Source organism: Anolis carolinensis, chromosome 3 (genome assembly GCF_035594765.1).
Source record: "Anolis carolinensis isolate JA03-04 chromosome 3, rAnoCar3.1.pri, whole genome shotgun sequence".
Taxonomy (NCBI): domain Eukaryota; kingdom Metazoa; phylum Chordata; class Lepidosauria; order Squamata; family Dactyloidae; genus Anolis; species Anolis carolinensis.
This window is the reverse complement of record NC_085843.1, coordinates 52055416-52127504: the sequence shown is the minus strand read 5'-3', so window position 1 is coordinate 52127504 and position 72089 is coordinate 52055416.

Below are 72089 nucleotides of genomic sequence, written 5' to 3'. Positions count from 1 at the left end.
ATTCCAAACATTAGGAAGGCTGCTGAGGCTTTGGGTGCACAAAAGCTATATATCCCAGCAATCAGTAGTTCTTACATTACAGCTGTAACAACCAGAGAGTGTGGCTTAAAGGCACAGTATACCACATCTCCCCTTCATACATAATAACTACACATCTGACAAGACAAAACAAAATACATTTTATAAAAGTGTTAAAAAAAATCATACATCAAAATTACAAAAGTCTCTCATTAAAACTTGGCAGCTTCATTACATCACTAGACAGGTAAGAAAATATGTCTTCTATGGGGCCAGAGGTCACTAGTACTTAGCCCACCGTTGAGGATGGTCTTCAGCACCATCCTTCTAAGGAGTGTACCTTACAGGTTCAAACACAGGCCTGCCATGCGATGTCACATACGTTGGCTTTCTATCTGCTATTACATGTGCGTCACTTTTGTTCACAAACATCCCTTTAGAACCATTATATGTTGTATTTCCTTGAATTGTAGTTTCAGGTGTTTGGTTCCGTTGTTTTAATTGACGCCTATTACGCCGATATACGCGACCGTCCTGATTCTTTATTAGATATGACCGAGGCTGTTTACATTTTTCTATCACAACGGCAGGAAGCCATCTTTCTTTGCAATTATTGGATTGCATCCATACCAAATCTCCCTCTCTTAGTGGTTTGAGGGGTCTTGCTGTTCGATCATAAAAATGTTTCTGTCTTTCCTGAGCTCTTTGTAGATCTTGACGCACGTTAATAGGAATCCTAGGACATAATAAGTCAGTTGTTATGGGAAGCATCGGACTCCAATGAGTAAGTTAAAAGTGGAGTTTCAAGAGCTATTGCCTTGTAGAAGGCAAGGTGTCGTTTTAGGGACATTGCTTTGTCACTGCCTGTTCTCTTTGGGTCTTGGCTGTACAGCTTCCTGATAATCCGGATTGAATCCTGCTTCGTTGTTCCTGGCTTCTGACTCCTGTTCAGCTCCTGACAACGACGTTTCCAGTTTGGCGTTTGCTTTGGCGTTCCTGCTCCGGCGTTTCCAGTTTGCCGTTTGCTTTGGCGTTCCTGCTCCGGCATTTCCAGTTTGGCGTTTGCTTTGGCATTCCTGCTCTGGCGTTTCCAGTTTGGCGTTTGCATTGGCTTTCCTGCTCTGGCGCTTCCAGTTTGGCGTTCGCTTCGGTGAGCCTGCTTCAGTGTTTCCAGCTTGGTGCTTGCCTCAGCGTCCCTGCTTTGGCACCCCTGCTTTGGCATTTCTACCTCGGCATTTCTGGCTACTGAACCCGGTCCGACTCCTGTCTACGTGTCAGGGTATTGTGAATTGTGTGAAATGTTGAAATCAATCTAGGCTGTTAGAAATGCCTTCTGTGCGAGTTTTCGGCAAGGCATTTCAGTAACTATGGAGTTAATAAGAACCTGCTTTGATTGATGTATCACAGGACCAATGGGGTCAAGTTTGTTTGACTGGGACTTCCTTCTTGGTCTGTGGAATGCAGGGGAGTGTCATCTGTTAGTTTTGTTTGTGTTCGGCTTGAGCATTTTCTGGAGATGGACTATGAATGCTATGCTCTGTAGCCGAGGATTTAGTGTGAATATTTGCAACTGTAAATAGTTATGTAAATAAAGTTAAACAACTGACTCTTCGCCTGCTGGAGTGTTTGTTGACCAGTGCTGATTCTCCGCATGGGAAGACAGCCTGGAAAAGGAGGTGAGACCGGGAAGATGATGTTTTGGAACCTACTCTGCATGGCAACCAGGGTCTCACCCCCAGCGTCATCACCACTGACACTACGTGTGTGCTTGCTCCTGGCTTGGCGTCTCTAGTTTCCTCCTTTGGTCTTTGAAACTCGGCCTGGCTTTCAACTACGCTTCTGTTTGCTGCCTTTTAGCTTCTCTTTAGCCCTTTGAGCCACAGCATTACATGGCGTCAGCTTTGGTGGTGTTTGTGATATGTTTGATGTGGATTAGCAAACCAGATAATCCGGATTATCCTTTTGTTCCTGCTTTTTGACTTCTTTTGAACTAAGACTTTTACCTTTTAAGAGATACACTGCAGTTAAGTGTCTTTCAGTTTAAAACATCATTAACAGAGAAAAACTGTGCCCAGCCAAGACCAACTAATAAAACAATATTTACAAAAACCTGGAAGATTTAATAACTATTTCTCTCTGGCCCATCAAGGATTAGCATCCCAAAGTCAAACCAGAAAACTGAAATTAAAATTAAAGTGATAAACATCCAAATTAAAATTAAAAGGTCACCCAATTCGACGAGGCCTGAATAGGACCCACCGCTGCAGTAGGCCTGCCAGGCAAACTCCCAGGCCGGCGAGGTGTAAGCGTAGCAAGGATAGGTGCAGCAAGACACAGCAAGGGGGCCTCCCAGCTGGCAAGGACCATTTGGAGGCCCTCGTGTACAGCAGGGCCTACCGAGACAGTCAAGCCAGCCTCCCAGTCTGGTGAGGCCTATTTAGAAATCTTCTACAAGCCAGGGTGATGGCGATGGAACGCTCCGATGCAGCAGCAGCCTGGCAAGTACACAACAGCCGCAGGAGTGCCCCAACGCTGCCAAAAGCACACCACTCCTCCGACACAGGCTCAGAAACTGCAAGAACACAACTCATCCTCAAAATGATGGTCCCAGCAAGGTATAGTGTGGAAGTGAATGTCCTTAGATTATTTGGCAGCTAGATAGAGTTAAAAGTTCTCAAATACTGGTCTTAAGATCTTAATAGTGAAAGGGCTTTCTTTCCCTCCTTCCAAGCTGGGCTTACACTCTGCTTTACTCTCACTCTCTCAGTGGTGTTAGGATTGGCCCTCCAGGCAATCTTCACCACCCTGGGTCCTAGTCCCATTTTTTTTTCTGATCCAGAGCGTGGCAGAAAGTTGTAAAAGGTTGTAATAAAGCTGGGAATTAGCAGCTTTTTCTGGTGACGACGCAGAGCCTGCAGCACACCGACCTACCTCGGCGCCTTCTTGAAACACCTTCAAAAAACGTTCAGGCACCTCTTAGTCCAGGTTGCTTTGTTATTATCCTTAAACTTTCAAAAAATAGATGTCACTATTTGGACAGTCAATAAACATTGTTCAATCATTGCACCAGGGGAGTAAGTTTGTTGTAGCTCAGCTTGTTGTTTAATCTCAGTAATTAGTGAGTTTGTTCCAGACATATCTCCCCTGCATGAATCCAAGGACACACCTTCACATTATACTGTCGAGTTATTACCAGAGTTCATGTTCTCTTTATCCAGGGATAAGAAGTTGTTGTCGGTAAATAATGCATTCAAATCTGGCATACTCACTGTTTCCCCAAGTAGCTCATCTAATTTGAGTTGTTTAAAAGGTTTGTGATGACTGGAAGTCTCTAGGCTTGTCCTTGTCCATTTCTTTTTGTTCTTTTTAATTTCCCATTTGCAGAGGGAAAATAAAATAGGCGGGATGTAATGAAATAAAATTAGGAGAACTTAAAAACATAAAAACAACAAAGATACTGGAGCTCAATTAAACACCTCTGACTACACCAGCACCATCTTGATGTATCACCACTTTTTCTGCTTGAGCCATCCACTCATAATATATAAAATTCAGAGTTTCCACTAGATTTTATTTTCCTGAGTAGCAGTATATTTTTGCTTTGTCAACCCTGGTTTGGTGTCCTCATGTTACCTCTAAGGTCAACTTGCATGTTGTATATAGGAGGTGCCTATTTACCATGTTACTGTGCTTGAACACTTTCGAGACATCACTATGCTACATGGAAAAACAAAGTAAATGATATACCAAACTGAGCTGCATTTGTAGTCTTATTCATGAAAATGTTTCATGTGGGTGGGGGGACAACACAATATGAATTACCCCAACATAACTTTAATGTGATCAGTGTTCATTTTCACTTTGATGGGTTTCTAATCTTTAGGGCTAAATTGCTAGCTTGCTACCTTTTCTAAAGTCAATTCAAATAACTGAAGTTTCATTCCCCTTTGTGCCAGAAATCCTAAATAATGTAGTGTAAGCAAATTATGTGGTGAAGCCGTAAGCATTTGTTTTTTCTAGGGATACTTTTAGCACAAAGTCCTATATATTTTGCTTTGTTTGCTGCTTCTGACTTCTTAAATTATTTCTCTCACTCCATCAAGTCTGAAAATATTCATTCTACAAAATCAGCAAGACATTAGAAGCCCTCTTGAACATTTCCTTCTAACTCACTTTTCTGAACATGCCACCTAGAGAAAATCCAAATTTAGATAGAAAAAAAGTCAAGCAGTGGGAGAATAAAACATTAGAGTAAGGGCAGGTGATATTTCAGACTGATTTAGTGCTAGTCATAAAAGTTGGCAAACTACCCCAAATCCTTCTCCCCACCACTTTTTATTTTCTCTTAATAATAATAATAATAATAATAATAATAATAATAATAATAATAACAACTTTATTTTTATACCCCGCCCCATCTCCCCAAAGGGACTCGGGGCGGCTTACATGGGGCCTTGCCCGATAAAACAATCAAATATTCTTATTGAAATTTTCTTGAATATCGGGTAGTGTTGTGACTCAGCTGGAACCTCAGAGTGACTCTGATGGGGATTATGGGATTCAGGTTCAAAATCAGGTTCAGAGTGTCCCTGTTGTAGAAGATGAGGAACAGAGAGTTTTCCCCACAGCAGGGAATGATGTTGATGATACTGAAAATAGCCAAGTGCAAATTGACTCAGAAAAGGAGGACAGTTCTCAGACTGATAGCAAGCAGGCTGACGCTAACGAGTATGCTGACCTTGATGAAACGGAATCTTTAGATTGAGCTGACCGTTTGGAATTCAGGGTTCGAAAGAGTGTGAGAATAGCAAACAAGAAGGAGGTCAGAGGCCAAAGAAATGCTTTCATGTTTTGCAAAGGGTATTAAAACAGTGTTTGGAGACAAACCTTTGTCAAAGCAATGTTTGTTCAACCAAGAAGCAAGCTCTTATTTTCCTGGATTATTTTACAGCCTTTGTGTGTTCATGTTCATGGGACTTTGTCATGCTCTAATGGGACTTTGTTTATTCCTTGTGATTTCTTGGATTATTCTCTAAGGCTTTGTTTTGTACGATCTTTTGGAACTTTACTTTTGTTTTTAAAGAACTATTTATCTTCTCTTTTCTAATAAACTACAAAAGACTTGAACCTGTGTGCAGCCTGGTGTATTTAGCAAGGTGAAGCTAACCTGAGGTGCGACAGGTAGATTACCATACATGTGAATGGCTTAGTGTGTATTCTAGGATAAACTGCCCTGTGTAGAAGAGCTTTAGGCCTCTGTTCCCTTTCAAAGTAAAATTGCCAATAAATCTTCAGGATTATTCCACCTAGATCAGGTCCATCTCTGAGGAGACCAGGTTCAGTTCAGACATTTCCCAAATCAGTCAGCACCTCCTATAATTGGTTCTAAATTTGGGGTTTACCTGCATCCAAAGTATACCCATAACAAAGTCAATAAATGGAGATGCTATAGAAATGAATTCTTAAATCAGGCTATTTCAAGACTAGGACCTTTCTTACTAGAATAATCCTGATCTTTGGTAAACCGATTCATATGAAATCTGGCACAGATTAATCTGGCCAGATTTTTTAAAACAGTGGTTCCCAACCTTGGTCCTCCAGGTGTTTTGAACTTCAGCTTCTACAATTCCTAACAGCTGGTGAGTTAGCTGGGATTTCTGGAAATTGAAGTCCAAAACACCTGGAGGACCAAAGGTTGGGAACCACTGTTCTAGACTAATCTGAAGACCAGAACATATTTCTCCTTTGAATTCATATTTCTCCAAATGTTACAATTTGATTTGCACTAAACTGCAGAAAACTTAGTTTCATGTACAAAATGACCAAGTGTGAATTTTGTACAGAATAAAACCCATATTGCAAATAGTCTTCAAAACCTGTGTGACTGGTAAAATGATTTCTTTGGGAAGAAAATTAGATGTATCTAAGCACTCTGGGTTCAACTCTTTGTAACAAATGAAATTTTTGAACTTTCTTCAAAAACAATCCACCCTTCACCATCTGGTTCAATATACATTCTTTTCAACAGGACCTTGGGTATCATTTTTACTAGGCTTGAGCGATCCATGAAAAAAATGTTTCTAAACTCGCTTCAAAAGTAGGGGGCGCTGGCGCTTCGTTTCTGAAACTACTTCCGAAATTAGGCCCAAAAAAGTTTCAAAACTTAAGAATATTCAATTTGTTAATGGCGTGCACGCAGGCGCAGTAGCCAAAAACAGCACCGGGGGGGGGGAGGCTTTATAGGACTCTCTCGCCCTCATTTTTTGAGCTATCTTCTTCAAACTTGGTACAGTGGTAGAACCCATTTAACACTGCTAGCTCATCCTTATCCTCTGGTTTTGGTGAATTTTCATATCTTTTATAATAAACCATTTTTTTTAATAATTGCAGAAATCTGCTCCTGGTTTGAAAGTCTTATTTCCTGTTTCATTGGGTTGTCTTTACTCTGAAAGTCATTGTTCTACTTCAGAAATTTTGTTTTTGTGGCTGAAACTTTGTTAAATTGGTGGACAGTGTCCCAGGAAACCATAATGTGCTCCATGTCCCTTGTGCAAAGATAAAGTTCAGGCAGTGTCATAAATTTTGCCATGTTTCTATGACAGAACCAATTAGGAAATGACATATATCACCCAGGAACAGAAATCATAGTACACCATCAAATCATTCCTGACAGATGGCCATCAGCCTCTGAATAAGGAAATCAGTTCCTGGTTTGAAAGTGCTATTTCATGTTTCATTAGCTTTTCTGGGGCTGAGAGTGTGTGACTTGCCCAAGTGGGTGGCTGAGTGGGGAATCAAGCCACAATAGGAGTCCAACACTCAAACCTCTTTCTCCCTCTCCCTCTCTCTCTCTAAACTTCTCATACCTTCCAAGAATTCACATACCGTATGAAAGTTTGGTCAAGATGGTCAGAGGAGGGCAACTAAAATGATCTAGGGTCTGGAGAACAAGCGCTATGAGGAGCGGCTTAAAGAACTGGACATGCAACAATCAAGATGAATATCTTACTGAAAATTCTCTATTTATTTCAAAAATTTTCTATAATCAGAACAGTAAAAGTATTTGAAGAATGGAATAGAGATCTCTCAAAATTTATTTGGAAAGGTAAAAAACCCAGAATCAAATATGTAACAATGACCGACAAAAAAGATCGGGGAGGCTTTGGCCTCCCAAATTTCAAATTATATTTTGAAGCCAGCGCAATGACATGGATAAAAGATTGGTGCAACTTAAACAGAGAAAATATTTTAAACTTAGAAAGTTTCGATTTGAGATGGGGGTGGCACGCGTACGTATGGTACGGCAAAAAACAAATAGAAAAAAACTTTGGCAATCACTTCATTCGATCATCGCTGATTAAAGTTTGGGAAAAATACAAAAAAATCATTTACGACAAAACCCCGTTATGGATTTCACCATTAGAAGAGAACAACAGGAAATTATTAGGCTGGTTGGAGTGGCCTACATATAAAGAAATTTTGGTTAAGAAAAATAGTGGATTCCAAATGAAAACTCAAGAGGAAATAAAAAGGAAGTTTAAAAATTTAACATGGCTACAATATGCCCAAATAAAGGAATTTTTTTTGATTGGTAATAAAATAGGCTTCAGTAGTATAGAAAATTTCTGGGATAAGATTCTTCAAAATGATAAAAAGGAGGTAACTCAAATCTATGACAGACTACTAGGTTGGTCAACTGCAACAGAAGAGGTTAAAAACTGTATGGTAAAGTGGGCAAAAAATATTGGCCGTTCAATAAATATGGATGAATGGAAATTAGATGAAGATGTTCCACAGGTGGTATATCACACCTAAAAAGCTGGGGGAAATGTATAAGGGAACTCAAAACACCTGTTGGAAATGTAAAAATCATATTGGATCGTATTGTCACGTATGGTGGACATGCCCCAAAACAAATAAATACTGGCAAATGATACATTTGGAAGCCAAAAAAATATTACAAAAGAGATTTCCTATGAAACCAGAATATTATCTATTGGGACTGACCTACCTAAGATCTGAATTTGTCCCCTTTCTATTTTATGTAAATATGGTTTGTACAATGTCTTGTTTGTGGAAATTTTTAATAAAAATTATCACACAAAAAAAAGAATTGGACATGTTTAGCCTGAAGAAGAGAAGGCTGAGAGGAGACATGATGTATAAATACGTGAGGGGTAGTCATAGGGAGGAGGGAAGGAACATGTTTTCTGCTGCCCTGGAGACTAGGATGCAATGGAAAAATAGCTTCAAACTACAGGAAAGCAGATTTCACCTGAACATTAGGAAGAAATTCCTCACTGTGAGAGCTGTTTGGCAGTGGAACTCTCTCCCCCGCAGTTGGAGGCTTTTAAGCAGAGGCTGGATGGCCATCTGTCAGGATGCTTTGAATGTGATTTCCTGCTTCTTGGCAGAATGGGGTTGGACTGGATGGCCCATGAGGTCTCTTCCAACTCTACTATTCAATGATTCTATGATTCTATGGGTGTGTTATACCCCAGCCAGCCATGGCTTCAGAGCCTGATCAGTAGCTGAACTCTGACTCAGATGAGGCTTATTATGACTTTTCACCCAGTTTGGAAAACCCTTTGCAGCTCCAGGTGCCTGGAGAAATCAGCCAGGAAGAGTAGTTAATTGGAAGGGAGTTTCCCTTGTCTGGGCCAGATGTTCCCAGTTTGCCTGAGAATGAGGATTTTAATCAGGGAGAATTTTTGAATTGTGAGAGGAGTGTTAAACAAAATCTTCATAGAAGTCAACGTCTGGCCTCCCGAGGGGATAATGGTTAGAGTTCCCATGGGAACTTTTTGGGAGTATTGCTCTCGCTACTTGCGATTCAGTTTAGGATCCTTAAAAGCTTTTTGCACTGTAGAGTCTTTGTGGTGTCAATGTTGCTTTATTGGAGTGAGGTAACTCCGTCTAGCTCCAGTTTCCAACCCAAGTTTTTCCAGTTCCAGTTCCAGTTGGACCGAGCTGTGCCGCAACTCTCGAGGAGACCTTGATTTTACTCCGGTTGTTATTTCCTTGTTCCTGTTTCGAGATTACCTCTGCTTTGACAACTTTGCTGCCTTGATCGCTATGGATTGAACTCTGTTTTCTGTCAGCCTTGTTTCCTTGTTGCCATTCATGGACTTTGATTGCTTGGGGGAGCTAACGAGTTCTCTTTGTGGATTATAATATTGGACCTTTCCTTTCACCCATCTGGGATCATATTTGACTTTTCAGAAAGAACTATTTCCTCCTCAAACTCTATAACTACTTTCTTCTGGATTTATATTCACTTTAATAAAGATATTATATGTTATATTGACTCCTGTCTGGTTTTCGAGTGCTCACGCTGCCTTGGGGTGTAACAGGGAGGGGAATGTTAAGAGGAGAGAGGGCCTGGGACATCTGGGAATTGTAGTTTTAAATCAGGCATAGTACTATTGGAGAAATGTCTGCTTCAGCCCAATGCTTTTATAAATGGTGAAAATTCAGAGGCTTCATTCTCCTGCTTTTTGAAAGCTATTGGGATGAAATTTTCCACAATCGAAGCAAAAATTAACCACTTCTTGCCTATCAAGTTTCATAATGTTTGACCCATCCACTGATTTTTGGGGAATTTTGAAACATCATTTTTTTAAAACGCTACCAGGACGATGGCCATGCCTCTCCCTCCCTCTTCCTTCCACTCTGATTGGCTTAGCGCAAGGTTTCTGGGAAATTGAGTTTTTTTTCCAGGCAATGGCTGCTTGCTTCATTTCCACTTAAATAAATGGTGAAAATTCAGAGGCTTCGTTCTCCTGCTTTTTGAAAGCTATTGGGATGAAATTTGCCACAATCGAAGCAAAAGTTAACCACTCTTTGCCTATCAAGTTTCATAATGTTTGACCCATCCACTAATTTTTGGGGAATTTTGAAACATTTTTTAAAAACTCTACCAGTATGATGGCCACGCCTCTCCCTCCCTCTTCCTTCTGCCCTGATTGGCTGAGAGGCATACCTCTGATTGGCCGAGAGGCATACCTCTGATCATCTCTCAGAGGGGCTACAGCTACATCCGAAGACATCAGAGTCAGATGAAAAAAAGGTGCTTTTTGATTCAAATTCATAATATTAGGAAGGCAGTGAGCAGATGTTTCAAAAATCCCTTCAAAAGTGCTTTTGAACCAAATTTGAAACGAATTTAATGGACTAACGAAAAATTTGCTCAACCCTAATTTCTACATAAGATGTAACATTTAATGGAAGATTGGTAAAATTATGAACTCAGAGAAATTTTCAATAAAGACATAGATGGACTGGATTCTGATTGTGAATGAATTCATTGTGTTGATTTGCATATTTGCCACTGACATATTGTGAATAATTTTAACAACCTATTTAATTAATGTAATAAAATATAATAATTCAATTAAATGTGATGGTTTCTTTAGTGGTCAGGAAAGTACCACTTGGATATAAGCAAAATATCACATATTTGTGGCTGGGAAAGGAGTTCAACCTTTATAAAGTAAATACTTTACTTCAAAATTTCCTATTGGATAAAGCTAATCTTGAACAAATAACCTCTTCAGATGTATTTTCACTGTCTTGTTTTCCTTTTTTTTTCTTACCATGCAATTAATTTTCACATGTGCTGGCTACCGCTCTCTAAACTAATTGCCCTTAATCCAACTTCTTCTACAGCTCCTAATAATAATTCAGAAAATCTGTATTCATTTATATGTGTTGAACATTATTTTATATTCAATTCAGCAAAGTGGGGTTTGCTTTGAAAACATTAAGCATAATTTGCTTCCATTTATTTCTTCATTTTTTAAAAGAACAACAACATTGTTTACTGCCAGGGAATCAATGGAGGAGATGTGTTTTTAATCTTTGGTGGCTTATTTTTTCTTCTAGGCATGAGACAATACAGATTTAGTAAACACATCCAACCATGTGGAATAAGAAAGATTTCACTCTTTTAGGTTCATTAGTTTCACAGTGTGAACTTTAATAAAAAATAAATTTGACTAGATTAGATACAATTACAGCAAGGGAAACATAATTTGTCTACACATGTATCTTTAAAAGAAATCTGTGGATTCTTGTACATTGTTTGTGTGGGACAGGGGGCAGAAATGTGTTGAGGAATCTAAATTAAACTCAGAGCTCAGGAGGCTTGTTTTGGCCTGTCCTTCTGGGGCCAGATACATTTCGTGCTTCTGAATCTTCACATTGATAAAGCACTATCGCTGCATCTGAGGAAATGTATTAAAATATGCAAATATTTCAAGCAAAAAACCTGCTCATTGAAATGTGATTTATCCAATGGAGAGGAATATGCACAGCTGAAAATATATGATAAAAATGCACACAACTAAAAAATAGATTAAAGAAAACACAGAGACCAGAACCAGGCATGGAGATGAAGATGGTAAAGAGAAAATGTTTGTTCGGTAGCACAGCCTACCTTTCTAACTGGCAGTTAGGGGGAGAAAGGCTCTTCCTCGTCGTCTGTAATTTGGACTACTTTTCTAGGGTTTTTTTTACTGAAAGACATACCTTGGATAACTATGTCTTTTCTGGCCAAATTTGGTGTGATTGGGTTCAGTGGTTTTGCTGTTTACTTCATAATAAAGTGCCACATTACATTTATATATATATAGATAAGTGCAAAGAAACCACCTTGGCAATAGTAAGAAGAAGAGGAGAGGAGAATCATGCCCACTGACATACCGAATACATACTGGCACAGGAAAGGACTCATTGCACTATAGTAGGTAGTGGAAATATAGCAGGATAGAAGCTATTGATGAGCTATACCCATGCTATAGAATCCATTTGAAGTTCGGTAAGGTACCAACACTCTTTGGCAAAGGCCTTGTAAAATGACTACTTCCATGATGACAAAGCATTGAGTTATGGCAGTTAGAGTAGTGTCAAAATGCATTAATTCCACAGAGTAGATACACTATGAGTCTTTTTCTTAGTTCGTTTTACTTCCTTAATCCAACTGGACTCATTATTTTTATTTTCTCTTGCTGTCACAGCCAATGCTGGCTTGGCCACCAGTGTGCACCATAAGCATATTTTCTTGAAAGTACTGAAAGTGATAGATTTATTAGGAATTACTGACTGGTACTAGGCATGTGACTTATGACCCCTTCACACAGGGCTAAATTTGGTGGCATGCACCAATTTAGCCTCAGTTACCCACCGAGCTGGCCAGATCCTATCAGAAAATGCTTACTTGGTTCAATGGGTGATGGAGGCAGAGCCAGCACATGCTTCCGCCACGGCGACATGGAAGGGCTCCTGTGTTGCTGTTAGATTCAAAGGGGGAAGCCGCACACTCCACATAGATGCATAGGTGATCTCAATGAGACTATAAATAGAAGCATTAATGAACCACTGCAAACTTGTCAAAGAGGGAAAATGACCCAAAAAAGGGGTGAATGAAGCAATCTCTTCTAAGTATCCTTAAGCATCAATGGGCTGATGCAGAGGACACATAATGAAAAGAATTACCTGCTCTATGCCCAAAGAATGATGGTGGCAATATGTTGTAGTTACTGTTGGCTTCTGGTCACCTTAATGGTGAGCCTACTGAGAAAAGCGGCTCTTAAGAAATAACAATATCCACTTAGCTCAGGATAGCAAATTCTTCTCTCGTGACCTTTGTTTCATCCAAATAATTTTATTTTAAACTTTGTTTACTGTCATATTGATCTCTCTCACTTCAAGCCCCTGAGCTGGAGTTGTTCTAGCACCAGCCATATGAGGTGTCTCCATATTCCATGCTCACTGAAGCTGGAAATGTTCTTCACTTATAGGGATGACAGAGGAAGACAACAATTCTAAACACATTTAGGAAGGAATAACATTATTGAATACTGTGTGCCCTATATGTCAATGGGATTGCACTATCAGTTTTCAGAAAGAAAGAAGGACACAATCCATTATTGTTCAAATTCTATTTAATATAGTTTCCATCTCTCTTTCATCATACCCTCCAACTTTCACAGATGAAAACTAGAACATGTATCGCTATGCAACATTAGAATGTGGTGCACAGGGCAACAATTATGAATGAGGAAGAATGCACAAGCTACAAGAGGCTGCAATTTTGCTTTCTCCTGGGCTGACAAGCAAGGGCGAGATTTCCTCCATTCTCTCCTTTCTCCCTATCATTGTGTAAAAACTACTTTTGCAGTTTGAACTTAGTTTTCAGCAACTGAAGTGAAGATCTTGGGAGGGATGGGGAAGTTGGGCGTCAAAAGGGTAATAAGGAGGTAATATTAGAAAATGGGTGTATTGAGGGAGAGAGTGGTCGATTTGATGACAAATTGGATCCAAGAAGGGAAGCTATGGAACTAGACTCGGGAGTGGCGAAGTTGACAACGGATTCTCTTGTGGAGGGGGAATTTTCTCCTCCACATGTAGAGTGCCACCATGACCACACTCTGCAAACGAAACAGTTGGCTTTTCAAATTAGAGACTCGACTTTGAATAGGGGCAGATGGTCCTCGAAAAGAGCGATCCAGAGGTCCTTGGATCAAATTCTATCAAAGAGCCTGTTTTCTGTTAAGATTAAGATCATAACCTGGCTCCAGAAGGACTTCCAATCTAATGATCGCTCTATATGCTTCATTTCCACCTTTGAAGATAAGTCTATAATTGAGGAGCTATGGGCCCTTAGGCCTCGGTTGTTATCATGGGGCATTATTGTCAGGAGAGTACTAGTAGACACTTTGGTTCGCCCCCTTATAGCTAATCTGTTCTTATATACTAATACATCGTCTAGGCCTAGAAACAATAGGATGTTTAATCCTCATTGCAGGTCCCCCTCTTCATATCAGTCTCAAGTAGATACTTTGGCCCAATTTTTTCCTGTCCCCTATCAGCAATCCTTGTCCTCTCCTGCATTGCGGAGTTTTCCCAATAGACCCCACACATCCCCTCTCCCTGGAACTAGGTTAGCTGGAAAGCCCAGCAATCATCTTGATCTGGGGAGCTGACTAGATGTTGTTAATGCTGCTTCAACCGAGCCAGATTCTGTGAGGGGTGGGGACCGGGTGGGGACCGGGTGGGGGTTGGTTCCATTGAGGTCGTGTGGGGGAGGAGGAAGTGCTCTCAACGAACTCCCAGGGAGAAGCACAACAGGGTTCTTGCGACCCTGGAGAAGGATAGGTGTGGTAGCCTCCATGGCAGCCCCTCTGAGCTGAAGGTCCTGCTGTTTAATGCCAGATCCGTCAAGGGAAAATCATCTATTATCCAGGATTTAATCCTGGATGAAGAGGCGGATCTGGCCTGCATCACCGAGACTTGGCTGGACGACCTGGGTGGGGTTAGTCTCACCCAGTTCTGTCCTCCGGGTTTCGGGGTGCATCAGCAGACCAGGCCAGGAGGGCGGGGAGGTGGGGTTGCGGTGGTCTTCCGGCAGTCTATCGCCCTGGTCAGATGCGCCGCCTTGCAATCTGCTGGGTCTGAGTGTCTCCACTTGAAGGTGGGTACCCGGGACAGTTTGGGGATTCTGCTGGTGTACCGTCCACCCCGCGACACAGCAGTCTCCCTGCCTGAGCTAGCAGAGGTGGTCTCTGGCGTGGTGCTGGGTTCCCAGCGCCTGGTGGTGCTGGGTTCCCAGCGCCTGGTGGTGCTGGGGGACTTCAACATTCATGCTGAGGCCAACTTGACAGGTGCAGCTCAGGAATTCATGGCCGCCATGACGACCATGGGTCTGTCCCAAATAATATCGGGTCCCACTCATCAAGCGGGACATACACTCGACCTAGTCTTTCTGGCCGGCGACGGTTTGGTCAGAGTGGAAGAGCAAATTATTTTTCCATTGTCATGGTCTGACCACTATCTGATCAGTTTAAGACTTACCACATCCTCAAACCCCCGCAGGGGTGGTGGACCTATTAAGATGGTCCGCCCCAGGAGACTTATGGATCCTGAGGGATTCCTGAGGTCTCTTGGGGATCTGTCTGCCATGGAAGCTGACGATCCTGTTGATGCCTTGGTCGCTCGCTATAATAGTGAGTTGTCCAGGGCAATAGACATGATCGCTCCCAAACGTCCCCTCTCGCTACGTGGAATTGCCCCAGCTCCCTGGTTCACCGGGGAGCTGGCAGAGATGAAACGCATGAGAAGGAGACTAGAGTGCCGCTGGTGGACAACTCGTGATGTATCTGACCGAGCACGGTCTACAGCCGCTATTAGGGCCTATTCCGCGGCGTTGCGGGCAGCCAGGAAGGCTTTCTCAACTGCCCGCATCGCGTCTGCAACAAATAGATCCTCAGAGTTGTTTCGGGTTGTTGGGGAGCTCCTCCACCCTCCTCAGGCTGGGGGGGCACCTGACATCCCGGCAACTCGGTGTAGCGAGTTCGCTCACCATTTTGCAGACAAAGTCGCTCAGATTCGTTCCGACTTAGATGCTGGCCTTGTTGCAATGCCAGGTGAGGTAACCGAGGCTTCTGTCTGTTCGAACTTGTGGGTTTCGTTTCAGCTTGTGCAGCCTGATGATGTGGACAAGATTCTTGGAGCGGTGAGGGCGACCACCTGTGCCCTTGACCCTTGCCCATCTTGGCTTTTAAAACAGGCCAGTGGTGGGTTGGTTGATTGGTTTTTGAGAATAATTAATGCCTCTTTGGGGCAGGGTAGATTTCCATCTTGCCTAAAACAAGCGGTGGTGAGACCTGTCTTGAAGAAGGCCTCCCTAGATTCGACCAACTTGTGTAACTACAGACCAATCTCCAACCTTCCATTTTTGGGCAAGGTCTTGGAGCGGGTGGTTGCCTCTCAGCTCCAGGGAATCTTGGATGATATGGATTTTCTGGACCAATCACAGTCTGGCTTCAGGCCTGGTTTCAGTACCGAGACGGCTTTGGTCGCCTTGGTGGATGACCTCCGCAGAGAGCTGGACAGGGGGAGTGTGACCCTCCTGGTTCTCTTGGACATCTCAGCAGCTTTCGATACCATCGACCATGGTATTCTTCTGGGACGTCTCTCTGGGATGGGCCTTGGGGGTGCTGTGGCTTCAGTCCTTCCTGGAGGGGCGTTCCCAGATGATGAAGCTGGGGGACACCTGCTCGGACCCCTGGCCATTGTCCTGTGGGGTCCCGCAAGGTTCTATTCTGTCCCCCATGCTTTTCAATATCTACATGAAACCGCTGGGCGAGGTCATCCGGGGTTTTGGAGTTCGGTGCCATCTCTACGCGGATGACGCCCAACTCTATTACTCTTTTCCACCAAAATCCAAGGAAGCCCCTCGGATACTGGATCAGTGTCTGGCCGCTGTGTTGGCCTGGATGAGGGCGAACAAGCTGAGACTTAATCCTGATAAGACAGAGGTCCTCCAGGTCAGTCGCAAGTCTGATCGGGGTATTGGGTGGCAACCTGTGCTTGACGGGGTCGCACTCCCCCTGAAGGCGCAGGTCCGTAGCTTGGGGGTCCTCCTGGATTCGGGGCTGACTCTTGAGGCTCAGGTGTCAGCCGTGGCCGGGAGGGCCTTTGCACAATTAAAACTTGTGCACCAGCTGCGACCATACCTCGAGAAGTCTGATCTGACCATGGTGGTCCATGCCTTAGTTACCTCTAGACTGGACTATTGCAATGCGCTCTACGTGGGGCTGCCTTTGAAGACGGCTCAGAAATTGCAACTAGTACAACGCTCGGCAGCCAGGTTTCTAACTGGAGCAAATTACAGGGCACGTTCAACGCCTCTGTTTAAGCAGCTCCACTGGCTGCCATTTACCTTCCGAGCCCAATTCAAGGTGCAGGTTCTTACCTACAAAGCCCTAAACGGTTTGGGACCCGCCTACCTTAGAGACCGCATTTCCCCCTACGAACCCGCACGATCTCTTCGCTCGTCGGGGGAGGCCCTTCTCTCGCTTCCACCACCCTCGCAGGCGCGGTTGGTGGGGACGAGAGAGAGGGCCTTCTCTGTCGTGGCCCCCCAGCTTTGGAACTTGCTCCCTAGGGAGATTAGGCTGGCCCCCACCCTCCTCTCCTTCCGGAAGAACCTGAAAACCTGGCTTTTCCGGAAAGCCTTTGATGAGTGAATTCTGTTGGTTCAAGTTGTCTGCCTACATAATAATAGACCCACTGATTCGCCTTCTTATTGCCATTATTGTCATTTCTAGTACTTTAATGACTATGTCAATTACGTAACTACCTCCCCCCGATTTGACACATTCGCCCTTTGGCCTAGACTTGTGTTTTATATCTGTTTTTAACGCTTTTTCCTGCAATATTGTTTTTATGATGGTTTAGTGATATTGTTGATTTATTGTTGTAAATTTATGTGTTTTGATTTGTTTTTATATTGTGATGTTGGGCAAGGCCCCATGTGAGCCGCCCCGCGTCCCTATGGGGAGATGGGGCGGGATACAATAATAAAATTTTATTATTATTATTATTATTATTATTATTATTATTATTATTATTATTATTAGAGAAGGAAGAGGGGGGGAATGGGAGGAAGATTATACATAATGCCTGATGTTAATTTTTAATATGTTCACGCATGTAATAAAGCTTGTATACATTGAATAGACACAACTATCTCAGCCAATCATGTGGACAACATCAGAGTTGGGAATATTGTTGGAATTCCAGAAAAGATATCCCATGAATTTTCCTGAGAATATGTTCTAGGAAATGCCATGACATTTGCTCTTGAGTACACATGCACAAGAGAGTACCTTAATGTAGTTTCACATCACTTTAAATGTCACAGCTCAATGCTATAGAAAAGGTATGGGCAAATTAAGGCCCAGGGGCCAGATGTAGTCCCTTGGGCGCTTAACTTAGACCCTCCTCATTTTCTATGTCCTCTTGGCATAAGAACACAGAGGCCTTCTGGCACACTCTCATCCACCATTTGTCTTGCCCTCCTCTTCCTCCCAGCATAAGGACGGTGCAAGCAGCCCCTTCCTTATGCTGGGAGGAAGGCACGTGGTGGCTGAGAGCCCCTGGAGCACTCTCAGCCACCACCTATCTCACCTTCCTCCCAGCATGATGCCAAGGATTGGAGGAGGAGGATCAGGTAGGGGGAAGGATTGGGGCAGTCACTGCATGTCCTGCCTTCCTTCCAGCATAAGGATGGGACAAGCAGCCCTGTCCTTATGCTGGGAAGAAAACCTGAGGATGACCTGGGCCCAGCCCTGCCCCCTGCTGCCCCCCCTCTCCCCAGCATGTGCTTGGCCCCTCTTCCTCCTGTCCTGGCCCTCCCAACTGCAACGCAGCCCCAAAGCAAAAAAGTTTGGCCATGTCTGCTATAGAATAATGAGAGATGTAGTTTTACAAAATACGCTGGTGACAAACAACACCCAACTACAACTCCCATGATTCTATAGCATTGAGCCATGGCAGTTAAAGTGGTGTCAACACTGTAGATGCATCCTTAGTTTCAAGTAAGAGACCTTGGAATTATTGCCTAAAATCAATTCCATGTATTAAATTAACTAGTCTCCTTATCAGTGATACACAAGTTCAGAGTGAAGTTCAAGGAATCTTTAATTGCTTTAATCACTTTCTTAGATTCATATATCCAAGAGCTCTCATCTGCTCTCAGTTTATTTAAAATAAATCTGATTAAATATCATCATTTATCTCTCAGCTAGAAGGTTAGATTATTATCACCAAGGTGGGTCAGAAATACTCTAAAATGATTTAAGCAAGAATAGCATGTACTTTTCACAGCTGTTCAAGGGAATAGTGACCTCTGTGTTTCATTGCTACTACCCTTATGAAATGCAATTACCAGAAAAAGCAAACAGCAGGGATTTCAATACAACCGGTAAAAATTAGTCCTATGCTGTCTATGAATTTCCTGACATTTTTTTTTCTTTTTATGGATTTTCATGGTTGTTTCTGCCTATAGCATTTCTCTTTGATGGTTCTACTAACCCCTCACTGCATCATCCCCGCCAATAAGGAATCACATAGTGAGTCATGTATCATCATACAGGAGAAGGAAATGATATTTTAAAGAAGAGGTAAATGTCCTAAGCCTGTGAGGAATGGCATATACATGTTGTACTCTTTACAGCGGTTACTTTTCAATTTATCAAACATGAACAGCTAAAAATATTAGTAGCTATTATGGCTATGAAAAACTTCATTTGCAATTCATTTTTTAGATTTATTTTGTAAGATTTGTAAATACAACTCAATGTTAAGAAACGCCAGGGGGGCCCATGCAAAAAAACTTAAGATTCAAAACACTGACCTATGACTTTTGGATGAGTTATGTAAGTCTCATAAATGGCTCTAGGTCTCTGTTACAGGTGCCTAAAGAGCTGTATGGTTCCCCCAAAAGGCCCTGAGGAGGATGGCAAGGCCGGAGTCGGGAGAGAAGCCATTCTCTTTCCCCAAAGGGGGCAGCGAGGGGGAAGGGATGCCTTGCTGGACAAGGAAGAAGCCCCCCCCCCCTTCACATAGCTAGACCAGAGAGAGAGGCAGAGACCACACTCACATTGAGACTTTAAAGTGGAAAGCAAGCAAAATTCTGGGAAATGTAGTCCAGGGCAGGGCCTTTTGAATTCTCTGGCACTGCGGACCTGGAGGCAAAACAGCATCTCCATTTGAAAAGGAATTTCTCCAACTTGGAGAGGGAAACCCCAAGTGCTTTAATGTGGGGAGCAAGCAGAATTCTAGGAAAATTAGTTTAGGGTGGGGACTTTTGAATAATCAGTCACAGGCATCCTCGCCTTCCCAAACGTAATTTCCCAGAATTCTGCTTACCACTTTTTTCTGCCTCCTCCTCCTTTCCAGAATCCAGGGCTCTGCTGGTATGTAGGCAGAGGTTAACCAAACAACACCAGATTTGTGTCAAAACTATTTCACTTAAAACAGTGACTTAATCACTTGGCTGTTTTGCCATGTCTGAGTCCAAACATAAAAATAGCACACAGCTGAAGTCACCAAACGAAGTCTCATTAACATTGAGAGTACTACAAATGCCAGTTCAGGAGCACAAAAGAAACAGTAATCAAGGTTGCAGTCCAAGAGTCAAATGCTGAGGGTTCTTGGGAATACTATAATGCCAATTCAGAATAAAAAATAAACAGTAGTCATGATTTCAGTCCAAGGATCAAACACCAAGGGTTCACTAAGTACAGTTCCAAGGTTCAAGAATACAAAGAGTAGTCATAGTTCCAAAGGTCAAGCCAGATAATCCAGAGTTCTGGGGAAATCCAAAATCCATAGTCAAGAGTCAGTCTAGGGATTCAAAGTATGCCAAGGTCCACAACAAGATACAAGAGTCCACAAGATTATCACCACAGTTCAAGTATCAGCAAGCTACTGCACAAAAAGTCAGGATAACACCATTCACCAACTTGGGGGGGGGGGGGAATCGACACCCACAGCCAAATATGACAGATACTTTTCTCCTCCAAAGCATCTTTAGCTAGGTTCTTTTTATGCAGCGGATCACAGCTGCATCCGATCTCTACAGGCCTCCTTCCTGATTGCTATCACCTGTGAGTTCGAACAGACAGATTACTCTGATCTTTAGAACCAAGAGAGAGGTTAACCCCTTCCATACTTTTTGCAGCATCACCATGATGCTAATCATGATCCTATATCACCAAACCACCCTGCATTATATATACTAACCACCACCAACTGCTAGGCATGCCACTATACCAGTGGTTCTCAACCTGTGGATCCCCAGGTGTTTTGGCTTACAACTCCCGGAAATCCCAGCCAGTTTACCCGATGTTAAGATTTCTTGGAGTTGAAGGCCAAAACATCTGGGTACCCAAAGGCTGAGAACCACTGCACTATACCAACCACCATAAACTCCGGGACATGACACCCCTCCTCCTCCTTCCTGAAAGTTTTGGTGGGGGAAAAACCCATGTTCACTCTCTAAAGGGATTTCAAGAAAAAAAGAAATTGTTGTGAGTTGAATCAACTCTGTGAGGTAGGCAAAGTTGAGAGGCAGTAACTCCAAAGTTTACATAGTAAGTTTCCTATTATTGTGCTTATTATTATTTCAAAAGCTGGATGGGCATCCGTTGGGAGTGATTTGACTGTGCTTTTCTTGCTGGGCAGAAAAGGGTTAGACTTCCCCCCTTGTGCAATTACTTAATGAGAAAGTAACAAATTCTTTATAGTTACAATACAGATCCCTAACAATATTTTAGAAAGACTTTAGAAATAATTCTCCACACCCCCTAATTTAATAATGAGTATTGAAACATTTTTTTCATTGATTACACAGACATAACAGCTATACAGCAACTCATTTAGAAACATAATATGTAGTATAAAGAAATCAATCTAAACCTGCCTTTTCCACTTAAAGTCAGCAGGTAGAAATCATACTATTCAGTATTAATGGAGCCCATATTGAAACAATAGACAGGAAAATCAGCTGAATGCATACTTCTCAGTACTGGAGTTTAAATGAAATCATTTATGAAATTAGCCTGACATGTAATTGATTATACTCAGAGTGCAGCATGAAACCATAAACCAAGAATTTTTGTCTTGTTCTAGTAAATATAATCTATGAAATGTTGAGGAATTCGTGCACCAAAAGAAAATGATCAAGTTTTCATTATCAGTTTCTGATTAATCAATTGTTTTGTGCTTTACAGCCAATCACTCATGGTGGTATGCTGACACTAGCAAAAATGCATTCACCCTTTTTATTCAGCAAGATATTTGTCTGACCTTTCAGCGTAGGATTTAAGCAGCTATTGAAATTACTCAAGGAGAAGTCAATTTCTGGTCAATATCGAACAACTCAAGCTAGCAATGAGTATCCTTTCTAATTATGGAAATGAAGCAACTATAAAGAAGTTTGTTCATCTGAGCTTATCCAGGTCTTGTTTGATATTATGTGCTTTGCTTTCTTTACCTCATCTTTAGCCTCCAAGAAGGAAATCAGGACTGGACCCAGTTATTTTTATTATCAGAGACAGACAAAGATGGTACCCCTCCTTTCCTCCAACAAAAGCCAAGTGGATTTGTAGTTGAATTTAACATAATCACTGGTGATGATAGCTTTTAACAATGTCCAAAGGCAGCCCTGCCATTTAAGACACACATAGTAGGTATCAATAGCTTAGGATCTGGACAAAGGGGGAGGTGTCGTATCAAATTGCTGCAAGATGAAGGGCCTCTCTGCATAGACTTTAAGCCATCATTGAGCTTAAGTCTTATTTTACAACTTTATCCTTTAACAGAAAGGACCAATTAGGAAGCAACTGCTCATGTACCTTCCATATTGCTCAATGCCTCATTTCAATTATAGGGAGACCTCAGACTATAATGCAGGATTTATAGGGCCAGATCTGAGAATAATACAGGAATGGATTACAACAAGGAAGAGTGTGGCATCAGTAGTGCTCTCCTGTGTTATGTGCATTTTTTTAAAGAAACCATAAAAATAGTTACTATGTAGTAGGGTAATGCAATTCGGTTGAACCATGATCCATTTTTGGTATCCAAATTTCAATGAACTTGCTGATTCATTTTTGTGAGTCTCCTGAAAACTGGCAGCAACCCAAAAGCAGTTTTCAGTCCGCAGCCAAAAGATGTGGGAAAATCCACCCCATTGGTAGTCATGGAGGGAGGGGCTCCCCAGGCTTTTCTTCCCACACTTTCAAACTCCCAGTCCCACTAAATCAAAAATCAAAAAAATCTAGGAAATAAAATTGGATTCAATGCTAGAAGCCAAGCCAAAAGCTAAAGCTGCAAGAAGCAACTCTCTCTAAAGTCAGGATGCAACTAAGAAATGGAGGTGCTCGCCCCGTTTATATAGACCCAAGTTGTATAAGAGACATCACAGCTTTCTTCTATTCTGATTGGCTCAACAGGCAGGGCTCATTGAGAAACCTCTCCACGCTCCACATGTTCCTGTATACAAACTGAAAGTAGTTGCAATCGTCAGTTGCATGATCTGTTTTGGATGAAAAAAAGATGGCAGCAAGCCCTTGCCGTTACAGGCATCCGAAATAGCCAAATATTATTTTTTTAATTGAACCCAGGCCCTACTATCCAGACATTGTTGCATATGAGGACTTCATTATGAACAGTGCTGAGATTTTTTTTAAAAAAAGCAAACCCTGCAAAATCTTGAATACAGTAAAAAAAAAACCTGTAGTGAAAGTGTATTTATCAATCTTTACTACCAATGCATAGCATTTCTCTCATTAATTTATCAAAAAGTTAATGTACATGTATATAAAAAGGGGAGGGAATTGGGACTGGAACCCCTAAATCACAATATGCAGAGTCCTACTCTATTTATTGCATTTTGACCATTTATATAACTGATCCCAGAACAGTTATGTCTACACTCTTAGTCTCCCTACATGCTGTCCATATCCATCTTTTCTGGATAATGAGCACAGGACGGAAAGCTTTTCTTTGAATGACCAGCTCTGTCAGATAAGAATATGGTTCATAACTCTGACCTTACCCAGTTCTTGAGTATAAATCCTTAATAAGGACTAACAAAAGCTAAATCCTGTTTTACATATTAAAATGTTCTATTTTTATTTATTTTTATTACCTGGCTCTTCTATGTTTAATTTCAAAATGTGAACACTACCAGCTCGAAAATAGAATTTCCTTGATTTCTAATGTTCTAAAGACATTTTTTCTTTTTTTCCTAATGTCATATTCATATTTTTTTTTAGACTGAAATGGCCACCAGGAATACGGAAAATGATTAAACATCAGTTTTTATATCTGCATCTGAAGACCTTTGTCAAGGGCCTATATCTCCTTTCTCCCTTTGGAAGCTAAAGATGTTAACTAAACCATAGCTGAGAATTCTTGAAAAAAAATCCATCCCTTTGTTAAAAACCAAAATCTTTTTCTCATTTCTTGTTACTGAAGCTGCAAACTTGACCTGATTAGCTAATATGATAAATTTTGTTGTATGTTAAAATAAATATTAGAAAAGCAGCATGCACATTCTCCAAAATACTTGCCTGATAAAAGCGATACGATACCCAAATTAGAGAAAGCTATTGGCATTCCAGCTGCATCAGTCAGAAATATCCGTTGATGCAGGACTCAGCACTGCTTGTATTGTTAGCAATAGCCTGCATCTCATGACTTTCTATTTTAACAAGGTAGCATGGCTCAAGATATGGCTGCAAGAACACCAGATCATTGGGAGATTAGAAACAACTCTTCCATTGTCTCAAATATCACCAATGGATTTACAGATCTAACAGAGACAGCTATAACTTTCATAACAATTGTTTTGTGCCCTACTCACAATAATGTGTGGATTGCTTATTTAAAAAAAAACCCCCACAACTCTCAAATACATTTTTCTTTTGTCTAAGGTCTAATGGGATGTTGGAGGGAAAACCATTCTCATTCAGGTGTTATTGGCTTTTTATTTGTTTTCTTAACCCTCAGCATTCATTGGTTCTATGACTGGCTTGTCGAGTGAATACATTCACTAAATACATGAGTATATTCATTAAATAAATCATCAACTAGTGACTTTACAACCTTTGAGGAAAAAGAAAATCCCTTATACAATTTCTAAAAACTGGGAAATTATTATTACTATGCTTTGAATGTTTGTTTACAAGAGTTACCTTGAGACTCATTTAAGAAAGGAAAGTGGGATAACAAGAACACAAGGGGTAATTTCACCAGATATTGCTTGTTACATGACATGCAGCACCTGCTGAAACTCCCTTTTCTATATAACTACTAAGAGTACAGGGGCTACTTCTGGTTTTCAATCTGGTAATCCTACCTACCAAAAATACCCATATAATACACAAAATCACATGCATATAAGTATACACAAAGAACAAGCCAATCAGTCTCACCCACCACCACACATTTTAACTCTATGGAATATATTCCTACCATACCATAAATTATTTTCCCAGTAGATCAACTTAGGACCTATGCTGGGATGTCATACATTGTTATACATTCTAGCAATCAGGTGTTTTACATTTAGCTAATACAATTACTTTGACACAAAAACTGTGCTCATTGGTAACAAAATTTTGAAAATTCCACAATTCTATCATTTCCTTCTAATGCTACTAGTTGTAATATGTAACCACTAGCCAGTATAATGGCTACATGTTTTATTGATTTGCTTATTATTAGGGAAAGATTAATAGACATTTATTGCATCCAGGGCTCTTGGAAATCAAAACTATCAAATGAACCTCTAGGAATCTTCAGATGCATCTTGTTATTTTTTGCTCTATCATTTTATACCTCAGGGAGGGATTTTTTTAAAAAAGGAACAGCAATTTATTTCCATTCACTGTAAATAAAAATGAATTCTAAAATAGCCTTTGGGTTATCAAGAGACTTTTGAACCCTGGAGACTTTTGAAGTAACTATCAGAAGTAATTTTAGAGCTACTGGCAATAATCTTTGAAAAATTTTGGAGAGGAGGAGACGTCCCAGGAGACTGGAGGAGGGCAAATGTTGTCCCTGTCTTCAAGAAGGAAAAAAAGAGAACCCAACAAATTACCATCCAGTCAGCCTGACATCAACACCAGGAAAGATTCTGGAGCAGATCATTAAGAGCTGTTTAGTAGTGGAACTCTCTGCCTTGGACTGTGGTTGAAGCTCCTTCCTTGGGGGATGAATGGAAATCTGTCAGAAGTGCTTTGATTGTCCTCTTTCTTCATGGCAGTGGGTTGAATTAAATGGTTCATGTTGCCTTTTCCTATTCTATGATTCTAGTCTATGGAGTTCCAAAGAGGTCAAATACTATCCTGTATGCTTTTCAACGTCTGCATGAAGCCTCTGGGAAAGGTCAACAGGTACTCCGGAGCTGGGTGTCATCAGATGCCAAGGAAGCTGTGATAGAACTGAATCCTTATGTGCCTGCAATAAATAGTGAATGAATAATCTGAGGCATAACCGAGTCAAGATGAAAGTGTTGCTGATCAATAAAAATATCAACCTTAGATTGGTATCACAGACTGTTCTTGATGGGGTTGCTCTACTTCTGAACAATCAGGATTCAGAGCTTTGTGTTGCTCTTGAACTCAGTGATGCTCCTGGAAAGCATAGAATCTTAGAGTTGGAAGATACCTCATGGGCCATCCAGTCCAACTCCCTGCCAAGAAGCAGGAAAATTGCATTTAAAGCACCGCTGACAGAAGTTCTTCTGAATGTTCAGGTAGAGTCTCCTTTCCTATAATTTGAAGCCATTGTTCTGCATCCTAGTCTCCAGGTCAGCAGAAAACAAGCTTGCTCCCTCCTCCCTATGACTTCCCCTCACATATTTATACATGGCCCTCATCATGTCTCCTCTCAGCCTTCTCTTCTGCAGGCTAAACATACACAGCTCTTAAGCCACTGGAGAACATAGGGCTTGTTCTCCAGACCCTTGATCATTTGAGTTGCCCTCCTCTGGACAGATTCCAGCTTGTCAAGATCTCCCTTAAGTTGTGGTGCCCAGAACTGGACAGTATTCCAGGTGTGGTTTGACCAATGCAGAATAGAGGGAAAACATGACTTCCCTGGATCTAGACACTATACCCTATTTTGCAGGTCAAAATCCCATTGGCTTTTTTAGCTACTGCATCACATTGTTGGCTCATGTTCAACTTGTTGTTCACAATGACTCCAAGATCTTTTTCACACATACTGCTGTCGAGCCAGGTGTCCCCCATTCTGTATCTGCATTTCAAGGAGTGGCTAGGAGACCTATTGCTAAGCTTTGGCTGGTGAACCACCTGCACCATTTCTTGATGAAGGGAGATTCAGCCATATTGATTCATGTCTTAGTTACATCTTGATCAGATGATATGGAGCTACAGCAGATCAAAGGGTTGAGTGGGAGACATTTTTTAAATTCCCTCTTTGTATAACTTGTAGATAGGTCTTCTGATCCAGAGTCTCAAAAATGTTTAATGAAATATTTTTAGAGCTAACAACTCACTTCATCCCATGATTATCAACAAACATGATCGCCAACAAAAACTAATTTTTTCAGGTGGAATCAGGTGATGCACAAATCAAAATGGGAGGGGGGCGTGATTAATGAATGGGGTAATTAATGTAACAAAGATATCTGTTTCTTGCCCACATTGCTGCATATACTCTATGCTCATTGCAGAGATCCACATGTGTGCTAGAATGTCATATTTAATAACAGTAGTTTTTTGGATCTTTCGGAGCAATTCTCTTGTCACCACTGTATTTATCAAAAACATCTGGAGGGCACCAGATTTAAAAGTAAGAATTACACATTCAATAATTGCAATTGACATATATTCTTCCTGATATTATTTTTTTGGTATTGTTGCAATAGATTAAGTCAACTGTCTCTTAGTTTAACATTCAGAAGTGGAATTGGGTTTTGCCTCTAGCAAGTAAGGATAGATGTCACTGAAGACCTGACACAGGAAAGACCGTGGGAATTAGGGAGAGGAGACAGGAAAGCCATCTGACATGAATGGGTCAGTCTGTTTCTGATCCATTGAACTGACAAATCTGTTCTGCTCAGGTTCTGCATCAATTTGATCCATCTATGTATAGATTCTATGCATCTCTGTACAAATGAAATGTATCAAATTTTAATGTGTTTTATCCTATACAGGTATTTACATTTTGGTACATTTTGTAAGGTGAGAACACAGTAGCAAAATCCAGAGAAGAATAAAAACGAATAACTGAATTCTGATCACCTCATGCTTATAAAAGGCAAATCAGTTTGCTTCACTTAAAAAACCTGACCAAAGAAGATCTTTGTCTTTCCTATAAGCAATATTCAGTTATTTCAATTCCATGTGCTTAGGTGTAACCACAGACTGCTTAAGCTTAGTTGCACAGCATTTATGTTGCACAGCTCAGAAACCATAAATTGTTATTTCATAAGTAAATATCTAAAGCTGTGGCAAAACAGGTGTGGCAACAGAGGAGATTTTTTTTTTAAAATTTGGTATTGTTAGGCTTCAAAATATCAATCCATATTGTTTCTAATGCAAATGGACTTTTCCATCATATGATCATGCTTCCATTTTAATTAGCTACCATACAGTAAAATGGATTTTACAAATGTTCCAAAACCAAACGTTGAATGGTTAATGCAACCTTATGAAAGAGTAGCTAAACAACTGAAAGAGACCATGTAACCAGTCATAATGTTTTGACCAACTATTCAACCATCTCCAAAGCTCTGCTTTTAATCCAATTGTCTCTCTAAAAAGTAATAGAAATCATAATAAAAGGTATATAGTACAAATCAAAAAGTCAAGTAGCCTTTTTGTTCCAAGCCTCTGTGTATATTTGTGGATACAGAATATATTTTTCAGTGGTCTAATTTTACTGGGAAAAATAACCACTTCCTTTCTGAGAAATACATATTTAGTAAGTTTCAGCACAAGGTATCAGCATTAGGAACTTTGAAAAATATGTATAGGTGTATGATTTCAGTCAAGAACACTATCAGTGGTGAGGAATAGAAGGGCAGCTACACATTAACATTCTGCGACTTTAATGGATTGCTGCAGGGTAAATGCAACCTATTCTTTTTTTTTTTTAAATGGATTATGTATTTCCTCCAGTAGTTTATGTAGCAGACTTCTGTTGAAGCAGAAAGTGTTGTACATCATTTTGAGAGTGAAGAATTACTGTGACTTACGAAAAAAGAGAAAGTACTTAAAGAAATGCTTAAAGACATACTTTTCTTTCTGGCCTCACCAAGTTCTAGTATAACTGCTAGCTAATTTACTGGCTTTTGCATGGAGATGATTTTCTAAAAGGAACATCAGTTCCCCAAGACATATAGAAATTAAGCAGTAAGAACATGAGGAGCTTGCTGCAAGTTCAATGTCCCAGTTCCCACAGAGGCCAATTGTTATGATTGAGCCTCATGGCTCTGCTACTGGCAGACGTGGGCGTAAGACTCCTCGAGAGTCAGATACTCTCGAGGAGCGAGAAAGAAAGAGGCTGCGAGATATCTTTGCAGAACCATCTGACGAAGAGTCTTTTGAGGGGTTTACGGAGAGAATGGAGGAAGAGCTGGTTAGCTCGGAAGAGGATGAGATGGATTGGACTCGGGTAAGGGAGGAATTGGGTGCCACTGGCAATGATGGGATGGAAGATGATTGGGGACCTTCAGGACTAGACCCATGGACAAGCTGGAGGGATGGGACGGGATCCACAGCTGGGGATGCTGTGGGGCGTAGTCAGAGGTGTTCCAGTTCTGATGAGGAAAGTGATGAGGAAACGCCCGGGTTAAGGAGAACAGCTGATAGTGATGAGGACTTGTAACTGGCATAAAATGGGGTTTGGGAGCAATAGCAAATTGCGTTGGGCAAGGTAATCTGGACAAACGCTTGGGATCTGTGTGGGACGTTTTCCTGAAGACGGGTGTGTTTCGTGTGCTGATTACCTTTGACCTTCCGTCGTCTTCTTGACGGACGCCATCTGCTGCTCTGGATTTACGGACTGAACTGACTACGGGCTCGGATTCTCCTACCTGGACTTGGTGAACTACAAACGTCTGCTTCTGCCTATTGACCTTTGGAAAGAACTGGGACTACTCTACTGCTTCAATCCTCGGCTGTTGTGTTTGTATTGGGAATTTGCCTGCTGTGTGGAGGAGTGACTTCTAAGTTACTCAAAACATAGTGCTGGCAGCAGAGAGGCATCTGCTGCCAATTAGTTACATTCTTTTGAACTCTTTCTTCCCCAGCTTCTGTTTTGTTATTTCCCAGGCTGAAGCAAGCTGTTTTGATTTTACCCGGATTAAACTCCGGTTTAATCCGGTTTATCTTTTGAACGTTTTTCTTGCCCCGTTTTGCTTTTTAAGGCTAATGTTGCCTAGCCCTTGTCTTTTACGGGCATTTTGAGTTCTGTAAATCCAATAAACTCTGTTATCTTTGATCTTGTGGCGTTCTGTCCTTGACACCAATCCAGTGCCTCTGGGAAATTCATGAGTAGCACATAACGGCTTTCCCCATTGTACACAATTAGAAGACAATGTAAGTCATTATCTAGATCCTTATATAAGCTTCTTGTTGTTGTGGTTTATATGTTCACTCACTTCTGACTCTTCATGACCGCATGGACCAGCTCAAGCCAAAGCTCCCTGTGAGCCATTGCCGCCTGCAGTTCCTTCAAGGTCAGGCAAGCCACTTCAAGGATAACATCCATCCATCTTGTCCTTGGTCAATATCTCTTCCTTTTTCCTTCCTTTTTCCCCAGCATCAGTTTCTTCTCTAAGTTTTCCTGTCTTCTCATTATGTGGCCAAAGTACTTCATCTTTGCCTCTAATATCCTTCCCTTCAGTGAGCAGTCAGGCATTATTTCCTGGAGTATGGACTTGCTTGATTTTCTTGTGGTCCAAGGCCCTCTCAGAATTTTCCTCCAACATCACAGTTCAAAAGCATCTATCTTCCTTCACTCTGCCTTCCTTTTGGTCTAGCTCTCACATCCATAGGTTACTATGGGGAATAGCATTGTTTTAACTATGCTGACCTTCATTGCCATTGTGATGTCTCTACTCTTCACTATTTTATCAAGATTGATCATTGCTCTCCTCCCAACAAGTAAACGTCTTCTGATTTCCTGGCTGTAGTCTGTGTCTGCAGTAATCTTCGCGCCTAGAAATACAAAGTCTGTCACTGCCTCCACGTTTTCTCCGTCTATTTGCCAGTTACCAATCAGTCTGGTTTCCATAATCTTGTTTTTTGTGTGTGTGTGTTTAACTGCAACCCAGCTTTTGCAATTTCTTTTTTCACCTTGGTTATAAGGCTCCTCAGCTCCTCTTCACTTTTAGCCTTACATAAGCTAGTATCTATATATAGGTCCTTCCTTTATTAATTTATCTAATTCTCTTTTTAAGCCATCATCACATCCTATGTCAGGGAAAACTTTAGACCAATTTAGACAGGCCTAAACCCAAGACACCAAGATTTTTTTTGTGTGGCTGGGTTGTGCTATCCATATGGCTTGGGTCCATGTTATTTGATGGATTATGTGCTCCCACATGAGGCTGCCTATATTTTGAAATCTTCAGAAGATGTTTTTCACTTTATTTTACCATCCCCATAGGAGCATCTGGTGAGAACATAGGAGTGGGCCTTCTCAGTGGATGTTCCCCACCTCTGGAACTTTCTTTCCAGTAGTCTTCTTGCTAATCCTTTAGGCCTGGGAGAACTTTTTGTTTGTTTGTATGTTTATTATTTAATAATTTTAAAGAATTTTCAGTTACATGCATTAAAATTGGGGTTTTAGGGTAATGGAGGGAGGGTTGGGAAGGATAAGGATGGGAAAGGGTTTCGGGGAGGGAAAGAGTATGGGAAATTGGGGAGAAATTGATGGGGGAAAGGTATTTAGAGGGACACAAAAGGGGTACAGGGGCGGGGGGGGGGGGGTTGTTCGTCCATTCTCTTCCCTTATGGTTAATTTGTCTGTTTAGAAATGTTAATGTTTTCAAGTTTATTTCTTCATTCATTGCTTTTTCAGGTAGTTTTCAAGTTTTTCCCAATTTGTCTCTCTAGAATGTTTTCCTCTGGTCTCTTTCAGGAGGAAAGTTAATTTGTCCATGTCTTGTATTTCTGCTAATTTATGTAGCCAAAGTTCTTTCGTAGATACTTCATTTGATTTCCATTGCTTAGCGAAAGTTATTCTCGCCGCTGTTGTACTGTACATAAATAAAATGTCATCATTTTTTTCAAAATTCATCTCTGTGTCCGTTATTCCTAATAGGTAATATTCTGACTTGATTGGAAACTTCTTATTTAATATGGTTTGAGTCTCTTCATGAATTATTTTCCAATATTTCTTAGTTTTTTCGCAAGTCCACCAGGTATGATAAAAGGAACATTCATGTGCATTGCATTTCCAGCATTTATTATCATAATTTTTATACATCTGTCCTAATTTTTTGGGGGTCATATACCATCGGTGAAAAATTTTAAGCCATTTTTTTAAAATTCTGAAGCGTAGGTATATTTTATTTTATTTTATTCCAAATTAGTTCCCAGTCCGCTAGATTAATTGAATGTCCAATGTTTCTGGCCCATTTCACCATACAATTGTCTTCTTTTTTGTCTGCATAATTCTGTCCCATGCATTATCTGGTTCGTTAAATCCAATTTGACTATCCTTAATGTATTGCTCCTTTAGTTGTGCATACTGGAACCAGGAAATATTACTAAATTTCAACTTTAGATCTTCTTGTGACTTTAACTCATATTTTCCATTTCTTTTTGTCAAGAGGTCTTTATATCTTGGCCAATTTGCCCAACCTAATATATTTCTCTGATTGGACTCTAATGAGGAGATCCATAGTGGAATTTTGTTATAGAATTTTTTCTTATATTTCTCCCACACTTTAATTAGTGCTGATCTGATGAAATGATTGCTGAAATTTTTTTCGTTCTTTCTTTTGTCATACCCCATGTATGTGTGCCAACCTCGGCATAGATCAAAACCCTCTAAAGTCAGTTTATTAATATCTTCAAGGGTTGCCCAATCTTTTACCCATTCTAGAACACACGCTTCATAATACAATTTTATGTTTGGGAGGCCGAAGCCCCCTCTTTTTCTTAAATCAGTCATAACGGTGCATTTAATTCTTGGCCTTTTGCCCCTCCAAACGAATTTTGAAAGGTCTTTATTCCATTCTTCAAAAGCTTTTTGGTTCCTAATAATTGGTAAATTTTGAAATAAATATAGAAATTTTGGTAGCACGTTCATTTTGATGATAGGTGTTGACTATACATTTGAATTCTTCTTTGGTGATTTCTCCCCTTTTCCACTTCTTGTGCATGTCATTTTTGAGCTTTAGCTCAGTTAGAAGTTCTTTGGACATCCATTCTGGCTTCTTTGCATTTGTCTTATTTTTCTTCTTTGTTGGCACTGTTTGCATTTGCGCCTTGAGTATTTCACTTTTGAAAAACTCCCATCCATCCTTAACTCCCTTGTTTTTTAATATTGGCGTCCATGGAATGCCGCTCAGTAATTCCTTCATTTTTTGGAAGTCAGCTCTCTTAAAGTCCAGAATGCGTGTTTGACTTGTCTTAGTTTCAGCATTCCTTTGTATTGCAAACTGCAGGAGCACATGGTCACTTGCCCCTAAGGATCCAACCACTTCAACTGTATTGATCAGGTCTTCCACATTTGTTAAGATTAGATCAAGAGTTGCTGATCCCCTTGTTGCCTCTTCTACCTTCTGGACCATAAAATTGTCTGCAAGGCAAGTGAGGAATTTGTTGGACTTTGTACTCTTGGCCGAGTTTGTTTTCCAGCAGATATCGGGATAATTGAAATTGCCCATGACTACTATATCTCTTCTTTGTGCCTGTTTGGTCAGCTGTTGACAGAAAGCTTCATCAAGTCCTTCATCCTGACTCGGAGGTCTGTAGTAGACACCCACGACAAGGTCTTTTTGAGTCCCGGTTCCCTTGATTCTTATCCAGATGCTTTCAAGCTGGTTTCCCGGATTACAGTCTTGCATTTCTTCTGCAACGTAACTGTTTTTGACATACAAAGCTACTCCCCCTCCTCTCCCCTTTGTTCTATTTCTGTGAAAGAAGTTATAGCCCTCAATGGTTAAATTCCAGTGATGGGAGTCATTCCCACCAGGTTTCAGTGATGCCTATGACATCGTATGTGTGGTGCTGTGTTAAGAGTTGGAGTTCGTCTTGCTTATTTCTCATGCTCTGAGCATTAGTGTAAAGACATGTAAGCCCCTGTGACCTCCCCTTGAGCTGTTTATTTGGGATTATTGTGCTCTCTGTACTTGGTCCTTGCTGTGTTTGTGCAGCCCTCCGTTTAGCCTTTTGGCGGTTCCCTGTAGTCGTGGGTAATATAGTGTTCGCCAGGCTGTTGTTCCCCTCCCCCAGTGGATCTAGTTTAAAGTGCACCTGATGAGGTTTGTGAGTCTGTGTGCAAAAAGATGTTTTCCTACTTGTGTGAGATGCACCCCATCACTTGCCAGTAGTCCATCCTCTTGGAAGAGTAGACCATGGTCAAGGAAGCCAAAATGCTCCTCTTGACACCATTTTCTGAGCCAGTTATTGACCTGTACTATTTTTCCGGCCCTTGTAGAGCCATGTTCTACAACGGGGAGGAGGGATGAAAAGATCACATGTACATTATACAGTTTTAGCTTTGTTCCCAGAGCTTGAAAATCATTTGTGATCTTTTGAAAAGTATGCCTAGCGGTGTCATTGGTACCTACATGAATCAACATAAGGTGGGGAGGGTGATGGGGCTTTAGGAGCCTGCTGAGCCTCTGAGTGATATGGTGTATTTTTGCCCCCGGGAGGCAGCATGTTTCTCGAGCCATCTCATCCGGTCTGGAAATGATGGCTTCCGTTCCTCTAAGGAGGGAGCCACCTACTACCAAGACCTGTTTCCTTTGAGGATTGACAGGGTCCCTTTTGTGCAAGACAGTGTGTATGTCCCCTGAAGAGTGTTCCTGTTGAAGTGAATCATGTAGGTGTAAAGTGTTGTCCTCCTCCTCAACATCCCCAGTGCATTCATCAATGACAATCCATTGAGATACATCCGAGAGCCCATTACTCTCCCAAGGATGTTCCTGTTGCTCCTGGTCTATGATTGGGGATGGAGCATTTGCATGATTACATAAGTGTGAATGTGGTGATGCACTGTCCCCGTCAGGGCTATCCCCTGCGCATTGATCAAGGGTGGCCCACTGAGTGGTATCTAAGAAACTGTGGTCCTCCACAAGATGTGTTTCCTGATTGTATGTTAATGGTGTAAGAATATCAAATCTGTTGTGTAAATCCAGCTGAGCAGAGGAGTTCATCGGAGGCTGCCTGGTCATGTGTCTCCTTCTATGGGTGACCTCCTTCCAAGCCTGAGGGTTGTCTACCTTTGAGTTGATCTCCCCATAAGGTTCGTGATCATGGTCATGGTGGTGTTGGTGTGATGCAGGCTGCAAATCTACAGCAGCGTGTTGTGCAGTGTCCAAGAAGAGCTCAAGTGCCTGAATGTCCTTAAGGGTCTTAATACGGTGCTCGAGCTGTTGGATCCTTTGCTCCATCAGAGTCATCTGTTTGCATTTGGAGCAGATGTAGTTGACTAGTTTTTGTGTGAAAAAGCGGAACATGCCACAGCTGGTGCATGTGATGGGAATGTTTTGCTTTTGTTGCATCTCTTGGTGAGTGTGGTGGCCAAGTGGGATCTTTGTACAGTTAAGTAAAATGCATGCACTTTATGTGCAGACTGCCCCAAACCACCTCTTTGTGTATTTGTTTATGTTGTTTTGTTTCCTGTATGTACTGCAAAGGATAGTTAGTAAAGGTGTCTTTTTCGTGCGCACCGTTAGGCGCGCGCGACACTGGCAAATAAAGCTTTCCCAGAAACTCAATTAACAGGGGACAATGCCTGCTGTCAATCAACTTAAGTACCTGGCTCTCTTTCAACACAACAGTCACACAACAGTTAGACTTTGACCAATTTGATCCAAATTCCAAGATATTTGAGCTTCGTGACCACCTTTATCCCAGTAAGTTCTTGCAGCTTTTCCTGATTTTTCCTCATTATGTTTTTGTAAGAATTTTTGTTTTTTCCTTATTTATAAAAAACCCGGCTAATTTACCAAAGTTCTCAATTTTCTTAATCCAGCTAGTTATTCGGGTATGTGGTTCTTCAATAATACAAATAATATCGGCAAAAACACGTATTTTATAATCTTGTTTTTTTATTTTAGTCCCTTTTAATTGATCATCTTGCCGAATGTTTCTAATAAGAATTTCCAATGCAAAGATAAAAATTAAGGGGGAAAAAGGACATCCCTGTCTCGTTCCTTTTTCAATTTTAATTTGTTTTGTCTGTTGGCCTTTAATCATAAGTCTGGCCTCTTGTTTCTCATAAATGGCCTCTATCGCATTCATAAAGTAATGTCCAATATTCAATTCTTTTAGTAATAATTTGAAGAAAATCCAATTTAAATTGTCAAATGCCTTTTCTGCATCAATAGTAAGTAAGGCAATTTCTTTCTGGTAGAATGTCTCATAATATTCAATAATGTCCAATTGTTTGTATATTTCAAGTGGCCTTTGAGAAATGAATATGGGAAAGGATCCTCTTTTTTTTTCTTTAAAAGGTTATTCTTTTAAATTGCTTTTCATCTTATTGATAGGTTGATCATTGTTTTATTTTAGCATAAAGTTAATTTTTAAATGTAATACATGGGAGTGGGGATGTAGTGTTTAATTATAATTTGGAACTAACCTCCTTCACCCATCTGGAGTTCTGAGGTACTATCACATTGACATCAATGTTGGGGAGGGGAAAATAGTGCTCTCTTCCAGGTCTTGATGTACCATCAAATTTTATATTCAGGCTTGTTGCTTGTTTAGAATGGGGATATCCAAATGCCCCTTTCAGATTCCAATTAATATTAATTAATAAAATGAATAAATGTTTACTCTTTCTCAGAAATTGTGACTTAATATGTATTTTTCTCAGTATTTATTATACCCTTTAGAAATGTTTGGATTTCTGAAGCAAGATGCATTGCATTCTACTGCCAATTTCAATAATGGGTATCCAAGTAAAAAGTATGAAGATGTATATAATAAAATGCTTTCACATTTAGATGTGAGTCATAATCAGCTTAGATAAAACTTCACATTACCTTAAAGTATTTAGCACCAAACCTGCCATTATCAAAAACACATGTCTATATGAAATAGTATAAATTTTAGTTTTTCATAATATACTGCAGAATTTTTTTACATACTTTAGAATGAATGGATTTTTAGTGTTTGATAGATCATAATAAACCCTAATGGCACTCCATGCAGTCATGCCATCCACATGACCTATAGCATCTAGATCCAGGGAAGTCATGCTCCCCCTCTATTCTGCCTTGGTCAGACCACACCTGGAATACTGTGTCCAATTTTGGGCACCGCAGTTGAAGGGAGATGTTGACAAGCTGGAAAGCGTCCAGAGGAGGGCCTGGAGAACAAGCCCTATGAGGAGCGGCTTAAAGAGCTGTTTAGCCTGCAGAAGAGAAGGCTGAGAGGAGACATGACAGCCATGTACAAATATGTGAGGGGAAGTCATAGGGAGGAGGGAGCAAGCTTATTTTCTGCTGCCCTGCAGACTAGGACACGGAACAATGGCTTCAAACTACAGGAAAGGAGATTCCACCTGAACATCAGGAAGAACTTCCTCACTGTGAGAGCTGTTTGACAGTGGAACTCTCTCCCCCGGGCTGTGGTGGAGGCTCCTTCTTTGGAGGCTTTTTAGCAGAGGCTGGATGGCCATCTGTCAGGGGTGCTTTGAATGTGATTTCCTGCTTCTTAGCGGGGGGTTGGACTGGATGGCCCATGAGGTCTCTTCCAACTCTACTATTCTATGATTCTATGATTCTATGATTCTATGAGGTGTCTATGGACAATGCCAGCTCTTCGGCTTAGAAATGGAGATGAGTACCAACCCCCAGAGTCAGACATGACTGGACTTAACGTCAGGGGAAAACCTTTACCTTTAGATCATAATTACTTTCTGTCCCCAATTCAATCATGTTCATAGTAGCCTGGGAAATTCTAAGAAAAGAAAAGCTATTTCTTATATATAACAGCATTCTTATATTATTCACTTACAATAAATAACAGGCTGTGAACATGTTTTGGGTGTTAAGCAGCCCCATGATTTCTACACTGCTTAGGCAAACTCAGCCTACAATTGCTCTGTTCATATTTCAGCACACTGTCAGGGTTTTGTCAGGGCCGTTTCACACATTAAAGAGACGCAAGCTAAGGTTTTTCACTGAATATATACTTAACAGGGAGCTAGGGCTGATAATCACTCCCTGACAAATGTACCTGTAAGATATATGCCTTCGTAAGCACATATTTAATGCATTTATTTACAGAGTATGTTTTCGGCAGAACCTGATATAGTGAGCTGCTGTCTACAAAGTGAATGCCAAATAAAATTTGTTAGCCGTATGAGATAGTACAAGATTCTTTGGGTTTTTTTATTTTGAAATAATTTGCAAGAGTATCTAAGAAAATGTAGCAACCAATGTAGCCCTGAAAAAGCCTACTACTATTTTTCTCTCCTAAAAACCTTGAGCATCATAGTTTTCATTTCAACACTGTTCAAGGATACGGCATATATTATTTTAATTTTGTTCATCAAAATCCATAGACCCAGAAGGGCAATTTATCTGTGGTATTGTCCATCTTTAAAGCCTTTTAAATTATTTGCAGAGTGACAAATTGTGAAAAAAAGATAATGGAGTAGATCTGCTGCTACTCCATGGCAGTAACACAATTACCAGTATCAAATATATACTGGGATATGAACACCTTTGCTATTGCACATTTTTCATTTGCACAATTGCATCTATTTGCTCATCCATGGTACCATGTTCATACTTCCATATAGTCTGCTAATCTTGCCTTAATGCACATCCACTGCTTTGTAATTTAATTTTATCATTTTTTAAAAAGCAATTCTGCATTTTCAGTAATGGATAATAAAAAGGAAAAACATAACTGAAAAATATTAAACAGCTTGGGAATAGTGAGCGGGGGGGTGGAAGGAGAGACTCTTTCCCATTGCATCATGTTGGCACAGAAGCACAATGAACCCATCACTCAAGGCAGGTGATGGGAACTTAATGGGATTGACAGCTATGGACAAGTTTTATCCATCAGTAGTAGGTGAGAGGTTAATCACAGAAAGGAGGCAGATGGACAGCAGGATACATGGGATCATGTGATGGGGACTGTCACAATGGTCAGCTTCAATGCTGGTTTGCTTGCCTAATGCAATAAAGTCTTGAAAACTTGAGAACTAAGCTGTCAAAGTTCAGGTACTGGAAAATTGATAAGCCAATTCCTTCTTCTGCACTATTTATGGTTTTGCCCGTCAACCGTGGGAGATGAGTTAATTGTGAGGAAGAGACAGATCTTTGGTGACAGTCCTGCTTCAGTGGGGTTTGCCTGCTTTGTGCAATACAGTCCTCAGTCATAATAGGTTTCTCTCAAGATGCCTGCTTTCCCTGTTATGGTACTTTGTGGACATGTAATTTCTTTCACTACTGCTCAGACATTGCCTTGGAGCATCAAAATGATCTGGGCAATTAGGTTATAAGGAAAATAGCTTGTCACACACATTATAGATCTGTATCTTTTAATACTTTGAATTCTCTCAGAGAGTTAAGTGTGACAGGAATGCAAGGCTGACATTTCAAATTTCAAAATAATGAGTTCAAAATGTATGTGTTATCAAAACTATTTGCCAATCTTAACTTAGTTCTAAGTAAATGAAAAAGATGTTTTTGCTAAATCCATGTGCACAAAACAATCGGTGACCCAGAGATATTTGGTTTTCCTTTTAATATATCTGTGGAATTATTACTAGGTCATGGTGCTTGGATAAAAGGGTAAATTGATTAATTTCGAAAACACAGTAAACCCCTAAGATCACTGAAATATTATGAGAGATGTAATTTGATTTCTTCTTTTGAATGCTGTAGTAGTAATAATAATTAGGGCTGTGCAAAACTTTGTAATTCATTTGTCGAATCTATTTTGTAAAATTCATAAAATTCATACATACAAAGTGATATGTTAATAATTTTGGCATCACTATAGAAAATGGCAGGAACCCAGCATTTCTCAGACCAATCTGTAAATATTCACCTGTGTAGATATGATTCACCCACTTACATAATTTCTAGGTAAAATTAATTCCTTCAAACAGCAGTACCATGATCCCTCATTTATGTGTATATAAATACATGACTTCATGAACTATAAAAATGTCTTTTTAATTTTGAAATTGCTACAAACATTGCATTTCAGAAAAAATGCCTATCTTTGCTATTTTTGTTTAATAGCACCACCTAAGAAGTTTGCTAACTACTTTGTAATTTTTTTCATTACTGAGGGGATTATCCTATCAGTTTCTTGTTTTTATTCTAATCTGTGAACATGACTGCAAATATTGAGCCAATTAACTTTAAATCTGTGCTTTTCTAGCCTTTTGCATTAAAAATCATGAATTAGCCTTGCAAAGTCAATCTCTTTTGAAAGTTCACTCTCAGTACAGAAGACTGCTAGGTAGTTCAACAGTTCTTGAATATGTAGAATGCCTGCAGTTTTTGGTAAGTGCTAGCTTGCTGAAGTGTTTTTCAATACAAACAACCCATAGGGACAACTTCAATCTGTATTCCTTGTAGTTATTACTTATAAATATCTCATAAACTCAATATTAGTTATAGTTAATAAATACATTCATAGTAGTAGTAGTAGTAGTAGTAGTAGTACAATATAGGTAACTAGAGTTTATGGACTTCTGTATTTCAGTTTTACAACTTTCTACTGATCTTTCAGATACTTTTAGGCAACATTCCTTAACTCCCCCACCAATCAGGCACCACTACCATATAAGGAGGAGGCTGTTCCCTTCCGTTTTAGCTTAGATTGGGCCTTTTCTCCCAGGGCCTAGAACTTTTCCTACACACTAGCCTGGTAAGCTAGGCCCATTCCATTACACACAACAACAACAATCAAACACTTACTGTGAATTCTTATTGCCTGACAATGGGGGAGGCTGAATAGAGAAAATATTAACCCACAACCTGACTGGGCTGATAAGAGCTTTTTCACTTCCATAGGCATTAGGATTCTTCTGTCAATTCTGTAAGTTATATATTATCTGAACATAGTATCATACCATGATAGACACTGAAATAATTGGGCAAGAACATTTCAAAGGAAGGGTGTGTGCATGGATCAATGGAAGATGCATCTCCTGATACCTTCTAGCACACAAGTTGGGGATAGTGAAAAATAATCCAGCAGGTGAGGTGTTCAGTTTGGTATGACACTAAATTCATGTTGCTGACATTACTGGACTATGCTTAGTGATTTCTACACACACTAGTAGCACTGTAGCAAAATTAAAAGTAAGCATTTTACAGGTATTCTTTAAAACAATTATGCTAATAAAATTAAAATAAATTTTAATTAATTTTAATATGATGTTTAAACTGAATCACAAAATCTGACAATTCTCAAACAGATTGATAACTACATTGTTGCAATAAAGTAATACTTGTCATATACCAAGTTTAATACAAGGTATGACTTGAGGTAAATATAAGATCAAGTAAAAATTATTTTTTAATTAAGGCTCTTGTTTCTTCATTGTTGCACAAGGTTTTTGGGCAAGGTTCTGGAGCAGGTGGCAGCTTCCCAACTTCAGGGATTCTTGAATGAAACCAATTATCTAGACACATCGCAGTCTGGGTTTAGTCTTGACTATGGAACAGAGACAGCTTTGGTTGCTTTGGTGGATGATCTCTGAAGACAGCTCAAAAACTACAACTACTGCAAAGAGCAGCAGCCAGATTATTGACAGGAGCTGATTACAGGCAGCGTACTGTTAGGGTATAATGAAGCTCGGTATGTGTTAAAGAAAAAACTACACTGCTAATCATAACAAGCAAGAGATAATCTAGGTCAGCAGCTCAGCAGCTAAGCAATAAGGGCCAGGCTGTGGCGCAGCTGGCTAGTAACCAGCTGCAATAAATCACTACTGACTGAGAGGTCGTGAGTTCGAAGCCCGGGTCGGGTTAAGCCCCCGACCATTAAATAGCCTGGCTTGCTGTTTACCTAAGCATCCCGAAAGACAGTTGCATCTCTCAACTAGGAAATTTAGGTACGCTTTATGTGGGAGGCTAATTTAACTAATTTACAACACCATAAAACTGTTAGCAGTGTGTGGAAAGGAATGAGGAAGTACAGCACTCGGTGTCACTCGTGGATGATGAAGTAACATCTCCCCCTGTGGCCGGAATTCAGTATACCTTCATGAACCTGGAAATGTTAAAATTGCTTCTGTATGTGTCTATACTGTATGTTGTTTGTCTGATGGCATTGAATGTTTGCCATATATATGTTCATTGTAATCCACCCTGAGTCCCATTTGGGGTGAAAAGGGCGGAATATAAATACTGTAAATAAAGAAATAAATAAATAAATTAAGTTCGGACCACACCTGGTGGGGTGTGGCTGTGTGTGTGTGTGTGTGTGTGTGTGTGTGTGTGTTAGCTTCTGCTCCTGCTTTTGGTTTCATTTTTGCTTTTTGGATCTCTCTCTTGGAAGAAGAGGCTGGAGAAGCCATGCTTTCATATTTTACAATGCTTTTTGCATCTTGAAGTGCTTACAAGGAGTATGTAAGTTTGTTTTACTAAGATTTATGTTTTGATGCAACACTGGAAGTTTATGTTTGGACTCTGCTGTAAAGAGTAAAGTTTATTTTATTTTCCTTTTGCAACTGTGCAAAGTTATTGTGTCTTTGTTGGACTAGGTTGAATTCTGCTTGAAGCGCAACACATACTACAGGTTATTACCTATAAAGCCCTACACAGTTTGGTTCAGTTTATTTGCATGACTGCGTCTCCCCCTATGAACCTACCCGAGCCCTGAGGTCCACCGGGAGGCTCACAGTCCCACTCCATCACAAGCGTGGCTGGTGGGGATGAGGGGAAGGGCCTTCTTGGTAGTGGCCCCCCGGCTCTGGAACACTCTCCCCAAGGAGATTAGGCTGGCTCCCATATTAATGATCTTTAGGAAGGAATTAAAACCTGTCCTTGGAACCAGACTTTTGAAAATGGCTAACTGTAATCTAAGTGATGGAGGTTTTAAATTAGACTAATTTTAGCTGTATCTTATTGCCTTATCAACAAGACTGGGTCTTGTGATGTTTTTAGTGTATTACATATTTAATTATTACATCTACATAAATGTAATGTGCATTTTTCCCATGGAGTAATCAACAAAACCACTGAACCAAATCACATCAAATTTGGCCACAAAAGACATAGTCATCCAATCTATGTCTTTCAATCAAATAAACCTAGAAATATAAAGTCCAAATAAAAAACCAACAAAAGCACAAAGTGGGGGAGAGAAGGATGAGGAAAAGCCACTCTCCCCCAGCTGCCAGTCAGAAGGATGGCCCCCGGACCCTTTAGGCTCCACCAATTTCATGTCATAGGAACCCCCTCAGCCACAATGGCACCCAGGAGACAGGCAGGGTTCACTTAGGCCTCTTCCACACTACCTATAAAATACAGATTATCTGATTTAAACTGGATTATATGATTTAAACTGGATTATATAAGGCTCTTCCACACAGCTATATAACCCAGAATGCCAAAGCAGATAATCCATAGTATCTGCTTTGAACTGGATTATCTTGAGTCCACACTGCCATATAATCCAGTTCAGTGTGGATTTTATCCAGCTGTATAGAAGGGGCCTCATATAATCCAGTTCAAAGCAGATAATATAAGATTATAAATATAATATATAAAAATTTCTGTGGTATAAAAGAACAATATAATCTCCAAAATCAGGTCAGTAAATAAAGAACAACACTCTGAAAACAGGGGAATTCCAGACAGGAAACAATCAGGGCCAGCTAACACCTCCCAACAAAGGATCCCCCCAGGGGGGAAGCTGAGGAGGGAGAGAAATAGTGTGTATTATAAAGTTGTTGCTATTATTATTATTATTATTATTATTATTATTATTATTATTATTATTATTGTGTTGCTGTGAACTATGAAAATGAACACAATCTGGCCAGCTAACACCTTCTAACAAAGAATCCCCCCAGGAAGGAAGCAGCCAGGCTTTGATGCTGAAAGGCCATTAAATGCTAATCATTCTGGCTAATTGCAGCATTCATACTTGCCTCCAACAGACAACAAAAAGAAACAACCAGAAATATTGTATATCCACAAGCTTTAAGAAATAACATATACTACTACCACCAAATCCTCAATACTTTATTTTCCATACCACCAGACTTCGGCACAGCAACGCATGGCCAGGTACAGCTAGTAGTTTTATATTTGAGCTATATTTTTGATGTTTTTGAGTTATATTTAACACATTTATTGTGATTTACTCTTCTCTATGCATCATGATTTGTTCCTTTGATTGGTTGTTCTTATTTAATTTCTCCTGATTTGTTTGTGCAATTACTACTATTATTTATATTGTTCTTTGTTGTAAGCCACCTCAAGTCCCCTCAGGGAGAAGGGGATATAAATAAAGCTTTGTTGTTGTTGTATAACAAGAATTATTATTATTATTATTATTAGTAGTAGTAGTAGTAGTAGTAGTATTAGTATTATTATTATTTATTTATTTCGTGTCAAAAGCATTGCACATTTCAAATAATGGGAAAAAAAAGGAAATCACAAGCAACTAAATAGTTTTGGACCAAAAGCGGGCAGCAGCAACCGCATTGTCTGTAGCTTTAAACAACTCCTCCTCCGTACATGAGGCAGGGCATTGTGGGCAAGCATACATATGCTGAGTTGTTTGTTCAGCTCCACAGTCACACAAGGTGGAGGATTCCTCCAGGTAGTGCCACCTTGCCAAGTTGTCTTTTGATCTGCCCATTCCGCTTCTGAGTCTGTTCAGGGACTTCCAAGTTGCCCATTCTTGGTTTGCCCCTGGAGGAAGACCCTCTTGGGGGGCCATCCAGTTAGAATTGCCAGGTTTAGCTGCCCAGAGAGACACCCTTGCTGCTGCTGGAGGAACATCAAGAGGAGTGGTGGTTCTCATGAAGCCCTTCCTTGATTTGAGTCTGGTGGGAGGAGGGTGATAGCCATGCAGTGGGTGGCTTTCACAATGTTCGACCTTTTTTCTCTCACCATTAGCAGCAACTTCCCGTCGCACGTCAGGAGGGGCAATGCCAGCTAACTTGTAGAGTTTATCAACAGGTGTAGGTTTAAGGCATCCCGTGATGATCCTGCATGTTTCATTCAGTGCTATGTCCACCTGCTTTGCATGGGCAGACTTTTGCCAGACAGGACAGGCATACTCTGCAGTTGAGAAAGACAAGGCCAGGGCTGATGTTCTTACTACTTGTGGGTCTGCTCCCCATGCGCTGCCAGTCAGTTTCCGCAGGATGTTATTGCGTGCAACTACTTTGTGCTTGGTGTTCATGCAATGTTTCCTATATGTTAGTGTTCGATCTAAGGTGACACCAAGGTATTTAGGATGGAAACAGTGTTCGAGCTCTTGGCCTTCCCAAGTAACTTTCAGTTTCCTGTTGGCTTCGCGGTTACGTAGGTGGAAAGCACACACTTGTGTCTTGGAAGGGTTCGGCTTCAGGTGATTCTCTTTGTAGTAGCTGGAGAGATCTTTCAAGGCATTGGTGAGTTGCTTTTCAACTGTTTCAAAATCGTTTGCTTGTGTTGTAAGGCCAAGGTCATCAGCATATATAAAGCTCTTTGTGAGTGGAGGTTGTGGCTGATCATTCGTGAAGATATTAAATAAGGTCGGTGCAAGAACGCTGCCTTGGGGTAAACCATTCTTTTGCCTCCTCCATCTGCTTTTCTGGCCCTGAAACTCCACATAGAAGCTGCGGTTTTCTAAGAGGGTCTGGACAGTTTTTGTAAAGTCAAAGTCCCGGGTGATATGGTAGACTTTATGCAGCATTTTTCTATGTTGCACCGTGTCATAGGCTGCCATAAGGTCCACAAAGACTGTTCCCGTAATGCAGCCTTTCTCATAGCCTTCCTCGATATGTTCAGTCAGATGAAGAATTTGACCTGTACAGTTTTTCCCTGGTCTGAAACCTGCTTGTTGTACAATAAGCTTGGGTTCGATAACAGGTCCTAGTCGATTTAATAGCATCCTCTCATAGACTTTATATAGATGACATAAGAGGGAGATTGGTCGATAGTTCCTGGCATTGGAGGCATCTTTACCAGGTTTTAAGATGGCAATTATCTTAGTTTTCCTCCATGCTCTGGGAATCTGTTTCTGTGCCAGGCATTGATTGTAGAATTTCAAAAGCCAGTTTTCAGCTTTGGGCCCCAAGTGTGTGATTTGCTCCATCATCAGGTCATCTAGGCCAGGTGCTTTACCAGTCTTACATCGCTTGATGGCTTCTCTGAGTTCTTTCAGGTTTAGAGGAGAAGACAACTGGTGGGTTTCAAGTTCTGGCACCCTGTTGCTAATGATTATGTCTATTAATATAGAAGGTTTGTCACTTGCTAAGGAAGAACTATTAGCCAAAATGTCTGAGGACATTTCGTGTGACATCCTATGTATACAGGAAACACACAGAGACATCACAATGAGAAGACCAAAAATTCTTGGAATGCAGCTGGCAGTGGAACGACCTCACAGACAATATGGCAGTGCCATTTTTGTACGATCTGGTGTAGCAATCTCTGCAACTTCCCTCACAGAAGTGAACAACATTGAAATCTTATCTGTAGACTTGATAGTTGCACCGTATCATCACTCTATAAACCACCTGGGGCTGATTTCTATTTTACACCCCCAACCAGCTGCCACAATCATGAAGCCCATTTTGTTGTGGGAGATTTCAATAGCCACAGCTGTGTCTGGGGCTATGACGAAGATGATAGAAATGGCGAAGCAGTTCTAACGTGGGCCGACAATAGTAGAATGAGCCTCCTTCATGACAGTAAATTACCACCATCATTTAATAGCGGCCGATGGAAGCGTGGTTATAACCCTGATCTGATTTTTGTAAAGGAAAGCATAAGCCACCAATGCACCAAAAGGGTATTAAACCCAATACCTAACACACAACACAGACCAATATGCTGCGTAGCATATGCAGCTGTAAGACCGAAAAGTGTCCCATTCCGCAGAAGATATAACTTCAATAAAGTATTATTATTATGAGACAGCATGACTCACTGGAAAAGACAGTATTGCTTAATTAAGCCTGAGACAATAGGAATAGAGATGGATTGCATAAAAGGTGAATTGACTGAGTCAAGGGAGTTACAGCACTGAGTTTGCTAGGATGTTCATAACAGGATATCTTGGGAGGCTCCCATTTAAGCCAATTTGATGTCACACAATTAAAAAAATTCTATGTTAGATGAATTTATGATAGATAGGAGAGAGAGTAAGGGAAAGAGTTTTACAAAGTAAGATATCCGTTCCAAGATGTACTGCACATAGGGGAGTCATTGCAATCACACTAATAAAGAGTTCATTAATTTCGATGAGACTCTTCTTATACCAGCATAATTTCTCTGTGGTGCACAGAGCTCATGATTCTTAGCAAATATAAAAATTAGATGCTATAAAATATTTGTCACATCTCAAGCAGCAGCTGCTGGAATATAAGGTCTTTCATTTTTATTATTGTTCTTTGCATTCATCTGTAAAAGGAAAGGAAAGAATTTCCCGTTAGTTTATATACTGTAATTAGCATATGATGGCAATCCAAAAGATCAGCTCTGTGGAGCCTTAAAGAAAAGACAAGTTTATTGCTCAACAAATTTAATCAACTAAGCTTTTTAAAAAACAACTTTTATGGAAATAAAAAAACTATCCTGAAAATATGAATTCATATTTATTGTCATGATACCTATATCTTGCTCATAAATAAAAAGCTTTTGCAAAGCAAGGCCAACAATGGCTACATCAAATCATGCAGCAGTTCCTCTGTTTCTAGTTTCCTCCTTCCCTCCCATTGGTTTTATCTTATACTCACAGAACACATAACACCACGGGAAGAAATATTCATTAGTGGCTACATGGTTAAAAGGCTGTCATGCTCAATGCTTTACTGTTACCTCTGCTAACTTTTTGACTGTAATTGGATCAGATGAATAAGCTTATCTGCATAATATTCAGATATGCATGCCACTCTTCATTACCAATAAAACTATATCACAAATAAGGAATACTGCATTAAGCTGATTAATTTATTCATAAATCACATTCAGAAGGCATGCAGTTTAATTTGTCAACATGACAAGTCCGCACTGGCTCTTGGCATTTCATCTTTTACATCTCAATTCTATCAGGATCTACAATCACTGCTGAGTTGTTCCAACATTATTGCTTTGAATAGGGCAATGGCATTATAAACTGATTCAGATTGGTTTTTTGTTGATGCTACTGTATTAGCAACTATTATGAAAGCCCTATTCAATTGTGTTTTAATTAAATAATGCTTATTTTACATGCTCCCATGTTGTTGTGACGGCATATGTCACTTGCTCTCCCCTTTCTGGACAGAGTCTAGCTAGAAGTACATGGGCATCATGTAATGGATTCCATCCTGAAAGGGAAGAACAAGTGGCGTATGACGGGCCAAGGAGCTCATCTGATGAGGTAGTAACTCTATGATTTTATGATTCTATAAATGAACATGTAGGTATTCTTGTTATCACAAGAGGCTAAATAGTCTGAAATAGAAATTCCACATTGAGGATCAATTGCTCCCCAACCACTGAAATTTTGAAACCACACAACAATATGGGATAACTATGTGCAACTTTTATTGATGTTACCTATTTAAACTTTCTTGTGACCTGCAAACCAATTCTTTAATGGTATGAACTTTGTGTGGAATGATCTGAGGCAGTGGCCATCAAATACAGTACCTACTCCTCTGCTAACTTGGGCAAGACACCTGGGTCCCTAGGTGAACCAAATTGATCTGCTTCCAGGGCGACCTCTTAAGAGAATTCTCCCCTAAGTCCTGAGGGTTTATTGAAGCCAGAATTCCCCTTGCTACAAGGCTGTTTCCATTCGAACTCACCTTAGTCATCCAATACCAACAAGTGAGGCTTCCTGTTCCTGGCCTTCAGCAAAATGGGTGCCTTAGATTCACACCAAGATGTGAAACCATCCCTGTTTCCCATATGATAGCCTATTTAAGACCCATGAACTCCAATTTGTCCATTAAAGAAACAGGGTAGGGTAGGTGAAAAAAAAAACCCAAGTTCTTGGGTGGGGGGAATTCCTACCTGGCCCCATAGCGACCCCGAAGTACACTGTTAGAAGGTAGGAAGGTGGTTCAGCACTGGATCAAGAATGAACTCAGGACAAGGCTGTGGGTCTAAGCTAGCCCTGCCCCTGAAAAATAGTCCCAGTAAAGATCTCTGCCACTGAAGGCCAGCAAATTGCTGTACTTGTTTTTCATGTACAGTATGTGTCCTTGAAAGGTAGAGGGTTCAATTTTAAAATCAGATTTTTTACCTTTTCATTTTTCCTATATTATTTTCCCTCAAGTTCCACAGATCTCCACCTGATCAGTTCTCACAGCCTTTTCCAATATGCCAGAGGGTGCTGCAGAGGAAGATGGGAAATGCTAAACTTCTTTTTGTCCCCCAAAAAGCATATTCACAGGTATAAGTGTACCTAACAAATTTGCTGTAAGAGTTCCAGTTTCTCTGGAAAATATTTAATCATCGTTTTTAAAATTCATTTTTCTCATTTTGCAGAGTTAACTTTAAAAATTATCATATTGCCACACACTGTTGGGTTTTAGTATGAAGCACACATGTAGAGACCTACACATACCTTAGTAGTAATTCAAATTATTACATTAAAATGTAATGAAAAGAAATTGCCCCATATTATGTTGCAGTATAATGCATTCCAGCCTCTCACATTGGAAAAATGAATTAATTAAAAATAACATGTTATTTCTAAAATGTTCCTTACAAGCTCTAGGAAAAATCACAGCACTCCTGACTTAGTGTAATAACTGGTACAATCTAAACCAAAAATTATACAGATAATAGACAATCCTCAGGCTAGCTATAATTTGAGTCCATGGGATGTCTCTAATGTTGGTAGAAAAACTGTGAGAGAAAGCTGCCCACCCATTTTTGTACCTATGTATAAATGTAACCTAACTCTGCTGTGTCAACCAAGCTGAAAAATAGATAATAGTAAGTTCATATGTATTGTACAGCATATTGGAATCTCAAAAATAAAGATAGCACACATCTTCCAAGGTGACTCCATTTCTACCTTGAGTAGATGGCAAGCTGTTATTTCCTCTATGTCAAATCAAGGCTGACTGCTGATGCAATATGACTAGCAGAGGAATGTGAACATTATGATGAAGGGTGGGCTATTGCGTTGGCAGGAATTTTATGCTTCATACAGCTGAAAACTTTAGCTTTGGGGAGACAGAGGAGAAGGTTATCACACTACCATTTATTCATGGATTGTGTCATTTTAGCCATTTTATGTTTCTCATAATGTATTAGAAAGCAGAATCACAAAGGAAAACAAAAAGTATTCATATTATTATGTGATAGACAATAGCTTGCAAGTGACAAATCTCATGTAAAGTATAATTAGTGAAAGAAATACTGCACTGGATTCTAATATACAGTTGTCAATTATCTCCTTAGAAACTGCTACTGGCTCAGAATTTGAGTTAACCCAGATCACACAGGCTGATTTTATGCCCAAATAAAATAAGTACCTTAGGAGTAGGGATGGTAAATTTCAATTCTTTAGATTTCTAATGGGTATCAAGAAGAATGAAACACTTTTTTTTATCCCAAAGGTTTGGGACACTCAGGGACCCCCCCCCCCCCCACACACACACACACAATAGAAGGAAATTGTGCAGTTTTTATATAAAAGTAGAACAGCTTAATCACATTATTATCTTACAGTGATGTTTGGTATTTTCTCAAACCTCTGCACATTTTCTCAAATTCCTGTGCAATTTTCAAAAACTATGCAGCATGCTGGAAAAAAATTTCCCACAAGTTGTGGAAACTTTTTATGTTCCATTTTTACCATTGAGGTTTCTCAATGGATCAGGAACTCCAAATGAGAGAAAGTCAGGATATACATTCAGTACAAACATACATACATGGTTTAACCATAGCTGGGAAACTTATTGACTCCCCCTCCATCTCTACTCAATATAATTTTAAAGAAGGTGTCAGAATAATTGAAATGCTTGATAAAAGAAAAAACCTAAACAGAAATAAGAAAGCTTGTAAATTTAATAATGTTAATCTGGACATGTACATGGTCTTGTAATATATACCAAGGATCACTTCTGATGTACGCTGTTTGAAAGTTTGGAATTTCTTCTTAGTTTACTGAAATAGGCTTATCCTTCTTTATTCTTATTCCAGCTACTGTAGAAAAATATTGTATTCTTTTTTAAAAATGGCTTCCCTCCCTCCACTCTGCTGGGGCTTGCTTGGGCTTAGGCTACCTGGTTCATACTGTATATTGTCTCTACCATTAAACAGTTTCACTTATGCATATGTATACTACACAACTAATTAATGTTTTCAAGCCCCATTTCAGAACCCAGACTATTAACACCAGGGCATTAATAATAATAATAATAATAATAATAATAATAATAATAATAATAATAAAACTTTATTTATACCCCGTCACCATCTCCCCGTGGGGACTCAGGGCGGCTCACAATGTTACAAAAGTAACAGCACAAATACATTAACAATACACACAGTTTAAAACACAAGAAGATGATAAAACAAGTTAAAACAAAGATTTAAACAACAATAATAATATCAATAGTAATAATATCAAACAACCACCAATGCGATTCAGTCAACTTCAAAGGGACTATAGCAGCAATATAAGATAAAATCATTAGATTAAAATATCCCAGTGAAAGGAACCTAATAACATTCAGAATAGAATTATAATTATAATGAGGCTGGTCATCCAATGGCTGTCTCTCCAAAGGCCAGCCCAAACATCCAGGTTTTCAATTGTTTCTTAAAGGATGGTAGGGAAGGCGCCAACCTAATCTCCCTGGGGAGGGAGTTCCAGAACCGGGGGGCCACGGCCGAGAAGGCCCTCTCTCTTGTCCCCACCAAACGGAACTGTGAGGAAGGCGGAAGCGAGAGGAGGGCCTCCCCGGAAGATCTCAGAGAGCGCGTAGGTTCATAGGGGATGATGCGGTCACAAAGATAGGCAGGTCCTGAACCGTTTAGAGCTTTATAGGTAATAACCTGCACCTTGAATTGGGCCCGGAATATTATCGGCAGCCAGTGAAGCTGCTTAAACAGGGGGGTTGACCGCTCCCTGTAAGCAGCTCCAGTTAGTAACCTGGCTGCCGACCGTTGTACCAACTGTAATTTCCGGACCGTCTTCAAGGGCAGCCCTAAGTAGAGTGCGTTACAGTAATCCATCCTTGAGGTAACTAGAGCATGGACCACCGTGGTCAAGCCAGACTTCTTGAGGTACGGTCGCAGTTGGTGCACAAGTTTTAATTGTGCAAAGGCCCTCCCGGCCACCGCCGACACCTGGGCATCAAGTAACAGCGATGAATCCAGGAGGACCTCCAAACTGCGGACCTGCGCCTTCAGGGGGAGTGCGACCCCGTCAAGCACAGGTAGCCACCCTATGCCCCGATCAGTCGAACGGCTGACCTGGAGGACCTCTGTCTTATCAGGATTAAGCTTCAGCTTGTTGGCCCTCATCCAACCCATCACAGCAGCCAGGCAATGGTCTAGGATCCGAGGGGCTTCCTTGGAAGTAGGTGGAAAGGAGTAGTAGAGTTGAGTGTCATCTGCGTAGAGGTGGCACTGAACTCCAAAACCCCGGATGACCTCGCCCAGCAGTTTCATGTAGATATTAAAAAGCATGGGGGACAGAATGGAACCTTGCGGGACCCCACAGGTCAAAGGCCAGGAGTCCGAGCATGTGTCCCCCAGCTTCACCATCTGGGATCGGCCCTCCAGGAAGGACTGGAGCCACTGCAAAGCAGTACCCCCAAGGCCCATCCCGGAGAGCCGTCCCAGAAGGATACCATGGTCGATGGTATCGAAAGCCGCTGAGATGTCTAAGAGAACCAACAGGGACACACTCCCCCTGTCGAGCTCTCTACGGAGGTCATCCACCAAGGCGACCAAAGTCATCTCAGTGCCATGACCAGGCCTGAAGCCAGACTGGAATGGGTCAAGATAATCGGTGTCATCCAAGAATCCCTGGAGTTGAGAGGCCACCACCCACTCCAGAACCTTGCCTAAAAATGGGAGGTTTGAAATTGGTCGATAATTCGATAGAATAGAGGAATCAAGGGATGCCTTTTTGAGAATTGGTCTAATAGTTGCCTGTTTCAGGCTGGATGAAAAATGCCCTTGTTCCAGTGAGGCATTGATAATCCTCAAAAACCAATCGACCATCCCGCCCCTGGCAAGCTTTATAAGCCAGGTAGGGCAAGGATCTAGAGCGCATGTGGTTGGTCTCATCGCTCCAAGGATCTTGTCCACGTCATCAGGCCGAACAGGTTGAAACGAATCCATCAAGATGGAATCGACAGATGCTCTACGTACCTCATCAGGCACTGTATCAAAGCTGGCGTCCAAGTCAGAGCATAATCAAGCAACTTTATCTGCAAAATGATGCGCGAACTTGCTGCATTGAGCGACCGAGTTGTCAAGGGGCTCCTCCACCTCATGAGGATGAAGGAGCTCCCGGACAACCCGGAACAACTCTGCTGGTCTGTTTGTTGCAGATGCGATGAAGGCAGTTGAGAAAGTTTTTCTGGCTGCCTGCAACGCCACAGAGTAGGCCTTAATGGAGGCTCTAGCCCGTGTTTGGTCGGTGATGCTCCGAGTCTTCCGCCACTTGCACTCTAGTCCCCACCTCGCCCGCTTCATCAAAGCCAGCTCCTCAGTGAACCAAGGAGCTGACCTGGCTCTGCGGAGTGAGAGGGGACGTTCAGGGGCGATCGTGTTAAGAGCCCTGGCCATCTCGGTGTTATAGAGATCGACCAGGGTCTCCACCGGATCGTCAGCCGACATGACAGGAAGTTCCCCAAGAGACATCAGGAATCCATCCGGATCCATAAGTCTCCTGGGGCGGACCATCTTAATCGGTCCGCCACCCCTGCGGAGGTTTGGTGCAACAGTAAGTCTAACACAGTGAACAAAAGTTTATTCATATGCTACACATGACTTATAAGGCGATATATGGATTATTACATTGATTAAAAGGGTGGTTATATAATAATGTCATGATGTAGCACTAATAAACCAAGTCATCTGGCAATAACTAATAACTAATATGCCGAGATTATACTACCAATGACATCTCAAATGTTATTGGGCTTTACACATGTTTGTTTCTCTGGCTAATCTTTATTTCTGTCTCGAACAGCATGGCACCAAAGAAGAATGTTGGGGGTCCCAAGGGGAAGAGTCTGGCAAAAACAAGTGCCAGTCAAACATTTACCTCCCCCCAACATTTCTTCCTCAGAAGATGACAGCTGAGGCCCTTAATGCTCTCATAGCTCAAGTGAGTGCTTTGGAAGGTAAGAAAGGGGCTTCGGCCCCTCCCTCCAGTTTTAGGCCTGCTTGCTTGGCAAGCAATGCTTTATTGCTAAAAGCTTTTTCTTCCCATGTCTCTGCTTTAGAGGCAGAGTGCAGTGTGGAGAGGGCAGTCGCTGCAGAACACCCCAGCGATGAGCCGGAAGTGCATCAGGTGTCTGTCGAGCCAGCCGTTCCTGTGGTAGAACCTGAACCAGAGCTCCAGCTGATGGGTGTCACTGCCCCATCATCAGGTAATTAAAAGACAAGCACATGGTCATGGGGTCATCCCCAGGCAGGCTCTACATGGCAGCCTATATCTGCTGACTCACAGGCTTTGGTTAGTTCTTCTCCTCCCATTAGCCAATGAGCCCCAGTAACAGACACTAATGCCCAATACATTCAAATTTGTGCACCAGTTTTGGTGCACAGCTAATGGTCCATTGCTAGCACATCACAAGATGGGTACCATCTCGCTAGCACAAATAACTATTGATAAAATATTTAAAAATGAATATGTTGACATATTTTTACTATATTTTAGAGATCTGGTTAAAAAGAGAAAGATGAGCTGGATGATGAACACAAGGAAAGAATTTAAAAGAGAAAAGTTGATCAAAATTGGACCAATAAGTTCACCTATTTCATGATCTAAGCCAGTGTCCTTGTAAAGGCTTATCTGGCTAGGGCTTATTTACTTTTTAAATATTTAAATATCTTTTATTCTGCATAGGCCAATTTCATAGGCAATGTCTGGATACTTTATGACACATGCTTTAGGACTGATGAAGCTTGGTATCCCACATTGCGATGAGATCTCATAGACAGATGTGGATGTTGATTTTGACCCCAGCCTGGGTGGTCCATGGTGAAAAGGCCGACAGCAGTCACACCATCCAGAATTACAAAAGCGGGCAAACCCTTAAGACAAGCGGACCCCCAGCAACAACAGCAACACCATCAACAAGCATTGTGCTGAGAATACTCATCCTAAGAAGCATGCTCCCACAAAGCCTGCAGTTTTCAACATTCCTATTCCATCTACAATGGAGCACATTCCGCCAAAACTTGTAAGAAGATAAAACCCTTTAAGAGTAACCAGAGAGACAACCAATTTTCCAAAAAGGCACAGGTCCTTATTCCCTTGCCAAAGGGCCCCAGCCCAATTAACTTGCAACAATTAGATATCTGGTTGGGGATCTATCTCGATGTGAGGGCTGCCGACTACTTACGTAGTGGCTTCAATGAAGGTTTTCACATTCCAGCTCAGGGGGCAAGAGATCTGTTCTGGGCCCATAATTTAACATCCATCACTGACATAGAACTCATAGTTAAAGGAAAGATCAACAAACAAGTTATGGAAAGTAAGGTTTTAGGCCTCCTTTCATCACCACCCACACCTAATCTCAGAGTTTCATTGCTGGGAATAGTTCCCAAAAATACACTAGGGAAATATTGCCTTATCCACCATTTCTTTTATCCCAGGGGCAGATTGGTGAATGACACGATTCCCAAGGATTGCTGTATGGTCCATGCAGGTTGGATAGTCAGGAATTGTGGTCTGGCTGTGGAACTTGCAAAGGGTGATATTAAGTTAGCCTTCTGCCTTCTTCTGATACACCCCCTGGATTTTGAACTTTTAGGTTTTCAGTATGAGGACTTTACTACATGGACTGAGCACTTCCCATAGGTTGCTCAATATCATGTTCAGCTTTTGAGAAGTTTAGCACATTCCTTGAATGGGCCCTTGAATCATAGATAGACTTAAATGGGGTTGTATACTATTTGGATGAATTTTTGTTTATTGAGGGACACGGTTCTGGGAAATATGCCACTTTGTTGGCGTCATTTCAACAATTAACTTCTCACCTATAAGTCCCTTTGACTGAAGGTCCTTCAACACATTTGATTTTTTTTAGGTATCAAGACTGATACAGTGCAGCAGTCCTCAAGTTACTCCCCACAAAGGTTTCAGACTTGGTTTGCAGGTTTCAACAATTTATCAAGCATAACAAGGCAACACTTCCAGAGTTCCAGGAGCTCATTGGCCACCTGAACTTTGTTGGGTGGTTGCTCCAGGTGGCTGTATTTCTACGCAGGTTGAGTGATGCCATTTCTGGAATAACATTACCTCACCATCACATTCAGGTCACTAGATTAAGTCTGATCTCATAGTTTGGTTAGTTCTTTTCTGGTTTCAATGGCATTTCATTTTGGAGACAAGAGCTATTGTTAAAGAATGCCCTGTAGGTTTCAGCCGATGCCTCGGATGCCCTGGGTTTTTGCGTTTTTTTCAATGGTCACTGGTGTGCTGAGAAATGGATCTCACAATGGCATACTAAGGGTATAACATCAGACCTGACCTTTCTAGAACTTTCCCCATCCGAGTAACGGTCATGTTGTGGGTACAGGAGTTTACAAATTCCACTGTACATTTTCTGGTGCAACAAAATGACCATCAGGTTATTAACTGATTTCCAAATCACCAAGAGTTATGGGAGCAATCCATCATTTTACACTGCACTGCCTGAGGCACAACATATGTTTTCATGCCTTTCATACAGCGGGGACAGACAATGCTTTAGCTGATGCTCTGTCCTGCATGCAGAGGAAGCACTTCAGGCAGTTTTCACCCAAGACTAACTAGCATATGCCAGACCTTCTATGGTAAATTGGACCAACAAAATAGTCAAGGTATCAGGTTGGCCTTGGCACTCAATTCCAGGAAGCCATACATCAAAGCCGTCCAAGAATTCACAGATTTCAGGCAAAATAATACTATAAGTAATATTATGCCAGTTACTATTGACCACGTAATACAATTTTCTGTTTTTCTCAAAAGAAATGTTTTGGCCCCTCAATCCATCTAGACAAAACTATCTGCACTTCCTTTTTGGCTTAGGCCCCAGGGTTTCTCTGATACTACCACTGATTTCTGTGTCTGTAAACTATTGCTAGGGGTGTCACATGAATATGGCAGACCCCAGGATACTTGGCAGCTCCTTATACAGGGGATTTTGAAGGGCCTTAGACAAATTTGGCCCCAGGCTTGTGCCTCCCATTATGAGGGGCTTCTGTTTCACACAGCTGCACTCATAGCCTTTTTTGCTGCACTTAGAGTCAGTGAATTAGTACTGGGGTATAAATTGGACCAATCTCAATGGGCATTGATGTTTGCAGACCTACAGTTAGCACCCAAAATGTTGCACTTGCTTTATAGAAGGTCTAAAACCAATCAAAAGGCTAAAGAATCCTTCATTGGGCTCATGAGCCGCAGCAATGTGGATTTATGTCTGGTCCAGGCAATGGCACATTATATTGCCATTAGGGTAATGCCACTGGCCCTCTCTTTTGTCAGCAAGAAGTCATTCCAGTCACAAAATACCAGTTTGGGTCAGTCATGTCTAAAGCCTTTAAAGTGCTTTGGCATAAAAGGTCAAAAATTCAGCACCCATTCTTTCCAGATAGAGGACGCCTTAATGGTAGCAGCCATGGGCTACGATGTTAACAAGATTCAAACATTAAGCAGATGGCAGTCTAAAGCTTATCATTCATATGTTCACCCAATTTCTTTGTATTCATATTTATTTGTCTTTTCAGATGCAGGGTCGCTGGTGCATAGAAGACGGGTCCTGATCTGCAGCCACAGCTAAGTCCATTGGGCTGAGTGACCGGCCCGTTCCAGTGGCCAGCACCTGTGTCTTGCCTCCCTGGCCATCATTTATTGGAAGTGCAGAAAAGGCCTCCATTCGGACACTTTGTGCCCACTGCTATTTGATTTGGGGAGACAACTCCCTGCCAACATTTTGGTTATGCACCTGGGTGGTAATGACTTCGGCCTTCTCAAAGGTAGAACTCTGTTTCTTCAGGCATTGACAGATTTTCACAAAATCAAGGAGGCATGGCTTCACATCCACAGCGGCCAGGAGGCAGTGACATCAAAAAGCTTGTCAGAAGGGTGTAAAAATAATCTAGCTAAAGATTTTATTGAAACATGTGTTAAGTTAAAAAACAAGATATTTCCAAGAGTTTCTCCCCTAACCCCAATAGTTTTACTGGAAAATTTCCCAGAAGACCTGAGAATTAAACTTAAGAATAAAAAAATTAGTGGAGGTGGAAACTGCTCTTTCTTGGAAGGAATTGATACAAAATTCAATGGGCAAGTTTAACAAGTTAGAACAACAAGGTGTCCTGAATTGGTTTGAGAGGCGACAGCTATATATTTGGAAAAATGATTAGTTAGGTAAGAATCCCAGATATAGAGGGCTGAATAAATATGAAGAATGGCAAGAAATATCTGGGAAAGGATTAATTGTGAAAATATGCAATGAATTAATAGGTGAAGAAATAGGGCTGAAGCTGTTAGAAAAGGTCTGGGAAGGAGACTTAGGGCCTTTGACGAATCTCAATTGGAAAAGGGTTCTAAAGTGGAGAGTGGTTAAGAACCTGTCACTAAGACTAAAAGAAAATCTATACAAAGTCATATGGAGATGGTATACCACACAGATTAAATTACACCAGATGGATAGGAAACAAAGTAACCTCTGCTGGAGATGTGGTATCCATAAAGGGACATATTTTCATTTATGGTGTTAATGTCCCCAGTTGAAGAGTTTTTGGAACAACATATTTATAGAAATATGTAACATTATAGGATTAAGCTTCACCCTGGATGCTAGGTTAGCATTATTAATGGATGCCACAAAGTTGAATTAATAAATGGAAAAGAAAGAATTGGTGATTATTTTACTTATAATTGCAAGGAATTGGAAGATAGTAACCAATCTCACAATGGAAGCGTTGTATGGGGAGGAATGGAACTTGGCCTTAAATGATCAATTATCAATGGAAATGAGGGTGTTCAGGGGGAAACTAATAGATCTGATTTTGATTTATACTGGTCAGTTTTTATTAAATATGTTCTAGAAAGTGAAAAAGGAAAACAATACAACTTCGTTGGTTAGGAATTTTGGATGTGACATTTGTTTAACGGTTCACTTATAAATCGTATGGTAAAGGAAATGATACTTATTCAGGCCCTGGTGGTGGGGTTATGCATTTGTAAAATGTTCATGGTTTTGTGTTACGTTTCACTGTAAGCTGTTAATGTATGTAAATAAAAAAATTAAAAATAGGAAAAATGATTGTCAGAGCCAGAAAGAAAGTGAACAGGGCCATAAACAAGGCTTTAGCTGACAGTGTGGGTTCTTACAGACACAACAATGACATTACACACCTTAGACAGAATTTCTACCGGGTTGATGGTATCCATATCTCAGATGCAAAGGGGCATTCTGGCCACTTTGGTGGACTTGGTGGGGAATAGGGCTAAAGCAGACACTTACCCCTAATTTGTGGAGGAAAACAATGATGGGTTTAATGTGTTGTCGAAGGCTTTCATGGCCAGGATCACAGGGTTGTTGTATGTTTTCCAGGCTGTATGGCCATATTCTAGAAGTATTCTGTCCTGACGTTTCACCCACATCTATGGCAGGCATCCTCAGAGGTTGTGAGGTATGGAGAAACTAAGCAAGGAAGATTTATATATATTTGTGGGAAGTTCAGGGTGAGGGAAGAACTCTTGTCAGTTGGAGCCAAGTGTGAATGTTGCAGTTAATCACCCTAATTTGCATTGAATGGCTTCATCTACTTGCTACCTTCTGCCTGGGGGCATCCTTTGTTAGCTGCCCCTAGTTCCCATGTCTCAGAGTGTTGCTTCATATTTACTGTTCTGATTTTTGAGTTTTTTAATACTGGTAGTCAGATTTTGTTCATTTTCATGGTTTCCTCCTTTCTGTTGAAGTTGTCCACATGCTTGTGAATTTCAATGACTTTTCTGTGTAGTCTGACATGATAGTTGTTGGAGTGGTCAAGCATTTCTGTGTTCTCAAATAATATACTGTGTCCAGGTTGGTTCATCAGGTGCTCTGCTATGGCTGATTTCTCTAGTTGAGTTAGTCTGCAGTGCCTTTCATGTTCTTTGACTCGTGTTTGGGCGCTGTGTTTGGTGGTCTCTATGTAGACTTGGCCACAGATCCATGGTATACGGTAGACTCCTGCAGAGGTGAGAGGATCCCTCTTGTCCTTCGCTGACCATAGCATTTGTTGGATTTTTTTTGTGGGTCTGTAGTTAGTTTGTAGGTTGTGTTTCTTCATCAGTTTTCCTATGCGGTCAGTGGTTTCCTTGATGTATGGTAAGAACACCTTTCCTCTGGGTGGATCTTTGTTTTTACTCTCCTGCCTTGCTCTTGGCCTTACAGCTCTTCTGATGTCCATGGTGTAATATCCATTGGCCTGTAGAGCCCAGTTTAGGTGGTTTAGTTCACCTTGGAGAAGGTGAGGTTCGCAGATTCTTTGTGCACGGTCTGTCAGGGCTTTGATTGTGCTTCTTTTTTAACTTGGGTGATGGTTGGAGTTTTTATGAAGGTATCTATCTGTGTGTGGAGGTTTTCTGTAAACTGTGTGGCCCAATTGTTGATTGGGTTTGCGGATGACCAGAACATCTAGAAATTGCAGTTTTCCTTCCCTTTCCTTTTCCATGGTGAATTGGATGTTTGGGTGGATGCTGTTGAGGTGGTCCAGGAACTTGCTGGGTTCCTCTTCCTCATGGCTCCAAATGGTAAAGCCAACTGTATGGTTCAGATATGTTGATGACACCATCAACATATCTGAACCATACAGTTGTTGTTTTTTGTTGGTGCTGTTTCTAGGACTTGTTTTTCAAAATGTTCCATATAGAAATTTGCTACTACTGGGTTGAGAGGGCTCCCGATGGCCACTCCATCTTTCTGTTCATAGAATTCATTGTCCCACTGAAAGTACCTAGTGGTGAAACAGAGCTGTGATGTCTTCTGAGAAGTTTTGTTTGATTAGTGTGAGGGTGTCAGCTACTGAGACCTTGGTAAATAGGGACACCACATCGAAACTGATCAGAATGTCCTTGGTGCTTAGCTTGAGGTTGCTGATCTTTTCTATGAAGTGTGTTGAGTCCTTGATATAGAGCGCAGTGAGCCCAATACGGGTTTGTAGCTGTGTAGCCAGAAATTTTGCCAGGTTGTAAGTCGGCAATCCAGTGGCACTCACAATAGGTCTGAGTGGGATGGTGTCCTTGTGGATTTTTGGGAGTCCTGGGTGGGAGGGCTTCTGATTTGCACTGCTGTTAATGGAGGAGTTCTTGATCAGAGTGTTAGTTTTTCTGGTGATTTTGCTAGTTGGGTCTTGTTTTAGTTTCTTGTATATTGTCGGATCCATAAGTTGTCTGATTTTTTCTTTGTACTGGTCTATTTCCATGATTACCGTGGCATTCCCCTTCTCAGCTGGGAGAATGATGATTTCTGGATCTGAGTTGAGATCTTTGGTGGCCTGTCTTTCTTTCTTTGTTATGTTGCTGGGGGGAAGTTTTGTCTTTCTCAGGATCCTTGCTGTTTCCATTCTTCCCTCCACCGCTTCTTCCTCAGGGAGCCGGTAAATTGCTGATTCGACATTAGCAATGATGTTTTCTACTGGGATCCTGGTGGTGGTGACTGCAAAAAATTTTGTGTGGTGACCCAATAGAATTATGGGTTTATGTTTTGGAGTACATCTAAGGCACCTCTTTGTGGTGTAGGCCAGGAATGGAAACCCTCACCTGTGGTTTAAATAACCGAGGTGAGGCTGAATGGAAATGGCCTTGGAATGGGAAGAGTTCTGGCCTCAATCAATTCTTTTGAGTTGTAGCAGAATTTTCCATTACATTCCCCTGAGTGGTAGCCCTGGAACTGTACAGTTTATTGCATCTGGGGACCCAGGTGTTTCGCCGAAGTTACCTGAGGAGTAAGTCCTAGATGGCCACCTCGGCTTAATTCACACCAAGTTCATGTCCCTTTAGAAATGTTTTACAAGTCACAAAACAGTTAATTAGGTAACATTAATAAAAGTTGTCCATAGTTAATCCCATATTGTTGTGTGGGGTTGGATGGCAATAATCTCTGTTGTTCATATGTACTCTGCCTCCTACTGTAAAAGAGACAGATGCACACACTACATTTTTCATAACTTGGCCAATCCAACTTCATTATTAAGCTACGTCTTGGCACTTCCCAGACTGTCAACTGACTGAAGATCTTTTCAAGCCATATCTGTGTAACAGTTTCTAAACAATACTTCCCTCAGCCCATCTGTAGCACATGTATTTTCTCTTTCTATGCCATTGTTTTTTTCCCAAAGACATCTGTTACTGTCAGGTAGAGCTGTGACTCCGTTGGTGTCTTCAAGCACACGACAGACCCTTCTCATTAAATATCAGATTGTTCTTTGCCAATAAATTGGCCCAAATTTGCACAGCTATAAATCAGGATACTATGTTGGAAGAATTCAGAACTGGAAAAGCCACAGTTCATTGATTATGATAGCTGAAATGCAAGAATGAGACAAGCCATCATTTGTGATTGCAGTCATCAGTAAAGTATTAGTCACTCCATGGACTGAAGATAATATGAGGAGGGGGGCAGGATATGAATTTTTATTATAATGTTGGCTCCCTTTTTTTCTGGGCATACACGCTTGAAACAGATCAATTAGATGCATAACAGAAAATAGAATTCATTACTAACTGGAGTACTGTTGATGGTCGCCAAGCCTTTAGTGTGGCTCCCTTCAGTTGCTCCATCACTAGATCAAGACTCAGCTCTAAAAACACTGAACAGTGTATTTAAGAGCTTCTCAGCATGCTGTCATTATGCTGTGTGCCTTCAAGATATTTCTCACTCATGGTGACCTTAAGGCAGAGGTGTCAAAACTTTTTAAGCTGAGAGCCAGTTCACAGTCCCTCAGCCTGTTGGAGGGGGGGGGCAGACTATAGTTTGAAATAAATGAACACATTCCTATGCACACTGCATTTGTAGTGGAAAAAACCCATAAAAGAAAAATACAATATATAAAATGAAGAACAATTTTAACCAACGAAAACATAGCAGTCTTTCAGTGGGAAGTTTGGGCCTGCTTTGGCTGATGAAAGAATCAAGTTAATTGGAATAGTTGTTCAAGTAATTTCAGGCAGTGGCATATGCTGCCTCAGAATTTGGTGGAGTCACCTTCTCTAGAGGTTTTTCAGCAGAGGTGATATGGCCAATGGTTGGAAGGTCTTTGATTATGGCGGGGGGTGTGGGGGGGGGGTTATATTTGCTACATGATGTTCCCCTTTTTGTCGCAAGGAAGGAGCCACAGTAAAGGGCAGCCTTTTGGAAAATATGGGATGAAGGTGGGGCAGAGAAGGGAGAGAGGGCAGCCAGGTAGGTGCTCGACCTCCAGAGCCTGCTCTTTCCGGTCATGCAGCAGCAGCAGCAGTGGCAGCAGCAAGCACCTGGGACAAGCAGGGCAATGTGGGTGGTGGCTATCTTTGCAAAGAAATAAAAAGTAGTGGAGGAAGAGAGAGAGAAGGGGCCACTGGGATGGGATGCCTGAGGCCATAGCCACCTGAGGAGAAGATGATGCTTAATCAGGGTGAAGGGACACAAGAGGCTGCCATCTTTCTTTCTCTTCTCCCAAGGAGCCTACTTTTTGGGGACCTGATCACCAAAAAGGAAGGAAGGAAGGAAGGAAGGAAGGAAGGAAGGAAGGAAGGAAGGAAGGAAGGAAGCAAGCAAGCAAGCAAGCAAGCAAGCCAAGGAAGAGAGGGGGGAAGAAGAAAAGAAACAAGGGAGGGAAGCCTGGAGAGAAAGGGCCAGTGGAAATTTGAACAGGAGCTGCAATTAGCTCGCAAGCTGGACTTTGGACATATCTGCCCTAAGGTGAACAGATCATGGAGTTTTCTGTGCAAAATTTGTATAGAAGGGCATTGCCCTTGCCTTCCTCTTAGGCTGAGAGAGTGTGAATTGCCCACTGTTACACTTTGGGTTTTCATAGCTGATCAGGGATTTGAATCCTGGTCTTCAGGGTCATATGGCTTGTTCATATTGACTCTATACAACACATTGGACTAGAAGTTGCTCCTAGACATCCAATGACTTCTAGTCCATATCCCAGTTTTACCCATGTTAGGAGAACTTAGGGAATGTTCTGAAGAGCAGGGAAAAGGTGATGGATCTGCAGTGGCAGATGGTCACAGGGCACTAGAGAGTCTGTATATAATTAGAAAGGCAGGATAAAAATAAAGTAACCAGCAAAGGCAGCTGGCTCCATATCTCTCTGGAGCTCCATGGTGGTCTAGCAGTTGTGGCAGGGGATCACCAAGCTAAAGTGACAGTATATCAGAGCCAAATGAGTTTGGGCCTTGCTGGGCAGTCTGCCTGCCACCACTGCAAGATGGAGATAGGTAATGTATCTGCCTCTGGAAGCTGGCCTCCAGACTAGCCTTTGATTAAGTGGCTCATGTAAATGAACCTATAGTCCATTACTCATATCATTTCACCATACTGGCTTTCCTAACTGCATTGCTGTGTTTAAAACTATCTCCCTCCCCTAACCCTTTTTAAAGCTACAAGTATCCTTTTCCCCAAACTGGAAATGTCTAGGAAAACCTGTGGTCAAGGTGCTGAAATTGTGTCCCTAAATCTTCCATAGTTGGCCATGACTGATCTAGAGAATTTCCCTAAAAAGAAAGGATTGGAATCTTTACACTGTACAATGCCACAGAATGTAGTATACAAAATGCATTGGCCTGGGGGTCTAAATGATGTTCCAGGGTAATTTGTTTTAACCTGCAAATTTAAAAAAAAAACTTGCAAAGGTCCAGATCTTTATGGAAGATATGGACCTTTGCAGATCATGTGTGGCCTGTCTCCTGGGACTGGCATATGCAATCTCAGGAGGCACCCCCATATCTATCCTATGCTCTCTGGATTCATGTAGCCTGAGGAGGTGGGATGGCAATGGGAATTCCTTTTCCACAGTTCTGTCACATCATTTACCAGTGCAATAGAGCTAAGCAAGCCTTGAGCATTGTTAAGAAGATAATTTCTTGTATTTGAGGGGTAAAATGGGAGCAGGGGAGAGGCTGGCACTGACACTACCTACATGTGCCACCCTCAATGGAGAAAGATGGGCTTCTGCCTGACAGTCTGGCTACAAAATGTGTCATGAACTGGCTTTTAAAATGCCCATTCCTGTCACATTTTGGGCTGTCTAGAAGGGCTCTTAGAACTTTTATATTTTCTCTTTTCACATTCTTTTTGTAACTTTGCCCAACTTTTTTCTTTGGACAATTAAACTGTATTTCTAAATGTTGAAATTTTAAATTACTGCAATGCTAGAAATTGTGGGCTGAAGAAGAACATCATTAGGAAAGCAGATTCTTACAGGGGAGGCATACCTCATTTTGTCCCCTATAAATACAAATACATACTCTAAAGGCACCAGGTGTGATGCCTCATGGGCCTTGTAGTCCTGTTCCTAGTACTATTGTGGCAGATGAAGAGGAAAACATGGGGTTTTTGCCGGTTCAACAAGAGCCGGAATCTCTTCACCTGCCGGATGTTGATGTTTGCCCTCAAGAATTCAGTAAAACAGGCCTTGGGCAGAACTCCCCTCCATTTCCCAGGAAGGAATCTTATTCTAGAGACAGAGGAGTTAGAGAGGCCCAACGGAGGAGTTTACGGATCGCAGCCAAACAACAAGCTGATTAGGACTGCTTCCCTTGGGAAATTCTAAGGAGTCTTGCATCTGGACAGAGTTGGGTTTCGCTTCTTGTTCTCTAGGGAAAGAGAATTGTTGGCGGGAAAACGAGACCCAATATAGGTGTTTGGCGCGAGAGATTCTTTGCGGAGTCAATTGATCAGCTTCAGGAGAGAGATCGTGTGTGGACTTCGTAACCCCAGTTCCTTGCTTCCCGGATCAAGCTTCAAGCCCTTGCCTAGCCTTGCTGTTTAACCACGGACCCTGCTCCACGCTTCATGTTTTGCCTTGTTTCCAGTCACGGACCTAGCCAAGAACCAAGTTTATTTCCAGCCTTGTTGTCAAGCTTCATTGGACTCTAAGACTCTGTCATTTCCCCACACTATTGCTTGGCAAAAGTGTGTGTTTCGGTTAAGTGGATTAAAACTTTGAACTCTAATATCATTTATTGCACAATACATTTTTGGACTATATTTGACCTCATTTGAAAGGTCTGCTTTTGAACTTTATTCTTCACTTGTTTTTATTGCCTTTATATATTTCTTTAATAAAGATATTAGATAGAGACTGGCCTCCGTGTAAGGTTATTGGTGCCCAGCAGCCAGGGTTCTGACACCAGGTTCTGTCTGATATTAGAAGCCAAAAAGGCTCAGCCCAGGTTATTACTAGATAGGAGTCCACCAATAAAAACCAGGTTCTGTATGATATGTTTCAGAGGAAGAAGATGGCAAGGCCACCTCTGAGTATTCATTGCCTAAGAAAACCTTGTAAATTTCATGGGGTCACCGTAAGTTAACAGTGACTTGAAGGCACATATACACACAGAAGCCTTAATTACAACTATATGACAAAAATGTGTTCAGCATAAATTCCTAAATCCTAAATTTAAGAGGAAAAATAAGAACTTGAAGCAATCCCGTGCTGTGCCTGCAATAATCCAGAAATGTGAGGAAAATAACTGTTTCTGGGATGGGGTGGGGGTACAATGTCAATGATAGTTTAATTAAGCAAAAAAAAAAGTAATCCCACGGACAGAAATTATGAACTAAATGAATAATAAAGGGAATCTTTGCATACATTTAATAGACCTACTGGAGAGGCAGTGCCAGTACAGACTTTGAATGTCTCGTCTAGCTGTTGTCCTTATGCATGTGATTAGCAAAGATGAAACAACCATCTCCAAGGAGTTGTCTTCATCAAGGGCACCTATGCTTAAAGGCAGGCTATTTGTTTGCCCTTCTTAAACAACAGGAGAATAAGTACCCTCTATTTTTGTCTTTCAGTTTATATTGTCCCCACTGGGTGTTCCATCAGAACCAATCATCCTTATTTCATTACTTAAGCTACTCGACACTTCTGACAGGTATATACAAGCTTTTCTTTCTAAACATTGCTTCTAAACCATTTTTTTATTTTACAAAAAACCAAAAGAGGTACTTTCATATCTGTAGTCAAATCAAGGAATACGGTAGAGACTTTTAAAAGGCTCATATAACAGCAATATGCCCATGTATTTATCTTGAATGAGGGTTCCAGAAATCTATAGGTGAAGAGGTGGATTGTATGTGTTCTAAATTTTGTGAGTGCTGGTATTTTTGAAGTCCTTGAAGGTCACTGTGGTCACTTCACATGCTACTTGTTTTTTTCCATAGTAATTTTTATTTATTTCTTGTAAGTATAGATACAGCGAAAGTGGGAGAACAAAAACCAAGTAGTAAAGAATGGTGAGAAGAAAGACGGAGTGAAACAAAGAGGAGAAGTAAAAAAAAAATTAAAAAAATTAAGTGCTATTTGACTTCCCATCTGTGCTTCAGAGACTCTTTTTTCGTTTTCCTCTAACTTTTGTCATTTTATCTAGCCTCCTTTCCATTAGCTCACATCTGTATATAAAACAGATCTATTGTAAGATCCATTTTTCTTTTTCTCAGGAATGTTATAACATTTGTCCAATCAGTCTTATTTTTCCCTTCTCTTATTTTTTGTGTCAGAATGTCTATTTGTATAATGTCCAATATTTTGGTTAGCCAATCTTTCTAAACATTGCTTCTAAACCATTTTTTTATTTTACAAAAAACCAAAAGAGGTACTTTCACATCTGTAGTCAAATCAAGGAATACAGTAGAGACTTTTAAAAGGCTCATATAACAGTAATATGCCCATGTATTTATCTTGAATGAGGGTTCCAAAAATCTAGAGGTGAAGAGGTGGATTGTATGTGTTCTAAATTTTGTGAGTGCTGGTATTTTGAAGTCTTTGAAGGTCACCGTGGTCACTTCACATGCTACTTGTGAGAGCCTTTTCTTCAAATGAAAAACAGCATGAGAACATAGAAAAGGTCATGGTATTGCAAAGAAGAGATACTTGGGTTTGAAAGGTGTGGAAGATTTAGGTCCTGAAACCCACTCACATGTGAAATTTAGCATATAGCCTTGGGTCATTCACTTTCTTTTATTGTAACCTATCTCACAGGGTTATTGTGAGGATAAGTGAACCATATAAGAACCATGAAGTTCTTTGAACACAGAAATGTCTTGAAGAAATGAGAAGTAATTGAGAATGTAGGGCAAGCCGAAACTTGGGAAATGAAGGCTAGCATCACAACTAAAGAAAATGGATCTCATAGAAAAATATGTTTTACATTAACACTGTGCACGTGTCTTTGTAAATTAGTATGTCTCCTGTATTTTCAAGTGTAATATATCTATGCATGTATGTGTGTCAATTTATGGCTACCCCGTGAATTTTATTGTGCATACTGGTTGATGAGCAAATGACTGATTGATGAGCAATAATGAGCAAAAGAAATATTATCATAACATAATGAATATTTCTGTATTAGACACAAGAGAAAAAACTAGCCTGTGGACTAATGAAAAAAAGATTGCTATTTGTTTTAGGATAATCCTCTTGTTTTCCAGGGTTTCTCCAGTGTAATAATTCTGCAATCTTCATTTTGTAATTTATACAGAAACCAGAACAAAGTGAACTGTAGCACTTGATATGTAGACCAAGTATCATTATTAACAAATCTGACTTCTGAGCATGTACTAAGATGATTCACATAGTGAATTGGCCATTGGCGTCATTAAAAAGAGAATGAAAAGTGTGCACTTGATTCCCTGATTTTGACCTGGGCAGTCGGCATATATAAAAAGTAGCTCCATTTGGCTAAGCAATCTAATATGGATGTCCATAATTCATAAGACAGCTGTTCCTGCTGTGTATATAAATTCAGATCAGACATTACATCTACCACATTATCATTATTTTCATGGTTCTCCATAAAAATGCATTCTCTGGGCATTAATCTAACCCCCTTGTCAGGAAGTTTTTCCTCCCAAATCTGATGAATGTTGGCAAATCAGCAAATATCCCCATCTATTATAAGAGACTTACAAAAGGTTTGGCAATTGCATTTTTTCATTTTAAGAATAAAGGTCAGCCTATTATCTGATTTTAGATTGTATCCCAAGAGATATCAAGACTCTACCACCCTCACAGATAGAGTACATACAAAAAAAAATGAGCAGGACCAAATGGTCAATAGTTCATTTGGTGCAATTGAACCATTCTGATAAAAGCCCCAGTATTTGAAGGAAAGGGGTGTACTTTGTTCACTAGTTTTCGCACTTTGTGAATCTCCCAGTATTTCTATTACCATCAGTATTTTGTATGTTATATTAAGAACTGTTCTTTTAATTTTAAAAAATTGGAAAGGATTAACTTATTGGTCTCCCTGAAGTGGTCACTATGGTGTTATATTGTATTTTGTGCAGCTATATAATATATATAATTTGTTTTTATATCTGAATGTTATGATGATACTGTTTTTAGTTATTTATAAAACTGATCACATTATGTTTTTGTTTTGGGGTTGGCCCCATGCTAGCTGCCCCGAATCACTTTGGGGAGATGGTGGTGGGATAGAAAAGTAAAGTATTATTATTATTATTATTATTATTATTATTATTATTATTATTATTTTATTGTCAGACTGATCACAGATTCATCCATAAGCATTTTTGTATTGTTATCCATTGTGCTTTGACATTTTGTTCTTTAGTACTTTATTCATTCATTCAGTTTTTTAACTTATATGCTACCACTCCTAGAACAGCTTACATATGTCCCAATTTTGGCAGGAACAGTCTGAATTAATCCTCTGTTGTCTCAATTTTTATATTGTTTTAAAATGTCCCAGTTTCTCTCTCTTTTTATAACTTTCCTTCTTATCCATGACTTACTTCAATTCCTGCATATTAACTTCAGAGTGCAACAGTAGTTTGCACTCACTTAACTCAGCCGGTGGAAGGACAACAGGGGGTAGGATCGTACCTTTCCCACTCATCTAAGGCAAAAGCAAACTGTTGCAGTCCCTTTTAGCTTGTGTGTTTTTCCTCATTAATAACTTGGGCTTCTTTACCACAGTCTGATATTGCTTGGACATACATACTTCCAGTATTCATCTGTGAGATACTCTAGGGTATGGTCCTGATTTCATTTTCCAAGGTCCCCAAACACATTAATCCATTCTTCCCAGTGACAGTAGTATTTAATGTCAGATGGCACTTAAACATCCACAAACAGGTGCTTCTTACATGAAGGTGAAATTGTAAGAAGAATATTTTCTTAACATTAAATAGAAAATGGAAAGAAGTGATGATCCAGTGCAGAAAATAAACTTCTCTTAAAGCATTGCTGTGAGTATAAACTACCTTCAGCAAAACATAACAATATTTTTATTAAGCAATTTCAGTCCCTATGTTGGTTATTCTAAGTGCCAGTAAAATGCAGAGCACTTCAGAGATTCTTTTGTTCAATAAAGGATGCTTTCTCTAACAAGCAGCTATTATAACTAGCTCCCTTTGTTTACTTTGATATAGCTGCACAAAATGTGCTTGGTAACTACTTCAAATTGTGTAAAATATGGCACCCAATATTTAGCAAAAACAATCTTATTCTTTGTTCAGTGTAGGTATAATATTCAATTTCCCTAGTAGCCCCACTTCAGTGTTTGTGTTTATGTCAGTGTGGATCACAATCTAGAGTAGCAGAAAGATAGAATATATAAATTTGCTTTATTGTCTACATACGTGCTTGTTGTCTTTGTTTGATTATTTTGTCTTCTTCATTTGAACTCCTGTTGTGACTGCGCCTTCGGGGATTATGGTTGATGGTGATGGGATCTGAAGAGGAAGAAAAAACCCTCGTGATGAGGGTTCACTGGAGGAGTTGCGCAGGAAACGACTTAGAGAGCTATATGGGGGATCTTCTGAGGAAGATTCAGATGGGGAGTTTGGGGAAATGGATGCTGAGGAACAGGTGGTGGCTGGGGAAGTGGGCACTGAATGGACACAGCCACCAGAGATGTCTGGGGATTTGGGGCCTATGGATACTACTGAACCTGGGGTTTCTGCAGGAGCTGATCCCACTTGGGATGCTTGGAGAAGGGAGGATGGTTCTTTAAGTGTTCATGGGGCTAAGTGTGGGCAGGATGATTGGGACTCCGATGAATTGCTAGGTACTCTAGATCCACGAGCCCTAGCTGTGTGGAGTTCGGACTCTGAGTAGATTTGGGACACCTGGTGTTTGGGTGTGAGTGTTTGGTCACCCAGGAGGAAGGGGAATAAAATGGGAATGTTTGGCCAATGCACTTTGCATGTGGAAAGGTGTTGCTGAGGCGCCATTGGGATCTCTGTGTTTCCGTGAAGACTGGACTTGGACTGTGATTCGGATGTAAGTTATCTGGGACTGCTTTACAGCAGAGGGATGGAACTGTGTGGGTTTCCCTGGACTGCATTCTGATTACTATTTCTAGCTGCTGATACCATCTGGCTTGGCTCTCACTGTGTCTTATCATGGACCTGGTTTGGATGACTGCACCCTCTTCGGACTTTGGATTGAATTTGACCTGGCTTCTGTCTACGCTCCCTGACTGACGACTACTCCCGGCTTCTGACTTCTGGAATTTGCTGCTGCCTCTCGACCTGACCTTGGATTCTCCTGACGACGGCTATTCACCATCCCTTTGAAGCTTCGGCTTTATCTGCACCGTGGAAGCAGTTTACTGCTCTTCTAGTTTGTTTGTTTTTAAGCCAGTTTGCTGTTTTTCTTTTGGGAACTGTCCCTTTAACTCCGCAGAGCCGGCTGTCTGTTTTCAGAAACGGTTTGAAGCTAAAAGAAGCTTTTGCACTTTCTGTTATACTCTGCAGCTTTTGGAAGGTTGCAAGCCTTCGTTTATTTTGCATGTTATCTTGCAGTCAACTCTATTTGTTTCTTCTAAGCTGAATTGAAGCGTCCTTAGTTTTTATTGAATGCCAGCATGGGAAAATAGCATGGCTTGTTTTGTGTTATTTTTGGCTTATCTTCAGAATAAACTCTGTTTTGTTTGTTAACTGGCATCTGACTCTTGATAACTCCTTTCAAAAGATATACATGCAAATGTTTC